We start from the raw sequence: 72,089 nt of genomic DNA on the forward strand, positions 1-72,089 counted from the left end.
CTGGAGTGCTAAGACTGTTTTTCCTATGGCTAGTCAAGTGGTCGCACCACCTGTGCAAGGCTCCATCTCGCCCTCCAGTATAGTTCGTGGAAAATCCTCATCTTCCAGCGCGATGATCGGTGACGCATGCTCTACTATTTGTAGTGTGCTCCCCTAGTTACTATGTTTGGTGATATGCGGTCCTAGCCATGGCATCAAACTAATTAATTCTCAGTGATGGTCTTCTAATTCATTAGTATGATAATCCGCACTTTGTCTTGTCATCCTTGGTTTATTGATGAGACATGCTCACTTTATCTCCTTTTCCAGCCTCTTGATAATGATTTTCTTCCTTAGTCGTACCCGGTCATTTTCAAGTTTGCGAAGTCTAAGGTTCCCTTACCGAATGGATTCCTGAAGTCTTATGTGTCCTAGTTCACATAGTTGTGTGATTTCTTCATCCTGGGCTTCGTGCACTATTGCACCTGTGGGTGATATTACATGTGGATTCGTCTTTCCATGCTCCTCAGAGATTATGGTCTCTACTTCATTCCGCAACCTTGGAATTGATTTCATAGTCAGGGTTTTGCACATGGTCCTATAGGCCCATTGAACCGCTAGTACACACATGTCCCAGTTAGTGCGTCTCACCTGGTGAACCCTGTTCAACACTTTGCACACCCTGTCGAATGCTTCTATGTGGTTAATCTTTGACGTGCTTCACATTTCCTTCTATTGCGGTTTGTTCCGATTCTCTATTCTGGGAGTGGTGTGCGCTTGTGCGGGCTGTACGTCATATGTTTGTACCCATCGGTAAAGGTGGGAGCGCAAGTTGTTTTTCACCTCGTAATCAGCTCTCATCCATGGTTGGGGTTTTCCAAATCATAGGTGCATCATCCTTCTGCATTTGTGCCATTCCTTGAAACTCTTTTGGTGCATAACCCACCATCTTGCGGGCGTAATGTGTAGTGCCCATTTCAGAGCATCGAAGTGTTGTTGTTCTGGCACGGTGCTTTCGTATTTGCTCAGGAATTCATCCACAGCTGTCAACCTATCATACATAGGCAGATCCCTTACCTTTGTTGTTACGCAACGTAGTGATCTGACCATCATGTTGCAATTGAGCATGGTTACTTCGTGTAACTGGTTCTGCCACCGTTCTATTTCCTCATCCAAATCTGAAGTGCAGGAGCTTTCACGCTCCCACGAAATCCTACCATCTACTGTTGGATTCACCCAATCCTATTCCTGAGTGGTTGTTTTGTAGATACAGTCTAGCTCGTCACCGCGCACTGGCTTCGTGTAGTGCGCTCCTTCCGCAGGGTCTAAAGGCACCACTATGCGTAGTGACTTTTTCTCAAAAATCATTTTGCACTTCTTTAGATTTATTACTCCATTCATATCTGTAGCCTAGTATATTCCTAGTAGCGCGAGATAGGGATTGTTGTCATTGACAATCTCAATCACTTTGAAATCTACTAGTGCACTTGCACCTTCAATATCCACCGTTACTCCTTGCAATCTTCCCATGGGTAAGATCTTCTGCTGGTTCGTCATTCGTAATTGGATAGGAGACCATTGTAGTGTGGGTCTGCCCATGTGTTCCCATGTTTGTTTTGGAAGTACATTCGCATCCAATCTGAGATCTAGAATTACCTGATCCATCTCATACTCTCTAATTTGCGCAGTTAGACTCATGTCCCTTCCTATGTGCAATGCAAGCTTTCCAAGTTTCTGGACCACGTGTGGTTCTCCTGACCCCGTGCACCTAGCGATAAGTTCCTATAGTCCTTTTACAACCTTGTTGTCGCATAGAAATTTCATGCATGTCTCTAGAAAGGTAGTGAACATTGAAGGATCCATCCCTGGTTCTAGTTGATCCTTACTACCTAAAGTGGAGGCCTCCACGAAGCTCTTCTTAGCTTCCATGAGTGTTTCCTTCGCATGCTCCAAATCAAATTCAGGTTCCTTTGTAGGAGCCTTGTGAACCCACACACTTTCTTCTGACTGCTTACATTTGTCATCTCTTGTCGTGATACCACTTTTGAGCACTATCTTTACATCCGGGTCCTCTTCACACGGCTCAGACCTCATCATTTGCAAATTCTGAGTCAGGGGAGGTTGGAGTACCCCTTTCTCATGCAGCCTTACTATCCATGTAGGGAAATATTATGCCTCATGATCAAGCTGAGTACAGTACAAACATGATGTTCTCATCAGGTTCACACAATCGTAGGCATAGTGTCCTGGCCCTCTGCAATTGTAACAAATTAGTTGTCTGCAACCCCTTCTTGGTGCCATTCCACCTCGACCTTGTCTGTTCCCCTGGAATCCAGCCCGCGCCATTCCTACACTTGGGTGGAGGGCTCGCGCTTCGGTTTGTACCCTGTAGGTAGGAGTCCTATCCCTCATTAGTTCGTTCATCATGGCCTACTGACCTGTAGAAATTACAAAGCAATTGTTGGGATGTCTACATATACTTTTGCAATAGATGACAATTATTTGTAGTGTGTTTTCCTCCTATCTGATAGATTGTGCACCATAGTGCAGGTGCCACGCTTGGTCCTGCTTGTACCTCAGGCAGGGAAAGTTTTAAGAACCCCCCCTAAATTTATAAATATAATATATGGGCGAATCTCCATGGTATATAGGAAAAATGGGAGGCGATTTTATCAATAATATAATATGTATATATAATTTTTTGGCGAATCTCTCACCAGGCATGGCGAATATTTTACTCAATTATAAAATCTTGTAAGATCTTGGCGAGTCTTTCACTAAATAATAAAACTTTGTAAAGTCCTAGTGAATCTTAGCATATGCTACATGATGGTTTAATTCCCCCATTTAAATAGGCTACATTCCAGGTGAATACCATGGGTCAATACCATGTGCCATTTTGGTGAATACCATGAGTCAATACCATGTGCCATTTTTATTTTTATTAATTCTAATATTAGGGTTAATAATGGTTTTTTGCATGGTATTAATAACAATCTAGTCCATGGTATTTGTCCCATAGTATTTTGGCCATAGGTTTCACCTAAATATAACCCATTTTTTGAGTGTTCATAAATATAAGGTGACTTATGGAGTAAATATAAAAAAATATTTTATTTGTTTACCATACCTCTCGTTTATTTATATTTTTATTAATTTACCATACCTCTTTTACAAATATGGTATTTGGCCCATAGGATTCACTTAAATAAAACCTCTTTCTTAAGCCTTCATAAATAAAACGAGGGTTATGGACTAAATATAAAAAGAGGTTTTATTTATTTACGATACGTCTAGTTTATTTATATTTTTATTTATTTACCATACCTTTTGAGTAAGTATAAAAAGACGTTTTATTTATTTACCATACCTCCACTTTACTTATATTTTTATTTGTTTACACCCTTACATGTATATAAGGTGACTTATGGAGTAAATATAAAAAATGTTTTTATTTATTTACCATACCTCTCATTTATTTATATTTTTATTAATTTACCATACCTGTTTTATAAATATGGTATTTGGCCCATAGGATTCACTTAAATAAAACCTATTCTTGAAAATGGGCGAATGGATTCACTTAAATAAAACCTATTCTTGAAAATGGGCGAATGGAAGGTTGTAAGTCCTAATTTCAAGGGCTAAATTTACCTTTTTTACTCTCTCCCTTAAAATAAGGTGGGCTATTTGAGGTGATTTGTAAAAATGTACTATGATACAAAATATTCGCCCACTAAAAATTTAAAACCCCTTAATTTCGCCAAAGGGCGAACATTCGCCCCTAAAATTATCCTTGACCTCAGGTATTAGCAGCATGGACCATCCTCCCGCGAAGTAATTCATGAAAACTAGATAGTGGTCCTTGTCATGCCTGTGGCCTTTGCATTTTATGCACCATACCTCCTCACGTGCCTCTGGCTGAGGTGTTCTGTCTTGTTTCAAATTCTGCATTTCCAAACATAAAGTATGTAGTTGCATGTGGATTTGTTGGACTCCCAGACCAAGATCTTATATAGGGGTCTCATGTAATCTCATTTCCATCTCCAAAGCTTCGGCCTAGGTGGAAAGTTTTTGTTGTGACAATGCCATCCTTAAACGTGGTGTTAGTGATGCTACAAACCATGCGTGGTGCTGCCCATCTGTCAAAGTCATGTTGGATTCGTGAATCATACTCTTTAATCTCTAGTCCAGATCCCAGGGGGTCTCGCCCAGGAGCATTGCGATCTCCTTAAACCCGATAATTGATTGTGTCTCTGACTTTGGCCTGCTAAATTCCATGTTCGTCGCGGCCTGTATTTCTATGATTCCTGCGTTTGGATGGTCATTAGAATGCTTAATGTACCATGTTAATGTGCTATCCTGCAACGTGCTAACCATCGTAGCCTTCTTTATATTATCATCCACGACTCCTTGTGCTTCCCATACCACTCTTACCACGAAGTAGAATTGGTCTGGATCTTCATTCCCTACTCCTTTGAATACTGACAGTTTGATCTTACTCGCCATACTGAATTGTGGGGGTGGCGGAGGTGGGGTGGGTGGAGATGGAGGTGAAGATGGTGAGATGGGTGGTAGTGTAGTTGGAGGTGGTAAGCCTGGAATTCGCTGCCTTATTAGACTGACCGTGCTTCTCAGAGAAACTTTTGCAAACTCTTCCTCACTTTCTCGTGAGGGTGAAATTAAAGGATTAGTTTCTAATTCTTCACTACTTCTGTTTCTGTAGATCTTCCTACTTCACGCATTCCCAAACATTAATTTATTCGTATAACCTACTTTTCACACAATAGCATCTTAATCCAAGTGTTCAAAGATTTAATATACTTACCTCGCGGTCCTTTGAGGAAGTGTCGTTTTGCCTCACTGTAGCTGACAGTTGTATCTACTACGAACTCCCTGATAAATCCTCCTATAATTCTATCGAGCCAATGGTCCACAGCTTGTGCAATCTTATCTTCTGACACTTCTAGTCTATGCACTAATTCCAGAGTCCACACAATTGGCTTGTGGAGCCTACACCTTCCCTGGTTTTCTGCTAGCTTCATGGTCCACTCATACAGCTCAGAAGGAAAAGATGTAAAGAAAATTTCATGGATTTCTGTATATAAGTAGCGCTCCAACCATTGTTCCTTAGATATTTGCGGATTCCCATTCTCCTACGTCGCGAACTTGTGAATATTCTTGTCCAACCACCCTTCAATTTCTTTCTTGGTTGGATTCTAGTGACACGACATCATACATCCCTTATGTAGATCTCGATCCTAGCAACGGAACCATTTGTTGGCTTGTAGGGGCCTGACCCAGGTTCAGAGATGATTTAGCCAAACAAATCCTGGTACTACTGGTTCTTTCAGCAAAAGTCCATGAAGCGCGGACTGAGGTCTCACCTGAATTAGTATGGGAGGATGCTAGAACCAGGTTTCCACACCCTAGGGATGCCTGATTATTTTTGGTGGTTCGTGGTTTGACCCTGTGTGCATGTCACTATGCGCACCTATCAATACCACATAGCCTACGATGCTGCCTTCGCGTAGCCCTACTCAGGGCTCGATCTGTGTTATTACCTGATCCCTTGCTATTAACCTGATATTAGTTGATCACTTAGCTTATCTGTATGTGTTTAGTTATACTTAACAGTGTTCGTCATTCATACAAGTGCATGCGATAAATAAAACAATACAATTGAAAAATATATCAAGCATATAATAACTCAAAACAGATACACAAGATTTGGAATCAAACTTCTATTTATTATTCTTCTTCCTTGGTTACAGACTCGACTCTGCCTTGCGCACTCAGTTGTGGACTCTACTATTCCTCTGTGCACTCAGCTGCAAAGCATCTTCCTACTACAATGAACCAAAGCACTTAGAAATTTACTCTATGCTCACTATCTTCTAGAATCCCTTCATTTTCTTACTTTACAACTTAAGTCCTTGCTCTGTGTATACAATCCCATGGTTCGCAAACCATGGGTAGGCCGACACTACCTTCAAAACTTAGGGCGGACAACCCTATGACTTTAACATACAATTTGTGCTCCGCGGTCGCAATTCGTGGAGTATTTACAACATTAGTACTCAAAACTTGGGCTTTGAGCCCCAAAACATGCTATGGGGGGGATTCCATGCCCAACAATTTCAAAAGGTGATGTTTGGAAAACCTCTTTTAAAACTGAAAAAGGTTTGTTTGAATGGTTAATGATGCCTTTTGGGCTTTGAAACGCCTTGGTAACTTTTATGCATGTGATGAATGATGTTTTTAATCCATTCGTAGATGAATTTGTGATTGTCTATCTAGATGATATTATGGTGTTTAGTAGAACTTGGGATGAACATGTCAATCATGTTAGGTAAGTGATTGATAGTTTGAAAAAGGAGAAATTGTATGTGAAATTATCGAAATATGATTATGGCAAGACATCATTAGTGTACTTGGCTTATGTAGTAGGGGGTGGTGAATTGGAAAGAGGTCCCTCTAAGTTTTAAGAAATTGTGAATTGGCCCAAGCCTACAACAACAACATAAGTAAGAATTTTCCTAGGAGTAGTCCATTATTGGAGGAAATTTATTGCTAACTTTTCATATATTGCATCTCCTTTACATGCCTTGACTAGTGTCAAAGAAGTATCTTAGTGGGGAGGAAAGCAACATAAAGCCTTTGATACATTGGAAGAAAAGATTAGTACTACATAGGTAAGAGCATTGCTAGATTTGCAGCAACACTTTGAGATAGAGATTGATGCAAGTGGTTATGCCATTGGAGCATTTTTTATGAAACGATGTAAACCAATATGTTATCACTCTGAGACTTTTTCTAATGTCATTATAAATTATCCTACTTATGATAAAGAGTTGTATGCTTTAGTGCAAAGTGTTAAGAAATGGAAGCACTACTTAATGGGAAAGGAAACGATAATACATACATATCATCAACCATTATATTATTTGGAGTTGCAAATGAAGCTACCATAGTCAAGATATTTTAGTTGAATTGGATTTCTACCATAGTTTCATTTGGTCATGAAGTATGAGAAAGTTGTAAGTAACAAAGTGGAAAATATGCTATCTAGACCTCCAATTAAGTCATCTATTGTCTTGTATAATGATTCTTTAGCACTTGACAGTCATGTTGAGCAGTATGCTAAAGATGAGTACTTCAAGGATGTGTATGAGAGGTTAACTCATGGTTAGCAAGATGAGAATTACAATTTGAAACGAAATTTACTCTATCATGTTAATAAGTTGTGTATTCCATAAGATGAAATAATTCTTGTGATTAGAGAAACCCATACTTCTCGTATATCAGGTCATTACGGTGTAGGGAAGATTGTAACTCATTTGCATAGATTTTGTTATTGGCCTCAAATGAGAGAAATAATATCCAAATATTTTAAAGGGTGTGTGTTATGTGCCACTAGTAAACCCAATAATAGGAAATTGGGTTTGTATACACCACTTCTAGTTCCTTCTCATCCATGGTAAATTAATTATATGTATTTTTAAGGAGGATTGTCTATGTCCGAAAGGGGTCGTAATTACTTATATGTAGTTGTTGATAGGTTCAACAAGGTGTGTATTTTTATGCCTTGTAAGAACTAGGTGATAGTTGAAAAAACAACACATTTATTTTTCCAACATGTTTGGGTTCACTTTGGATTGCCCACTTTTGTTATATCCAATCGAGATTCCTATTTTCTGGGAGAATTTTAGTCAATCTTGTGGAGAATGATGGACACCAAGTTGAAAAGGAGTACTACTTTCCATCCACAGAACAATGGATAGATAGAGCTAGTCAACGGGACTGTCGAATATTTGCTCCAAGGATACTGCAGTAAGAATATTAAGATTGGGGATGAGTAGCTATATTTTGTGCAACATTCCTACAACCAAGCATTGCATTCGTCGACTCAAAGGTATCCATTTGAAGTTTGTTTTGCGTACCTACTGAAGTCTCCATTGGATTTGGTTTGTGAGAACGATGATGATTCTGATGAAAAGAGAGATGAATATAAGGCTCAAAAATTCATATAGAAGATCCAGATGGTGCATCAAGTAGTGTAGGAATAGTTGGAGAAGCGGAAAGCCCATTATAAGGCGAGGCATGATAAATACAGGGTGGATCATCATTTCCATGTCATTAAAAAATATTTGAGGTCTAAAATGGGCCTCAAAACAAAAAAGTACAACCAAAATCAACTTTATAATATCTAATAGGATTCCAGATGATGATGTCAAGCATGGGGGATGATTCACCATTTTTGGAGTAATAAAGTAAAAAGATTAAAAATTTAAAAAATAAAAAACTTTTTTTCAACTCGTATTTTCAACTTATCTCCCTATGTTTTTACTGAAATTTCGAGCGATAGCACTCGTTCGATGCAAAATTTAATTCCTCATCCAAGGAGTACCCATGTTGCATACTTATGATGGACCCTGCTACACGAAAAATAAAAAATACATGAAAAATGTGATTGCAATCACATTTTTTCATGTTTTTTTTTCATTTTTCATGTAGAAAGGTCCATTGAAAGTCTACAACATGAGTACTCCTTGGATGAGTAATTGAAATTTGCATCCAACGAGTGCTTCCGCTCAAAATTTGAGTAAAATTGTAGGGAGATAAGTTGAAAATATGAGTTGAAAAAGTAGTTTTTTCTTTTTTCCCTCTAAAATTTGATGATGTAATCTTAATCTTATTTTCTTATTTCCACTATTATTTTATAATATTCCTTAGGAGGCTCATTTTAGACCTCAAATTTTCTCTAATGTGGTGATCAATTTGGCTACACATCAGCAAGGATAGGTTAACAGGGGAAGGTAAGATGCTGAAGCGAATTTGGTATGGCCCATTTACCATTTTTGAGAAGAATGACAGTAATGATTTCTAGTTAGACCTACCACCATATATGTAGATTTATTCAATTGTGAATGTGGATAATTTGAAACTATATGAGCCACCAATGATGATAGATTAGGATGAAAGTTTTCAAGTTCCTTCCATTGATGATTCTGCTCCTGAGTATGTGGATAAGTTGCAGAAACATGTCATTCTAGACAAGAAGATGAGGACTTCACATAGTGGAGATGTAAAATATATTTGAGTGGGTCTTAAGGGAATGAATCTAAATAAGGGACGATGGATTGAGATCAGAAAATTTGGGGAGAAATACAAAGAGATCGATAAGACGATTCCAACACAATTTGAATCACTTGAAAACGAGTCTGTCTAAGGAAGTTATCGCAGTTTGAAGTTTTACAACAATTCGTAAAAAAGTCAACCCTGCCATGACACATGGCAAGACTTATGGATATGTTCATGGAATAAAATGTCAACATCAACACTATGGGAAACCTCCCAGTGGGGACCTTAGAGTATATCCTTTTCCATTTGGAATGATGGCTCCAATTGGAATTAGGGGAATAGTTTCCTATAATATGAAATTATAAGAAATGAATTGAATAAAAGTATAAAGCTCTGATATAACTAAAACTAAAAAGAAAGATTAATTACTTAATATCTATCTTGGGAAAGCTATTTGAATATGTGATTATAGAGATTTTGTAATTAACATGACAATGTAGATTATCATGTAATTATGAAGTTAAAAAAGAAAAAGATAACTAATTTAATTAAATAGTTGACTAAATTAGCTTAAAATCCATCACATATATGAGATCTCGTTGCTCATACATTCAATTTATGATTCTAATCGAACATATCAGTAGTGATGATGCACAATTTCTATAGCTGTTAGGATATTCTGACACATAGGAAATAGTTAAGTATAACTTGGTCTAGTGTAGAGTTAGGTAAAGTTTGTTTCTTTACTATGTACTTTTGTAACTTACAATCCGACGGTCATGATATGTTCTAAACATGAAGTGATCCAATGGTTCATTCTCTCCTCAGTATTACCGACACTTGATCTGTCGCTTAACACTCGATTGGTCCATGATCTCTATTTAAAGAGCATGGAGGGTCATTTGTAGGGTGACCATTCATGAGAGAAGCTTATGTAAATTTTCTTTCTTTTACATTAATAAATTTCTTGAAGTGGCTGCGTTGGCTCTAGCCATGGACTATTTCCCTCTTTGAGGGTTTTAACCATGTCAAGTATACTAGTGTATTGATCTATGATCTCTTTGTGAGCGGTGTCCTTTGGTGTTTTATTTGAGGAACTTACCTTGTAATTTCATACATGCTATCAAAGCTATTTGAGGGCCGCATCCATTTGTGATCCAAATCCAAAGCCGGTACAAGTGCATGTGACTGTCATTTCCTATATCTACTATTTCTGATTGCTTTCAGGCTAACAAGACTGCTCTATTATGTTAGGAGCATCCATTCTAGTGAGGAACCCCTTTCATTTCACACAAAAAAGTTTCTGATAGCCCTAGCTACGTCATTTTTAAGATTTGGAGGTATACAATCTTTATTTGCAGTTTTGGTTATTCATCTCTATTTATTTCAGTTTATTTAGCTCTCTGTCTTTTATTACTGTATCTATACCTTTCATTTCTGCATATTCTCTTTGCCCTGTGACTCTATACGATCTAGGCAAATTAGAAGGATTTTTCTCATGCGTGTGCTCTTTTTCTGGTGCCTTAGTGTGATCTTGGAAAATCAGAAACATTGGGGAAAATATTTAGTTTCTGGTGGAAGCTAACTTCAAGCCATAAGGTTTGGTTCTTTTTGTATGTCCGTGTTGGGTTGTGTGGTTTTTTTGTTTTGTAGGCCAATTTTTTTTTTTCAAGCATGCACCCCAAAGCTTCAGTGACTAAAAATTACTAATGTTTTAAACTAGCTCACTTGGTCCAAAGTTACTTTATGACAATAGAGGTCTTGAGTTCAAGTCTTTCTTTTTGTTGAGTTACTTTTTCAAAAAGCACATACAACTTATGTTTTAAAGTTACTTTAGGTAAAAGTGTTCTTACCCATTATAAAAAGCGAGTCACTTATAATTCTAAAGTCTCTCTATCTTTTATTTAAGTTACAATTTAGTGGGTAGCTCATAAAGTACCATTCTAAAAGGGACTTTCACTTATTTATAAAAGTGGGTCACATAAATATTTTTTTTAAAGTGAGCTAATTAGATTAAGTTTGGAAAGGGGTTTATTTTTTTTAATATAACATTATCATTCACTTCCACACATTTATGCACTTTGTCAGCATATTCAACAACATTTCTTCAAAAAGCCATAACTTCTTCATTTGAAAGCCGTTTTCAGAGCCATTTTTTTTTAATCGGCCTAATTTTTTGAGATTTTTCCATTGGAACACTTAGTTTTAGCATATACAACTTCAGTTTTTGTTAACATGGAAATTCCATGCCAAGTTATTCTTGACATCACCAACTACTTCCAATGGTGGTCCTACATTGTGGATTTACTTAGAAGTAAAGGTCTTTATAGAATAGCCTTAGGCCAAGAAACTAAATGTAAAGATGAAGATAAGGTAGTGAAATGGGAAAATAGGCAAGATCAAGCACGTGGGTTGATAGGGATGTCTATTTCTCCAGACCTTAGATTCCATATCACAAAACTTGATACCCCTAAAGAAGCGATGAAACAAATCACTAAAGTTTTGGAATTAAGAATGGAATTAGAGCCCATCAACTTGAAAATGAGTTGCTTACATTGGACCCGAATAATTTTTCTTCCATTGAAGTTTTTTTGTCCAATTTCAAGACCCTTAAATTTCCCTTGGAAGGCGTTAAGGTTAAGAAAGAAGATGTTAGCCTTATCTATTCCATTCTTACTAAGTTGTGACCCACCTACTCTGTGTTTGTTTCCACCTTCCATTCTACTAGAGAAGCCTTTATTTCTCAAGGACAAGACTAGAAGTCCCCCCTTTTGATGCCTTTTGTGATTCTTTAATAAGATAACAAGAAAAACTCTTACTTCTTGGTATTCTTAACCTTGGAAACTCTTCTAAGAAAGCCTTAGCCACCCAACAACAACCAAATTCAAAGAATCCTAAGAAGTAGTATCGTAAAAAGAATGGCCCTAAACCAAACAAGGGTCCTAAGCAATTTCAATCTTAAAATGAAAAATCAATTCAACAAAATGATAAGGCAAATAAAAACAAAGCGAAGAAGACTGATAGACATTGCAACTTTTATAATCGAGATGGCCACTTAGAATCCAAATGCTTTAAGAAGATGGAAGCCTTGGAAGCAGCAATGAAGAAGCATAACATCCATTTGGAGCACTCTTCAACTTCAACTTCATCTTCAGGAATAACACTTTCTGCATGTGGTTGTCAAGCATATCGGTCTGGTTATGCACTAAATGTATCTTCTTGTTCTCATTCTCATGGGTGGCTTATTGATTCTGGAGCTTCTTATCACATGGCCAAAAACAAAGCCATGTTTTGTTCTTTAAATGATTGTAACACCAAAAAAATATATGTTGGTGATGATAGATCTCTTAGTTTTGTAGGGGCTGGAGCTATTCATCTAGACAATGGTCAATTTAATGATGTATTATGTGTTCCAACCTTATCCTGCAACCTTCTATCTTAATATCTAAGCATTTAGGTGAAGGTAAAACCATTGGATTTTCACCTCACAATGTTGTAATTAAGGACCTAAGAGATCCTAAACATATTTTAGCTACTGGCATTGTTGATGATTCTAAAAGCTTGTATAAGTTTAACAACTTTAGGTCATCAAATCTTCCCTTGGTATTTGTTTGTCATAATGATGAAGTGATCAAACTTTGGCATGAGCGATTTGGTCACTTAAACTATCTCTCCCCTCAAAATCTATGTAAAGAAAATATGGTGATAGGTCTTCCTATGGTATCTTGCAGAGATGGTGTTTGTTCTAGATGTGTACTCGGAAAAAATCATCAAGATAGTTTTGAAAAACATGCCTCTTGGCACACCTCAAGCCCTTTACAACTTGTGCATAGTGATTTATGTGGTCCACTTCCAGTTGTTTCATTATCTAGCTACAAGTATTTCTTAAATTTCATTGATGATTTCTCTAGATGCACTTGGGTATACTTCTTAAACCTCAAGAGTGAAGTATTTAACATGTTCTTGGCCTTTAAGGCCTTTGTTGAGAAACAATCTGGAAAACAAATTCTTAAGCTAAGATCTAATAATGGTGGAGAATATGTTAACAAAAATTTCATCAAATTTTTCATTGATCATGGAATTTAAATGCAACATATTATTCCATATACTTCACAACAAAATGGTGTAGTTGAAAGGAAGAATCACACCTTAAAGGAAATGGCTAATTGTATGCTTCAATCTAAAGGACTTAGTCTTAATTTTTGGGCAGAAGCAATTAACTGTGCAAATTACATTGTAAATCACACTCCTACTAAGGTTTTAAAGAATATCACTCTAGAAGAAGCTTGAAGCTCAATTAGACCAGATGTCAGTCACTTTCGTATTTTTGGAAGTGAAGCATGGGCCCATATTCTAGATGAGAAACATATAGCTTTAGAACCTAAGAGTGAAAAATGTATTTTTGTTGGATATTCTAAATATGTCAAAGGATATAGATTTATTCCACTTAAGTCCAAAAATGTTATCATTAGAAGAGATGTAAAGTTTGTTGAAAATATATCGGCCTACGAGCCTAGTTCGACAGATGTGCCACCTCTCTTTATCCCTTCTACTTCTGAAAATATCTCTTCTTCAGATGATGACGGCGAGGATGACAATCCTCCCCCACCTTCTCAGGATCCTCCTTCAGCTCCTCAGCATCCAAAATGGGTATGTGCTACTCAGGATGTAGCAGGTGCTCTTGCAAGTGATCCTGCACATCAGCGACATACACATTCTCAGTTCGATAGAGCCTCTTCTTTACTGGCTCAAGCTTCAATGAATTGTGATCCTGATATATTTGCAGAAGCTTTAGGCCATCCAGATTGGGACACAAATATGAATGAATAATATCATTCATTATTGGTAAATGATACATGGATCTTGTTCCTCTTCCAAAGGGATGAAAACTTTTTAGATGAAAATGGGTTTACAGAACTAAGTTTGGCCCGGATGGAAAAGTTGATAAACATAAATCTCGTCTTGTTGCTAAGGGTTTTTCACAAGTTGAAGGCATCGAATATACTAAGACCTTCTCCCCTGTTTCCAAAATGAACTCTATCTACCTTGTTCTTTCCCTTGCTGCCTCTTTCAAATGGGAAGTATATCGGATGGATGTTAAATCTGCCTTCTTGCATGGGGACTTCTTGAAGAAATCTATATAGAACAACCTCCTCGATTTATAAAAATAGACTCTAGCCTTCTATGTCAGCTTAAGAGATCCCTTTATGGTCTCAAGTAAGCCCCTTAGGCTTGGCATGCCAAAATGGATAACTTTCTTTTAGATATTGGCTTTTCTAGGTGTCATTCTGACAATACTGTTTATACCAAGAAAGTGGGTAAGTCTCTTATCATTTTTTTTCTTTATGTTGATGATCTTATCCTTACTGGTAGTGATCCCAACCTTATAAACCATGTGAATTCAATCCTTAAAAAGAAATTTAAAATTACAGGATTAGGAAACTTGCATTATTTTCTTGGTCTTCAAGTCTTGCAATCCAAGGAAGGTATTTCCCTTTCCCAGTCCAAGTATGTCTGTGATCTTCCACACCACTTTCACATGGAATACTGTAAGCCAACGCCTTCTCCATTTTAGTTGGAGCCAAAATTTCAATCACTTGTACTTCCCCTGAAGTTGATGCTACCTTATACCGCCATCTTGTAGGAAAACTTTTGTATTTGACCCATACCCATCCTGACCTTTCCTTTTTTGTTGGCCTTATTGCTTGGTTTATGAAAAAACCACATGAAAGTCATTGGAAAGCAACTAAGAGAATACTTTGTTATGTGAGAGGTAAAATTGAGTTTGGGATTCATTACAATGTAGAAGCATCTCCTCTATTGGTTGGTTTCATTGATTCTGATTAGGCTAGTGGCTGTGATGATCAGAAGTCTACTGTAGGTTATGTCTTCACTCTTGGTTCTGGACCTATTACATGGGCTTGCAAGAAACAAAGTGCCATTTCTCTTTCTTCAGCAAAAGCAGAGTATCATGGTGTCATAGAAGCTAGTAAGGAAGCCGTGTGGCTTTGTTAGATCCTCTCAGAGTTTGGCTTTCAGCAGCAACATCCAACTACACTTTGGTGTGATAATCAAAGTGCCATTCAACTATGAAAAGATCCAGTCCAACATCAAAGCAACAAACACATTGAACTACACATGCACTTCATCAGAAAGTTCATTCATGACCATGTTCTTGAAGTGTAATATTGTTCAACCGATGATCAAGTTGCAGACATCTTCACAAAGGCTCTCACAGAGGTGAAGTTTACTAAAGTTCGATTTCTGGACCTATTACATGGGCTTGCAAGAAACAAAGTGCCATTTCTCTTTCTTCAGCAAAAGCAGAGTATCATGGTGTCATAGAAGCTAGTAAGGAAGCCATGTGGCTTTGTTAGATCCTCTGAGAGTTTGGCTTTCAGCAGCAACATCCAACTACACTTTGGTGTGATAATCAAAGTGCCATTCAACTATGAAAAGATCCAGTCCAACATCAAAGCAAAAAACACATTGAACTACACATGCACTTCATCAGAAAGTTCATTCATGACCATGTTCTTGAAGTGTAATATTGTTCAATCGATGATCAAGTTGCAGGCATCTTCACAAAGGCTCTCACAGAGGTGAAGTTTACTAAAGTTCGATTTATGGTTGGAGTTTAGGAAGTTGTCACTAATGGGGTATATTCTCTAATGCCTCCTTCCTTCTCCTATTGTGTCATATTTTTACATCCTTCAATCCTATCCCAACTTGTTCTTAAGGGGGGATGTTAGGATATTCAGACACATAGGAAATAGTTAAGTATAACTTGGTCTATTGTAGAGTTAGGTAAAGTGTGTTTCTTTACTATGTACTTTAGTAACTTACAATTTGACATCACGATATGTTCTATACATGAAGTGATTCAACGTTTCATTCTATCTTTGGTATTATCGACACTTGATCCATGGCTTAACATGTGATTGGTCCATGATCTCTATTTAAAGAGCACGAAGGGTCATTTGTAAGGTGACCATTCATGAGAGAAGCTTATGTAAATTTTATTTCTTTTACATTAATAAATTTCCTAAAGTGGCCACGTTGGCTCAGGCCATGGATTGTTTCCCTCTTTGAGGGTTTTAACCATGTTAAGAATACTAGTGTATTGATCTTTGATCTGTTTGTGTGCGGTGTCCTTTGGTGTTCTATCTGAGGAACTTACCCTGTAAATTCCTACAATAACAGATATATAATGAACAATATCAAATTTCCATTCAACTCTTATACAAAAGAATAATACATAGATGGTAGTACCCAATATATTATTGCTCCACTCATGAGAAAAATGGCTATGGTTTAACTGTATATTAAGAAAAATTGAAGTTACAATAGTGCAAGCTTGAGCCTTCTTTCCAAAATCTAGGACTGCTTCTCATAACAAAAGGCAGGGGATTTATAGATTCATAAGAAAATACTAAATTAACAAATACAGTAACATCTTTAGGTGGTTTCAAAAAACGTAGCCAAAATAAACCAAAAGGGAAAAATTAAGAATCTGTTGTAACAAATTATCTAAACATGGGAAGAAGGTTGTCCTCCCATTCATTGTTGCAACTTATAGATGTCTACCATGTTCTTTAACTCAGGTGGATATTTTGGTTTTATTCGCATCTGGCTGATGAATATTGTGTCTCTCAACGTTGGTAGCATTTTCATGGAGGTATTGGATAAACATCAGAGCATCAACCACTAACTATGTGGTTTGACCAAAAATTTCCAATGACTTTCCAAATTGATCCTCATTAGTTGGTTGATGACTTTGGCTCACTTTTTGGAGGTTTCTTGCCACATTTTAGTAAGTGGTTTGATATCTGGAAACACTCCTTCGGGGAAATTTGATATGAGATTGGCTTGAAATAAGTTATCACTAACTGCTTCAATGAGATTATTTGAAATATAACTTGCATGAAATACTGCTACTTTTTTTTGGTTGAGATGAACTTCCCATTCTCTAAAAATAATTTCCTTGTGTGATTCTCCAATTCTAGGAATATTAGCCAATCTTCCATCTGCGTTGCCTTGCCATGTATGGAAACCAACGATTTTCTCTTCTATGTCATCAAAGTAAGTCTTGAGATTTGATAGTTGATCAACTAGAGAACTAGCTATGTTGCATAAGTCATGAATAGTTTCCAACTTTTGGAAAAATACAATCGGATGTTGAGAAAGAAGAGTGTTTAACTCTTTTGCTTCCTTCTTAAACACAGTCAATTCAAGATTAGCACTTAGTTGTTCAATCCTGCTTTGTAATTTTTGTATTTGAGCGTCTCGGGCCTACAAATTAGTATCATACTGAAATTTGAGGGAATTAAAATTGTTCTCGAGTTTCGTGACCTGTCCTTGCCATTACTCAACAATATTTTTTTTCTCGATTTCAATGTTATGTTCCAAATGCACAATCTTGTCTTCTTTTTCTTTTAGTAGTTGTACTTTTGTAGCTTTGTCCATTCTTATTGAAGCATAGGCTCTTGTGAATTGGATGAGCTTACTCAGTTCTTATGTAGGAGTGGCCAAAGAGCCTTTTTATAAAACCTCAAAAGATGCGTTTCCAGGGACCAAAGCTTGGGACTAATCAATTTTCATTTTCTTCCTCTCTCTTTTGACAATAGGCTTGTGCTGAGGACTATAAAAGATATCAAGCAGAGGAATTTATTCAATTCTTAACAAAACCTTAGATGTTGGGAAAACCAGTATAGTTTCAATGTCTTTGTCTCCTAAAGGCTTCTTAGAGGCCTTTGTTGTTATCAAATTTTGTTCAATACTTTTGGAAGTGTCTTGGACTTTCTCTCGTAAAGGCGTTTTAACATATTGAGGTTCATTGGCCTTAAAATTCAGAGCCTAATTATATTGCTCCTATATTTCTTCCAACATGGTATTAGGCATAAGACCCTCTGGTTGGGAAGAACAGGAATTGATTGTTTCTCTTGACTAAGAAACATCAACAAATTGTGTAGAACCAACAACTATTACATCAATGAGGTATGTTTTCTCCTGAGGAATACTTAATGAATCCATAGGTAGATTTTCTAGCCTTGTGGCTCTATACTGGGTGAAATAATTCATTTCTTGTGGAGTCAACTATTGTTATGCCTGTCTCACAACCACTAATTAAGTAGAATCATTTTCAAACAGGTGATAAAACTTGTCTAGCTCATGATAAAATTGCTTAATGTTCGATGTTGTAGTAACCAAGTTTGACAATTTGACTTGGGTCATACTGTCTGTTAGGAATGGTGGGGAAATCAAGCTCTTGAATAACATTAATTTCAATGATTGCATTCATGAAATTATCCAAAGTATATATACCACACTTAACAGGAAAAATAGGCCACATCTTTTTATTTGATTCCTTTAAATCTTTTGAAATATTGTTCCCTATGGTTAGATATGTTATCTCTCGAGAAAATATCTTGTCAAGAATGAATAAGGGTAATACCTGACAGCAAGCTAGAATCCCAAAGACTCGAACATAGGTAAAAAACTCTTCGCCGAACCAACTTCTCACCCGGGGCAAGTTTGTTTCAGCTTCAGGAGATACTTGTGGGGTTATTTTTTCAAAAATAATATGGTAGATAGGTAACGTAACTCCATGACATATCTTGTAGAAATGAGGCAGATACTTTGAACCCCAAAGAATATTGTGGTAGACAAGGAAAATTTTAGGGGCTATTATTCCCAGATGTGCTAATTTTCTTGGTTTTTTCCAAAACAATATTCGCTAATTTCCATTTTTCCTAAAAACGATTAGCCCAAATTTTATATCATAAAATTATTTTACCTTAAAAATCGTGAAAGTTTATAAAGGCTATATAAAATTATTAGAAATTTGAATATTTTTACAAACATATTGTTAAACATTTTATAGTTTTCATGTTTGGGACTAGTAATGATTTGCCAAGGTTTCTAAACTTTAAGATCAATTTCCATCCTTAAAATTTTCCCTGGTGGTAGATATGGATAAGGGTTAGGTCTTCTAAATTCCACTTCCAACCCATATAGGTGACGTCTATGGTGAAACACAGGGTGTCCATTATATAAGCGCTCATGTAAAAGGGGGAAAATATGTTTTCTGAGACTTTTTGCTTGCTTCTAAAGGCCAAGATATGGGTGACTAGGTTATATGAAAGTATATTTCCCTAGTCAAAGATAAAACCCTCTGAAGCCCCATCAATAATTGGTGCCAATTGATCAATAAAGTTTTGTGTATTAAGGTAAGTAAAGAGTCTACACATCATAACAGCTACTTGGAAATAGGGACCAACAAGGGAGTCAACTGCATACTTACTTGTATCCTCTCACTTATGCTTGTTTGGATCCCTCCTCCATGCTCTAATTGGCTTTGACGTATGGTTGTGTTATTCCATGAATGCTTCCACAAATTTCTTTTCATATTTACACTAAGGCTTGGGCAGATGAAACATTGTGCTCAACTCATTACCAGTAAATGATCATATGACCATATGCTTCGTCATCATGATATTTCTTCCAACAATGCTAAAATTTTCAACAAATCATCGAACCGTGTCTATATAAGGAAGAATTTTAGGCCAGGCTACAATCTTATGCAAGAATGAATTAGCTACATCACTTTAGGTAGTGTTTGAGACCAGGGTAAATTTTTCGATCACAATTGTTCTCTGCAAGACCATGGGCCTTCATCCTAAAAGAGTTTATACATGGATTCCCAAGAGGGTTGTCCATAGTCTTTGGTGCAGACTATGACAGAAAATAACCCTGGCATGAAAGTTTTGTCTTTTGCTATTTCTACTAGAGGAGTGACAAATTTTTTTTGTGTACTGAGTTTCTTATTTATTTTTTGTTGCTTTAGAAATTTCTTCACTGTTAAGGTGATCGGGACTACCCCGTAGGATAAAACACAGGGATGAGCGATAACTGTTTTCACACAAAAGATTTAGTGCAAATAAATAATCTTTACACAACAATCTCCTTCTTTCAATCCAATCTTGCTAGAACTGAATTCAAACGAATGAAAGAGTTTATGATTTCGAAAACAATAAGTTCACCACTCTCAAACTTTAAGTGCAGAAACGTGAATTCACATGGGCACTCCAAATCAGCATATCGAAGATGAAGTAACAGAGGAATGAGTTAGAGGAATGAATTTAAAATTTATGATAAATGGGAACCTTCGATAAATGGAGATTCTGAGGGAGTAACAATTATCGAAAAAAAATGGGAAGTGATATTGGGAGATTTATATCAAAGGTGACATATCAAATATTTAAGTAACAAATCTTTGATATAAAAGTTCCAATTAAAAGCTATACATGGGAATATCAAAGGTATCGACAATGGGATATATTAGAGGTGAGGAGTATTGGATGTAACAAATATTGGAAGTGACAGGCATCAGAGTTGGGAGATATCAGAAGTGTGAAGTATCGTAAGTGTCACACTTTAAAAGTTACGATATTGTGAGTACCGGTATAATAAATGATAGTTGTGGGGCCAATGAAAAGTATAATATTCATTTTATAGAGGTGTGTGTGACTTATAATAAACCTTTAATAAAGCCCTTTAATAAATGAAGTAATCATCGAGGAAGTTATATTGGAGAGGGGCTTTATTGTAACTTTCACAAAAGGGAAGTTATGATACAATAAGGATCTGATGGAAGTATTCTGATAGTTCGACATACTGGGCGAAACAGTTATCTCTATAAAAGTAAATGAAATTTTAACAGCTAAAGAAAAATATTTAGAAAGATGTAAATATTTGAAATTTAGATTGATTAATATTACTCTTAATAAAACAGAACTCATTATTTTGTAAAACTTCAAAACTTGTTATTGATAAAAACCTTCATTATCTTTGTTAGTCGTTTTTCCAATTGTAAATATAAAATATAGAACTATAGAAGCTTAGTGTTAATATAGACTTATTTGTCACTAGTAGAGCCTCTACTGCTAGCAGGCATCCATAGCCTTGATAGGGTTACCATTTAACTGAATAATACCTATATCCCATCCACTTATAGTAATATTTTAGAGGTATTAGTTTTTCTTTTTTGAACTTTTCTTTTTTAGCTGGTTGAAAGACATTATCTTAGATTGGCAGCCAAATAATGACAATGTAATTTATAGGTTATAATGATATTGAACAAGTTATCTCATGATGATACCTCTTGTCCTATAAATATGTAGCCATAAGCCATTATCCTAGCTTGGTGACCGGTCGTGATAATGCCAACATCATTAATTTCCCATGATCATGGTAAGCCAACTCATAATGAGACATCTTATCTTTCAAGTTTTTAAATATTTTTGAATTACACTCTAAAAATGTAAGATTAGTGGATGGGGAGGTAAAATTACTCTGTAAGAGTTGTGGATGACAATTAAAGTCAAAGATGCTGAAAATTCAAAATAGTCTTTATTTTTTTAAAAGAGGTTGTCTATGACCAATCAAATAATAACAAGATCTTTTAATGTTTCAAGTCATGAAATATTTACAAACTAATCGATATAAAGATTTCAAAGATTATAATAGGTGCAAATACTAAACTTCAATGTTATAATTTCTTTCTAACAACTTTTACTTTAATTAATAAAACTTTAGGTTAATGATGAGAGAACCCAATATGAATTCAAAAGAGTACTATTCAACATGTTTAACCTAAAGACACTGATATGTACATATGATTATTTACATATTTACAGTAGAATATGAATTTTCAAGAAAAATATTTTTTTAAAAACTAGCCCATTTACAGGAAGAGAATCTCTCTTTCCATATAAATCTTGAAGAATACATATTGATGGGCCTAATTTTTCAGTGATTTGAAATGGGTCAAGCCACAATTTTTGGAATTTTGTGTGTTTACCCTTTTCTTCATGAGCCTTATCCCATTTCAGAACCAAGTCACTAATTTCAATAATTGTATTACTTACTAAACTTGCATCAAACCAAGATTTGCCCAATTGCTAATGTTGAGCATGAGTTTGTCTCGCTTTATCTCTTTCTTCCTATAACTTTATGATTTGAGACATTCTTAACTGTAAAGCAGAAGAAGGTTGTTCCTCTATAGATTGCACTAGGGCTAGTGAAGGAAGAGCTAAATTGGGAGGTGAGGTTTCTTCTTTTCCATACACTAAGTGATAGGGAGAAGTTCCTAAAGAGGCTTTATGAGTAATTATGTAAGCCCATAGAGAAAATTCTAGAGCTTTGTGCCAATTATTTTGATTCTCATCAATAGTTTTCTTGATGATTCTTATAAGGCTTTTATTGGTGCATTATGCCAATCCATTTCCCTGAGGATAGTAATTTGCAGAATATTTGAGTTTAAAACCTCATTTGAGTGTGAATTTAGTAATAACATTTCTAGAAAAATAAGATGCATTGTCAAACATGAGGGCATAAGGAAGGCCAAACCTGGTAATTATATATTGATCGATAAATTCAATTATTATTTTAGAATTGACCACTTTTAGGGGTATTTCTTCCACCCACTTCGTGAAATAATACGTAGCAGTTAAAATATAGTTATTCTATTTAGAAGAGTGTGGAATGATCTCACCTATTATATCCAGTCCCCATTTATCAAAAGGTTTCTCAATATTAACTGGCTACAAAGGCAATACTAGTTTATTTTCCTTCCCTGAAGCTGTTTGGAAGACCTTGCATTTTCTTACATAAGCATGGGCATCTTTGAATAGAGTCATCTAATAGTAACTAGAATGAAGGATCTTATGAGAAGTAGTATCCCCACTATAGTGTCCACCAACTCGTCCATCGTGTTGTTCTTGCAACACTTTTTATGATTCAAGTTTCTCTAGACATCTTAGTAAAGACAAAATCACAATTTCTTCTAAAAAAAACCTTACTGACAAGTTGATACTAATTGGATTTAAGCCTTAAAGCTTGTTGTATTTTTTAATTGAGTTCTATTGGAGCATAACCACTTTTCAAATAAAAAAATAAATCAGCATAGCGAGATTCAGTGTCAATAGGACATAACTCTCTGAAACTTGAACATTGTTACCTAAATCTTCTTTAGCTGAACTGTCAAAAGATCTAGTTATTAACCTGGAAAAAACTTAACCTCTAACTATTTTGTGTTGGCTTTATCTCTAGGTCATATTATTGCAATGAATTAACCCAATTAGCTCTTGTTTTCCTAATTCTCTCTGAATAAGAAATTGTCTAATTATTGGGAAAGGAACAATTACTTTCGTATGTGATTTTAGGATAAAAGGTCTAAAATGTTTTATTGACTTAAAAACCACAAAATATTCTTTTTCCACTTCTGAATAATTTAACTCAGCTCCTTGTAGATTAGAACTAAAGAAGGAAATGGGAGCTTCAACTTGTTCTTCATTTGGTTGGGTCAACACTGTTGCATAGGATTGTTCAGAAGCAAAAGTATATAGAATAAATTCTTTAGAAAAATTAGGTGTTGATAATGAAGGAGCATCTATAATGGCTTGATTTATTGATTCAAAATAATTTCTTTCAATTTGTCCCCATTTGTAAATTGCCTTGTTTTTTATCATGGTTTGTAAAGGCAAGACAATTTGTGAAAAATCAGAGACAAATCATTTGACAAAATTAATCTGGCCAAGAAAGGATTGCATGGATTTTTTTTTGTGAGGTAAGGGGATTTTTGAAATCGCCTTAATCCTTTCCTTGTTTATGCAAATTCCTTCCTTCGAAACAATAAATCTTAGAATCTTTCTTTCACTGAGAGAAATAATTACTTCTTAGGATTCAAAGAGATTCCAAATTTTATGCATCTTTCAAAGATTTGTTTTAGGTCATGAAGATGATTATTCCTCTTTTTTGAATAGATTGTAATGTCATCTAAATACACAATAACTAATTTATTGATCAAACCTTTGAAAGAAATATCCATGGCTCTTTGGAATGTAGCTCCAACATTTATCAATCTAAAAGGCATTTTCTAGTAAGCATATGTTCCCCATTTGGTTATGAATGTGGTTTTTAATCTATCTTCTGGATGCACAAGAATCTAGTTATAGCTTGAAAAACCATCTAAAAATGACATTAATTCAAAACCTAAAACATATTGAAAAATTTGTTCCATCAGAGGCAGAGGAAAATTATCCTTTTCACATGCTTTATTTAAATTCCTAAAATATATGCAAATTTGAATGTCTCCATTCTTTTTCCTGATAGGCACAAGATTCGAAACCCACTTGGAATGTCTAACCTGGAAGATGATTTTGGCTTTGAGTAGATTATTTAACTTGGTCTTAATTTGGGTTTCAAGATTTGGTTGAATTGGTTTTACATATGGCAACATAGGTATGGTGTGTTCAATGATATATGTGTCATAGGTTTTTAAATCATCACAACTCTAGGAAGATACATTTGTCTATCTCTTCAACAGATGGATGAATGTATATCTTTCATCTAGTGTAAGTCTAGGTCTAAACTGACATTTTGGGGTTTATTAGTAGACCCTAGATTAACCAATTCAAATCTTAAAGTACTACTCTGAAGTTTGCAATTGGTAACATTCTTGAATCCATATTTTAAATCATACAAGTCTTCCAATTTCACTATGGGCTTAGGCAAGGAATTCTCTTCAGAAGACTTATTTGGCTTCTTATCACATTCATCTTCATCAATGATTTGATAAGAGTAAGACCCTTCTAAAGTTTAAAAACTTAGGATGTCATTGTCATCGTTGAAAACACGCAAGTTGGTTATGCTATCTAGAATGGAGGGGTGAAAAATCAACTCATTTGAAAATCTATCGACTGAAATATTCAGGAGGAATGATCTTTGAAGCAACGTTGGCTAGAATATTAGCATTAGCATTATGTAATATTGGAATTAGATTTATATTGAATGCAATGAAATGAGTAGTTAAATCTTGGATCAAGGATTGATAATGTTTGAGATGATTAGAAACACAATGAATGTTGTTTCTGACTTGCTTAATGACAATCTTTGAATCACCAAAAAATTTAAGATACTTGACATCAAGTCTAATTTCTTTCCACAAGCCCTATACCAATGCTTCATATTCAACAATGTTGTTGGTACAGTCAAATTCCAATCTGCATGCAAGCATGTTTTTTTCTCCATCTGGGTTTACTAAGATGCAACCAGCTCCTGCATCATCATTAGATTTTGATCCATCAAATTAAAAAGTCCAAAAAAATTCATCGCACTTATTGATAACATTAACTACAATATTGATACATCTTGATGAATCTGTTTGTGATTTTTTTTCTATCTGAGATGAAATAGAATCAACAGGAAATGGAGAATCTTGAGTTGGGAAATTTTTAAAGAAAGATTCTAAAGAATAATTTCCGAGAATATTTTTTTTGAACACCACAAGTTCATTTTCGTCATCTAGTCAGTCACATGCTACTTCATATGCTTTTCCCTATCAAGATGAATTTGATTAGTTTTCCATTGTAAGGGAACCAAAGAAGTGACCAATCATTTGAAAAATAACCATAATGTTTCTTGGAACAGTCCCTACTTAAAATAAGGCCATAAAATTCATGGATATCTGTGACTAATATATCGATTATTTGATAGAATTTTGGATTTGAAGATAGTGTATCTAGGAAAACATTCACCTCTCCTAAGAATTTTACTTTTGTTCATTCTAATTGCACAATTTGAATAGCATATTTCTGAGTTGTAATGTTAAATTTGTGACAAACTAAATAAGGCATGATATTGGATGATGCACTAGAACTATTAAACATATACGAACATTCTTGTTAAAGATTTCAAAAGTCAAAAGAAAAGGAGGAGAGTAGGAATTTGATCTATCTCTAATCAAAATAGCATCGGAAGAATCAATATTATTTATAGGGACATTTGTGAGTTTTCCTTTCCCTTTTGAGGCTTTCAAAGTAATATAAGTAGAAGGTAATGGGGATGCATGGACAACATTTACTTCATTGAGTAACAATTTGTACAAATTTTTTAATTTTCTGACCTCATATAAGGAAATGTTAGCTTTAACCTTTTTCAAGTCTTCTACAATATTATATTCAATGCTATCAGAAACTATCAAAGTTTTAGATGATGAGGGAGATTTGGAGGTAGTTGGGGCAAAATCAAAAGATTGGGTAGAATCATTTTTTATCATACCTTTATCTTTAATAGAAGGAGTGGGGGAATTTTGAGTTTTATTGGATGAAGCAGTATCAATAGGTCCCTTACTTCTAGTACTTATTGGAAAAGCTTTGTCTTCTTCTTCATTTTCTGAAGTGGTCAGGATGAAGTCCCATAAGCCATGAGCTTCAAGTATTTCCTCTTCTTGTGCTTCATCATCTGATAGAGATGTTTCTTCTTCTTCATCATTTTCATCAGATTTTGTGTTTGATATATCAGTAAGAGGTTGTGATGGTTGATTCCTTTTGGAAGGTCGAAAGGACTTCCTTGAAGATTCAACAACTTGTTTCTTGATTTCAACCATTTCATTTGACATTGTTTTCAAAACCTTCTATAGTACTTCCAAATCATAAGGATATTTAGGAGCATTTTTCTTGGATTCATCTTTAAAAGTCACTATTGGTCCACTTTCTTTCTTCAATTGAATATTTCTTGTTAAGAGCTTGAACTCTCTTTTCCACAAAAAGAGTTTCTTTCATGTTGTCGAGTAGTATTTTTTTATTATCTCTATCTACGAACATAGCAATATTTGAAGGAAGGGCACTAATGTACCTATTGATAGTGTTGGACCTACCAACATTTACTGTATCTCCTCGATATGAAGTCCTAATCAAGCATCACACTGTTTGGTGTAGGAGTCCCATCCAGTATAATGGCTTGGTTGCCAAATACATAGAGATTTGCCTTGACTCTAGCTGTCAGCAAAAGAAAGTGATCCAATCGTATTTTGGAAAATAAAGGTGAGTGTGCCTAGTGAGTGTGAAACACAACTGTGTCTAGGTTGTCTTACTACAAAAGGTGGGGCGGGGGGGGGAAGTGAGCCTCTAAGTGAGAGCTAATAGTAATACCCAAGAATAGACACACATGAACCATAAATTCCTGTCCAACATCTAGCGGAATAGTCCACATTGGACACAATAACTGTTAAAACCATTGAACAAGAGAAGATACATCTACCATCTAGCGAGATAGTCCAAAACGGATGTGATGGTCGTTATAACTGATAGTTAAGGAAATGTTTGTCTAGTATCCCATGGAATAGTCCACAGGGATGAGATAATAGTGGCAATCATTGCAACGCATTCCCAACAAAATAAGCACTAAAACAACTGAAATAGTTCAACTATCTTAGTACATGTGAAAGAAAATATGAAATACGAACGTTCATAGAATATTCTTATAAACATCCATAAGTCATGCATGAAATCGTGTTGGCCTAAAAAGGCTTATGTACTTAAGAAAAATTTCCAAGACACATATTTACATTGTACATCACTAGCCCTAGTAGTAGGACACTAGAGGCACTCCTAGTTCCTCAAACAATTGGATGATCTCTCTAATGCTTTATGGAAGGAGCCATGGTGAAAAGTACTTTTCCCATACAATGAGGGGGTATATATAACCAAAGTGGTGCTGCCTACCCCTTGTGACTCTTTGACTACCCTCATGATTGTTCAACTTCCTTCGACTTTTCAACTGACATGAATATTCATATTCATGTGTGTCCATTGGACTTTCACTTTACAATACATTTGATTTACAATAAACATGGCCCATAATAGTGATGTGGCGGGTGAAAAATCATGACGCGACTTGACATGACACTACTGATATGGATTGGATTGATGTTGTGGTAATGTCAAGTTACTACTGCTACTGAGTGATAAATGTCTTCTTGGATGTGCTTTCTCTTCTCCTTCGCATAGCTTAATGATGCAGGGTCTTCAATGATATTCAATATTGGAATATGGTTTCACACTTGTGTTCCTTTTGCTTTCTCTTGGTAGGTTCATCCATCCATTCGACTACAAGTGAGTCTTTAGGCATGCTTCCTCTTTCTTCTTCTTCTTCATCATCATCTCACCATGATTTGGCAGTGTACATGTTCCTACAATTCACTCATGACGGGATGACATCAATCTAAAAACTCCCTAATCTAAGATGCAATGTTATCCATGGAATGAGCTTGGGACCGATAACAAGATTAAAGAGAGGGCCTAGTAATTGTGCATTGTGCAGTTCTAGGTGATAGGGAGAGGCGGTTGATCACTGAGACTACACAGGGTGAAGCTCAGGCTTGACTGAGGAACTTCTGTGCACAGTCCCTATTGGTAAGAAAAATTATGCAATGGCCACTGGGAGTCAGGATTGTGCAATTCAGGTAGACAGTGGCTGATGCAAGATGGGGCCCTAAGAGGTAGATCTTCGCAGTTTTTAGAGATAGGGAGTAGGCATCAAAGAGATCCGGAGGACAAATCTATGCAATTTGTTGAGGTTAGTGAACTCCAGCTATGGGAGGACACTTGGGGACACCTATGCATGTTCTGGAGGCCGAGGTTGGGGTCTTTGTTCATTGCAGGGTTCTAAGAGACAAGGGGAAGAGCTTGAGGAATATAAGTGAGAAGTGTGTAGTTCAAGTCAGATTGGGAGGAACTACTGCGCAATTATGGGGGTAAAGGGAGACTATTGAGCTCTAGAATTACATAGTACAACTACCTTGGAGGACACTGACTGTGCAATATGTAGTTTCAGGCAGCAAGGTCACAACACTGAGGGCTGAGATTGCACAATGCATAGTTCAGTCAGGGTCTGGTGAAACTGAATTTCCCAACCAGGAATAGTTTAAAGAAAATGGCTAACTATGGGAGAAAGATGAACTTCTGATGAACTTGAACTTGTGATCACACACTTAGCACACTTCGATGACATGACAAACTTAGATCACCAAAGGAACAAGAAAACATTTCCCTTTATGTGACTGTCCAATAACAAGAAGCGACAAGTGTGGCACTTGAGATAGACTTTAGAACAATCATGATGAAACTTATGCAACAGTGCGAAAAACTTTATTTATGAGTGCGATGAGTGTTTACATGACATATCATCACACATTCCAAAAGACGATAGATGATCCAATAAGAAAAATGGGTTAGAGAACTTTATGAAAGCTCATGTAATGAGCTTAAGTGTTTGCAAAAATCAAGGGGAAGACCCCGGCTTCAAAATTTGAGTGCAAGTCAAAATTTTGGAGGGTGATACAACCACTACAACACTTGGCGATACATTGGTTGAATTCCAGCTTCTCTATCTTGGTTATTTTCTTCTGTGCAGGGCCTTGGTCCTTTAGGGAATTGATTCATCATGCATATTACTTTGGCTTCCCCACTTACCCCATGGGAAGAAATGGTTCCTAGTACCTTCTGTTGGCATTATGATACATGTGTTGTCATTGATGGTAACTCACTTATAACATAATTTACAGGTCATTTCATAAGTGATAGAATGAATACAACAAAATACCAAAATGAATACAAATGTGACAAAATGCATAAAAATTTAGAGAAATCAGTTCATAAGAATGATAAAGTTGGATGTTCAATAACTATATGCAGGTTTTGTTAATCCAAGTCATGTATGCACACGAGTTCAGCAAAGAAAAATGGTGTATGGTTTTTGTACCATGTTATTATAGATACTAAGGGTCCTTACGATGGTATTGGCCCATAGTAATGAGTGCGACAACGAATAATGATCCTGTCAAAGATTACCACCAACATTAATGTTGTTTTGACCCGTGGTATTAGATGAGGGATAAACTATATAAAGAATTGAAGATCAAAGGGCTAAGTGTGCAAAACAAAAGAGTTTTTGATGAATACTTCAATATGAAGTATATTTGCATTGTAAGGGCCATAATTATCAGGTTGATATGAAATAATTATGCACCGATGAATACAATGATGGATCAGGATCATGATACCTGAAATGATTATTCATTGTATGATCTGTTCAAGGATTGACTGGATCTATGTATTGACGCATGTTTTTATCTTTTATTATTATGATCTGGGTCTTTTTGAAGTTTTGAAGAGCTACGCAAGTATAGGTCAAAATTTTCGGATCTATACGTTGGTTGGTCTCGGGAAAAGCACGTATACACGTTGGTTCACTTCTTAAAAGTCGCATATATTAAGTAAGGGGTTTATGTTCATAAATGATTGATCAAACTGACCAGCGTTGATGTTTCTCTATTGTCTATCAATGATGTCCTCATGTTGATTTGGGTTGAGTTATAATGTATGAAGTAGATCTATTTGAATGATGAAGTTATTAATTGATTAATGAATGTTAAGATTACTTGTTGATTGTGATTAAAGATCAGAGACAGTTCTGTGATTGGTTCAAAATTTTGCAGTATATCTGGGTGTGATTCAGTGTTATTTTCAGAATTGCATTGCTCAAATTTTTAGTTTTTAGTATATTAAGATCTATACGTGGGTTTCTCTCCAGAAAAACGTGTATGCATGCAGGTTGCCTTTAGTAAAGTAGCATATATAATTTGGCAAATGAATGATCATGGTTACAGTTGATTCTATGTGTTGATACAACATTTCGAGTTCAAATCTATGTACTAGTTCTAGTGATATGACTATTCTAGTTGATTGGTTAAAGTTTTGATTATGTGTTGTAGAAATTCTCATTGTAGATTAATCTAATTATGCAATGTACTAAAGCAAAATACGTAATCTACTTCTACAATCAAACTTGCGGAAGCCTAATCGATTTGAGCAAGATCAAACAAAACAAATATAATAGAGTAGAAGAATCAATCACACATGAAACATAGAAGTATACTATGGGGAAAGCCTAAGCTAAAAACCCTATTATCTGTATTATCGTACAAGTGGAAATATCTCAGGATTACATAAAGCTTTAGCTCTCATAGCTATCCAGCTCTCAGTACAATCCCTCTCTCTAATTATAGACAAACTATACAACTCATATGCCTTTCTCTCTGCCCTCCAAGCCTCCTATTTTCTTGCGCTGTTTTCCCTAGGTCTTCCTGTTGTAACCTTGTGTGACACTGCTATCACACACTACTCCAACACACTGTAAAAATGCACAAATCTAAAGGAATGAATTCCTTCTACATGCAAGATATTTTTTTATAGGAAAATTCTAGAAACTGATAGTACACTATCCCTACCTTTAATCTCAACTGGGTCTTTGTCTGAATTGACATGCATGAGTTATTTATGAGAGAATATTCAATTATCTGGAGTACACTAGTTTCATGCATGCATGCATTAACTGACTGAACTCACAATTAGTTCCACAAACTATCTGGAACTAATTTAACTGGACTTAACTCATTTCACTGAGCTAATTAATTTCAACTCAAATACAACTCATCCTTATCTCCTTAATTAAGGGAAAGCTTCCTCAATCAAAGGGATAACTATTGCATGACTTCACAAAGACTTCATGTTTAAATTTCTCCAACTAATTAACTCAAGATGAATTAATTAATTATTTTTCAAATAGCTGGTGAGACTAAATTTGAATTTTAATTCTCAATTTTAGTTCAAGGACAAATTAAAATTGGAATATTCTTGTTGCCACATTTCAACACTCCCTCTCAACAAGAAAGGGATTATCTACCACCTCGATCATGTCTTTATGGAACTCGAATTTACACGGTGACAATGCCTTAGTCAAAATGTTAGCATCTTGCTCCTCGATCGAAACATACTACAACAACATGATCCTCCTTGCCACACAGTCTCTGAGATGATGATACCGAATGTCGATGTGCTTGGACTTGTCATGAAATACTAGATTCTCAAAGAGTTTGATACAACTCTGATTATCACAATAGATCACATTTGGATCCATCTTCTGATCAAACAAACCAACTAGAATTTTCCGCATCCAAATGGCCTCACATGTTGCCTGAATTGCAGCCATGTATTCAGCCTCTATTGAGCTGAGTGAAACTAACCTCTGTTTCCTGCTATACCAAGAAATTGCAGTTGACCCAAGGTTGAAAATTCCTCCTAATGTGCTCTTCTGATTTGATGGATTCCCTGCCCAATTTGCGTCTGTGAAGCCCTGTAGCTTCACTCCCTCTGTCTATCTATACCATAATCCATACTGAGATGTGCCTCTGAGGTATCTCAAAACATGCTCAGAGGCCTTCCAAAACAGCTTGGTAGGCTGAGCCATAGCTTGACTCAGTTGGTTCACCGCATAGCACAAATCTGGTCGTGTGTTCACTAACTGCATTAGTGAACCCACAAGCTATTGATACACAGTAGCCTCTACTACTTCTCCTAAAGTAGCATCCTCCTTACTCCAGTTACCTGCTAGAGGAGTTTGCATGGGCTTGCACTTCTCCATGTGGAATCTCCTGAGTATCTCATTGGCATACTTGCCTTGAGACACAAACAACTCCCCATCCTTCTGCTACACTTCCATGCCAAGGAATTAGTGCATGAGACCCATGTCTTTCACCTCGAATTCTCTTGCAAGGTCCTCCTTGCAAGACATGATCAACTGATCATCACCTGTCAATATGAGATCATCAACATAAAGAACAATGATCAACTGCTTACCTTCTACCATGATGTCGTATAGGTTCGCATCCGCTTCACTCTTTGTGAAGCCCAACCTGGTGAAGCAGTTGTCCATCCTGGTGTACCAAGCACGAGGTGCTTGCTTCAACCCGTACAAAACTCTCTTGAGTCGGCACACATGCGACTCATGATAGAAGGTCTCAAAACCTTCCAGCTGCTCTATGTACGCCTCCTCCTCAATCTTTCCATTGAGGAATGCATTCTTCACATCCATCTGATGGATCTTCCAACCCATCTGTGCTGATAGTGCCATCATCAATATGATAGATGAGTACCTTCCTATAGGAGCAAAAGTCTCATCGTAGTCAATCCCCTTGCCTTGTGAGAAACCACAGGCAACAAATCTTGCCTTATGTTTCTCCACACTACCATCAGCAGCTTGCTTTACTTTGTAAAGCCAATGGGAACTCACAACTGACTTGTTCTCTGGTCTTGGAACCACATCCCAAACACTATTCCAAACTATGGAGTCATACTCCTCCACCATAACATCAACCCAAATCAGCTGTTGCATTGCTTCCTCAAAGGAAGATGGCTAGGTCTCAACACATTCCCCAATGAGGGCCATGTATCTAGTGTACCTATCAAGTGACCTCCTCTGTCTGTGATGAGAAGATGGTTCTCCCACATTCTCTCTCACATTAGACAACAATTTATCAGCTTCTCTCGTGCACTTCCACCCATCTCTGGAAGACTCTGTTTGAGTGGATGTCTCCACTCCTGGAACTTCTGCATGTGGCTGCTCCACATCAATCTGAGGCTCCTCCTCCTTAGGAACCAAAAGTTCCTCCATAGCTTGTAGTTGGAGCTCCCTCTCAAGGGAAACTTGCATGGTAGGCAAGTACACCTGATAGTTATGAACCATTTTCCTCCAACTGGTAGGAAAGTACACCTGATAGTTATGGGGTGTATCAGTGTACCCCACAAATATCCCCAACTCATTTGTTAGCTCAAGCTTCTTCTGGGCATCCTTGCTCACATGGAAATATACAGATGAGCCAAATATCCTGAAGTGACCCACATCTGGTCTCTTCTTGGAGAAAGCTTCCCCTGGTGTCTTCATCCCAAGTATGCGATGCAAACTTCTTTTCTCCAAATAGACTCTTGTGTTGCATGCCTCAGCCAACAAATGAAGTGGTAGGCCTTGGTCATGCAACATCGCCCACTTTTCCCACACAATCGTTCTGTTCTTCCTCTTAGCCACCCCATTCTGTTGTGGGTTATGAGGTGCCATCAACTCTCATTTAATTCCTTCCACTGCAAAAAAGTCCTTAAACTCTTGAGAGACATACTCGCCACCATTATTGCTTCTTAAGGCCCTCATATTCTTTCCTGATTCTTTCTCAACCAAAGATTTGAACTCACAAAACTTTGAAGAGGTTTGATCCTTCTTCTGCATGAAATAGATCCAGCATTTACGAGAAAAACCATCAATGAAAATCACATAATACCTTTGTTTAGCGGTGGAGGCTATCGAGAATGGTCCAAGATTGTTTCAGCTTGAATGTCTCAATCATGAAAGGAAGACTTGGTGTAATTTCCCAAGGCACAACCTTTGCATGTGTCCACTTGCTCAAGTTTACCTTTGGGAAGTTCGGTAGAAATCTGCTGCATTATCTTCAAGGCCCCATGATACAAGTGGCCCAACCGCCTATGCCATAACTCGCCAATGTCTTGGCTTTGCACCAATTCTGCTTTCGAACTCAATGCAACATAGTCATCTACCTCTAGCTTGTAGAGATTGTTTACTCGAATCCCAATCCTCTTGGTCTGACCCGTGGCTATGTGTCTTAGGAATGCCTTTCGTTTACTTAAGACGACATCATAGCCTTTGTCTTCCAACATCGCGACCAATACCAAGTTCTTCTTCAGTTCAAGCACATACTTTACGTCAGTCAGGGTGAGAGGAGCTCCATGCTCCCTCTAGAAAACAACGTGCCTCCTAAAACATAGAACTTTCCATCATCGCCCATCGCTATGCACATCTTGAGGTCTTTCTCCTCCAAGGTACTGAATAAACTCTTATCACCGATCATGCGGAATGAGGCTCCACTCTCCAGGTACCAAACACAACCCACCATCGATGAAACCATACATGTGATGAGGGTAAAATCCAATTCGAACTGAGAGGCCAGTGCCTCACCTTCCAATCCTTTGGAGGATCCCTTCTTGGATTTCTTTAATGGAAAATTAGTTGCATAATGGCCCACCTCATGACAATTAAAGCATATCACTTTAGATTTATGAATCTTCTTCCCACCATGAGAAGAACTTGATTTGGAATGGGAAGCCTTCCCTTTCCCTTTCCTTGCCTTCCTTGCTAAGGCTAGATTTTCTTCATCATCATGCTTAGATGAAGAACCATATCTGGTGCTTCTCCTGATCTCCTCCTGCATCAAATCTGACCATAGTCGTTCCCAATTCGGAAGTTTCTCTCTTCCATTCACTGAGTTATGATAGCTATGCTAGTTCTTAGGAAGACTGAGGAGAGTAAGACTCACCAGGTCATCATTGGCTATTGTTATTCCCACACTACCAAGCTCATCTCTAAAGGTGGTGAGTTTGTTCAAGTATGTATAAATAGTGTTGCCCTTTTCACACTTGATTTTCTGAAGCTTGTCCTTGAGCGCCAGTTTCCTTTGGTGCTACTATTCTGATATAGGTCCTTCAATGTATTCCACATTGAAAACAGAGTCTCCTTCCCATGGAGACTCAAGACAATATGGTCTCGAACTCCCTCCAGAAGAATCCTCCTCGCCTTCACCACACACTTCTTCCATTCTGCCAATTCTTGTGCATTAGCTGCAGCTGGCTTGGGGATTTCTTGATCAATGAAATCATTCAAACCATTGTCTTCTAATACCTCTTCCATGAGATCCTTCCATGCTATGTAATTCGATCTGCCATCCAATGCATACTCGACTCTCAAGCCATTAAACACCATTGGTGAACTTTGAGGTGTGATAAGAATTAGATTTTGTACCTGCAATCAAGAACTTCAAACTTCGAATTTGTTCCCTTCTTAGTATGATGTTCATAGCTCTAATCACATTTGCTCTGATACCATGTAGAAATTTTCACTGTAGATTAATCTGATTATGCAATGTACTAAAGCAAAATACTTAAACTACTTCTACAATCAAACTTGCGGAAGCTTAATCGATTTGAGCAAGATCAAACATAACACATATAATAGAGAAGAAGAATCAATCACACATGAAACATAGAAGAATACACTAGGGAAATCCTCAACTAAAAACCTGCTATTTGTATTATCATACAAGTGGAAATATCTCAGGATTACACAAAGCTTTAGTTCTCACAGCTATCCAGGTCTCAGTACAATCCCTCTCTCTACTCATAGATAGATTAGACAACTCATATGCCTTTCTCTCTGCCCTCCAACCTCCTATTTCCTTGCGTTGTCTTCCCTAGGTTTTCCTGCTGTAACCTTGTGTGACACTGCTCTCACACACTGCTCCAACACACAGTAAAACTGCCAAATCTCAATTAATGAATTCCTTCTGCATGCAAGATATTTTCTTATAGGAAGATTCTAGCAGCTAATAGTACACTGTCCCTGCCTTTAATATCAACTAAGTCTTTGCCCGAACTGACATGCATGAGTTATTTATGAGAGAATATTCAGTTATCTGGAGTACACTAGTTTCATGCATGCATGCATTAACTGACTGAACTCACAATTAGTTCCACAAACTGTTTGGAACTAATTTAACAGGACTTATCTCAGTTAATTGAGCTAACTAATTTCAACTCAAATAAAACTCATCCTTATCTCCTTAATTAAAGGATAGATTCCTCAATCAAAGGGATAACTGTTGCATGACTTCACAAAGACTTCATGTTTGAATATCTCCAACTAATTAACTCAAGATGAATTAATTATTTTTTTTTCAAATAGCTAGTCAGACTAAATTCGAATTTTAATTCTCAATTTTAATTCAAGGACAAATTAAAATCGAAATATTCTTGTTTCCACATTTGAACATGTATTAGTTGTTTGGGTTTCACTGATTGGTTGATTATGTGTTAGAGATTGATGATTGTTTTACAATGATGATTGAGCATAAGTTTTGATATTGAATCCAGTCTGAAAATTTGATGAAACGCGGTCCATGGATGTTATTGAGGGTTGGAGCCTTCAGTGAGGAAGTCGAAGCTTCCTACCAATAGTAGCCAGTGATCAGATCAAGGGGTTGGAGCTCCCTTCTAGTAGGAGTTGGAGAACGAGTGAAGGTTGTAGCCTTCAGTAGGTGGTGCCTGTGAACTGGTATGAGTCTACACTAGTACAATAATGTAAACAATTTTTGATATTAATAAGTTTTGAAGACTGAGACAACAATAGTGGTGGCTTTCTCCTACATTGGATTTCCACCTTAAGTCCTGGTGTTTATGTGTATTTACTTATGTGTGATACTTTATTCTATTCTTATTGCACCTGTTTAATACTTATCAAATGCCTGATAAATCTCTTACATTCTGGTTCAAAGTTTAATAGATAAAGAATTAGTTGTTTTACAAAGTTTACTAGGAATACTCTAGTTCCTTTTACAACATATGCATATATACACTAGTTGGGTTCAGTCAAGTCTCGTATACATTTCAGAAAAGAAAAATTATTATTGTGAGTTTTAAAATACTGGTTCAACCCCCCTCTCATTATTTTTCCCAACAATTGGTATCAGAGAAGTTCCTTCAAAAGAAGCTTGATCACTTGAAGGAAGATTGATCCAGACTTAAACAGGAACACAACAAATTACAGAGATAACCATAAACACAGATATGCAGCGGAAATAATACTTCATTTCATTAATGTAAAACACTGAAATATGCTTACAAACAGTAATGGAAATAAACCAGCTAGGGCGATGGTAGCTTATCTCTGAGAAGAGATGTGGTGGCTACATGCCTCTGAACTGTGTTACAATGAGGCTCGAAGGCCTATTTATTGTTGAGAAACAATGGAAAACCATTAACATTCCAAAACCTAAACCTAGAAGATGAAACACCAAATTGTGGGCCCCGTTTGGGTAAATTGGTACATCAACTTCCCGGGGTCGTAACTTTGGCATACGGTCTCCGTTTGACACATACGATAGCTCGTTAGAAAGATCTATCCAAGCACAACCACTTCGGGAAGGGAAAAATCGGTCCATGGACCCATGTTGCCCCCAGATTTCCCTAAAATGTTGTTTAGGGCCTCAAAATGGCTCCGGAAGTTCAGGACCCGAAAAACTGCTAAAAATAATAAGTTGTGCTACAATTAAGGAAACTAAAAATGTTGAGAGAAACAATGATGGGGGTCCAGGTGGACTTGGCAAGTGGCTACCAATATCCACCTGGATCATTCCTCCCCCCTTAGGAAGCAATGGTCTGCATTGCGTTGAGTTCCTCCATGAGATGAGGAAACTTTTGCTAAACTTGGTCCCTAGTGAGCCACTTGCCCTAGTGAAGGAGTTGGACTGCTTTGACAACTCGATACAGTTGGATATTCTGTTGCTGAGTGTTCTTGAACTGTGTGTCCATGATTCAATTAGTTTCAGCTTGTTCCATGCAATCTGGATTTAATTTTGTGGGTGTAAGTTGTTCTGCAATGTCGGATGTGTCTAGCAATGGTGGAAAGTATGGCCAAAGGCAGTCCACATTGAACACTGGGTGCAGGCCAAGGAATGGGGGAATGCTGAGCTCAAATGCATTGTCTCCCATAGCCTTAGTAATGGTGTAAGGACCATATCGGAGTGGTCTCAGTTTCCGATAGGCTCCAGTAAGGCGTTCCTTTTGCAAATGCAACCAGACTTTGTCGCCCACCTGAAACTTGTGTGGCACCCGATGTTGATCATGTCGCTGCTTGTACTTGGCATTTGATTTCTCCATAATGTCATGGACCTGCTGGCGAATATGTTGGATGTGCTCAATGAAGCTGGTTGCCTTATCTGTTTCGGACTGGACATGAGCCGAATCTATGTGAGTAGCTGCAAGTGGCATGGCCACGTCAATGGGGCATAGTGGCTGGAATCCCAAGCCCACCTGAAAAGGGCTGTGGCTAGTCGAGTTATGAAGAGCTCAGTTGTAGCTGTGCTGAACATAGGGGAGGCTCTCATCCCATATGCGTGGATGATTTAAGTTGTACATGCATAGAATGTGCACAATCATCCTATTGACAACCTCTGTCTGGCCATCAGTTTGAGAATGGAAGGTTGTGGACTTAGTGAGTTTGGTGTCCAGCATTGACCAGAGACTGGACAAAAATGTACTGAAGAACCGACTATCCCGATCTGAGATGATAGACTCTGGGATGCCAAAGTGCATGCACACTCATTCAAAGAAGAGTTTAGCAGTGGCTTCTGCTGTGATATTCTTCTTGCAGGCCGCCATAATAGCCATCTTCGAGAACCTGTCGACGACCACAAAAACATAGTCATTTCCATGCTTAGTGGAAGGAAGGCCTGACATGTAATCCATGGAGATGGATTCCCAAGGTCGACTAGGGATAGGCAGTGGGGCATAGAGGCCTTGCTTCTTGATGGTCGGTTTGGCAATGGCATAGGCAGTACATGATTTGATGTACTTCCCAACATCCTGTCGAAGATTCGGCCAATAGAAATACTTTTGCAGTACTGCAACCATTTTCTCTACCCCGAAATGCCCAGTAACCTGACTGTAGTGTGCTTCCCAAATCATCTTGGCACACTCACTTGAAGGAACACAAAGGTGACCCTGGTGGCATAATATGGAAACCAGGAGGTGAAAATTTGGAACATGCCGACCCTCCAAGAGTGTCTGGTATGTGTGGCTAAATTCTGGGTCACTTTTGTAGAGAAGTGGCCGATTAGAAGTCTCATGCCCACAAGAGTTGAGCACAGTGGTTAACGCCATGATTGGTGGTCAACTGAGGCAATCTGCAACATTATTGGTGCTACCCTTCTTATACTTGATATTCAAATGAAACTGTTGTAGGTATGTAGACCGCTTCTGATGGCGATCATTCTACAATTTCCATTGGGTCTGTATGAACTATAGGGGTTGGTGGTCTATGTGGATGACAGTTTCCTTCCCCAAAATGTAATTCTTCCATTGTCGGCAGGCTTGCACAATGGAATACATCTCTTTATCATAAGTGGGATACTTCCGGACTGTGTCTGAAAGTGTTTCACTATGATATGCCACTGGATGCCCGTGTTGAGTAAGGACTGCCCTAATAGCATAGTCAGAGGCATTTGTCTTGACCTCAAATGGTTGTTGTAAATCTGGTAATGCGAGCCCTGGTGCCGTGCAGAGGTGATCTTTCAACTCTATGAATGCCTTCTGTTGAGATTTAGACCAAAATAATTTTTCTTTCGCTCCTCCCTTGGTGACTTGACTCAAGGGGCAAGTGATATGAGAAAACCCCAACACGAACCTGTGGTAGAAGTTGGCAAGACCTAGGAAGCTGCGCAGCTCTGTCAGAGTGGTTGGAGATGGCCAATCTTGAATGACTTGGATCATGGTTGGATCCACATGCACCCCCTATTCATCAATAATGTATCCCAGATACTGAACCTGGGTCATGCCAAAAGTGAATTTCTCCAAATTGGCACATAGCTTGTGTTGTTGTAGTGTTTGGAGAACCTATCGGATATGGTCGAGGTGCTCTTCCCAACTCTGGCTGAAGATCAGAATGTCATCCAAGTATACCACTACAAATGAGTTGGTGAATGGCCGCAAGATGTCATCCATTAGCCTCATGAAGGTTGCGGGAGCATTCGTCAATCCAAAAGGCATAACCAACCATTCAAAAAGGCCCTCCTTGGCTTTGAAGGTAGTCTTCCACACATTAGAGGGTTCGATTGGTACCTGGTGATATCCTGACTTCAGATCGATCTTGCTGAAATATTTCGCCCCCTTTAGTTGGTCCAGGAGGTCATCAATTCGTGGGATCGGATGCCTATTACAGACAGTGATCTTGTTTAGCGCCCGATAGTCAATACAGAGTCTCCAAGTCCTATCCTTCTTCTGTACCAACACGATCGAGCTCCCACAAGGCGATGAACTCAGATGGATGTGACCTTTCTGTAGGAGCTCCTGAATCTGCCTCTTGATTTCATCGTTCTCCAAAATGTAGCACTGATAAATTGGTCCATTGGGTAGCGGCTCACCTGGGGTCAGATCGATGGAGTGCTTGACCTGATAGTGCAGAGGAACTCCTGCGGGGGAGGTGAAGATGTCATTGTACTCCTCCATGACCTTGTCCATTTGTAGTTGTCATGCGGAGGGGCCCTGTCTGGAGGCCGTAGCCAACGTCTTCTTATTTCCTTGAGGGCATATCATCAGGAAAACAAATTTCCTGGTTTTGGAAATGAGCTTACTGCATTATTTTGTAGTAATCAAAGAGATGGTGGTAAGCGGTGCTACCTCTGGTATCCTGTACAACTTATTTCCCAATGTAATAATAACAGCACGGGGCCTTGATTCGTACACAGCATGTCGCCTCCACAAGTATGGATGTCCTAATAATACATCACAAAATTCAAGGGGAGCAATGTCACACAATACCTCATCCATGAAGGGCTTGATGTTGTATGGAAGGCGACACTGCTGGCTCACGCGAAGATCCCATCCTTGGTGAAGCCACCCGATGGTGTACAGTTGTGGATGTGCTATGGTCGGTAAGCCCAACCATTTCACGACCTCTATCGGAATGAGGTTCTTTTCACTCCCGCTATTGACAATGAACTGTAGCTGGGAGCCCTTTACCCACATTTGGGAGTGGAAGAGACGCTCCTCCTCCTCTGGATCTTCAGGTTCATTTTTCTGGATCTTGGCAGTAGCAACAGTGGTGTTGGGATCTGCATCAATGATCTGCTTCCCTTTGTCATTCCCCTTGTCGGGTTCTGACTTAGAGTCGAAACATGCATCTAATTTTGAAACCTTTAGCTCAACCACTAGTGACTGCTTGGCCCGACAATCACTTGTGTTGTGAGTGGAACTCTTATGGAACTCACACCATTTTCCCGTGTCCTTTTTCGGCTTCGCGGCGCTGTTCTTTGCTTGCAGCTTCGGCGGGTTGGCTTGGGCTACCCCGCCTTGGCTTTGTCCTTTGTTCTGTGGTTTAGGGGAACCTTTCCCTTGCTTTGGATTTGTAGATCCAAAGTCTCGCTTCTTCTATTTAAACTTCTGCTCGACCTTGACGGCATATCAGTATGTTGTGCCGAGCGAGGAGATGTTCAGGAATTGTATTTCTTCCTGGATGTACTTGTGCAGGCAGCCGTAATATTTGAGTATCAAATTCTTCTCCAAATACTTGATACCCAACTTTGTGCAAAGGGTATGGAAAAGAATGGTGAACTCCGGCACATCTTGGTCCCTTCCTTGTTGCAGCATGGTCCACTTTATGTATTCATCCTCATAGCTTCCGACAGGGTAGTACTACTCCTTGATGGCATCCCAAAATGAACTCCAGGTGGGTGCAGCTGAAAATAGTGAGCTGGTACTTTCATCCTTCTCCTCGCAGTAGGTTTCCCACCAGTCCTTGATTTGGGGGGTTCCTTTGAGAGGAGCGAAAACAATCTTTTCCCGACTCGAAAATTCAAGGACGGAAAAATAACCCTCTAGTAGATTTAACCATTTATCTACGGCATTTGTGTCTATCTAACCTTCGAATATGTGGATTTCAAAATTAACTTGTACCTTAAAGGGCATGGCGTTTCCAGAGTAGCTGCTAGAAGCCGATGCGTTGCTTCTGGGTAGTCGCTGAAGGATCTGGGCAAAGTTGTCCATCATCGCATTCCGTTGTCGCTCGAGGGCTTCTTCGAGCAAGATTTTGATAGGATCTCCTGCCCCCTCATTTTTCTTCTCATCTGCCATGGGAGGTCGTCGGGATTTGCGAGGCTGGTATTGCAAAGGTTCGACCAGTTCAAGCCCTAACTCCTTATATCCTGACCTCGTTGGGGACATGCAAAAAAAAATAGAGAAAAAGCAGACCGCTCTGATACCACTGATCCGGACTTAAACAGGAATGCAAAAAATTATAGAGATAACCATAAACACAGATATCCATTGGAAATAATACTTCATTTCATTAATGTAAAATACTGAAATATGCTTAAAAACAGTAATGGAAATAAACCAGCTAGGGCGATGGTAGCTTATCTCTGAGAAGAGATGTGGTGACTACATGCCTCTGAACTGTGTTACAATGAGGCTCGAAGGCCTATTTATTGTTGAGAAGCAATCGAAAACCCTTAACATTCAAAACCTAACCCTAGAAGATGAAACACCAAACTGTGGGCCCCGTTTGGGTAAATTGGTACATCAACTTCCCGGGGTCGTAACTTTGGCATACGGTCTCTGTTTGATATGTACAATAGCTCGTTAGAAAGATCTATCCGAGCACAACCACTTTGGGAAGGGAAACATCGGTCCATGGACCCATGTTGCCCCCAGATTTCCCAAAAAATATCATTTAGGGCCTCAAAACGGCTCCGGAAGTTCAGGACTCGAAAAACTGCTAAAAATAGTAAGTTGTGCTACAATTAAGGAAACTGAAAATGTTGAGAGAAACAATGGTGGGGGTCCAGGTGGACTTTGCAGGTGGCCACCAATATCCACCTGGATCAAAGATCCTGCAAGATGAGAAATCAAAATGGGTCAACATCTATTAGACCACAACTTTTCAATGGAAATAATTTTATATATTAGAAGACAAGAACTAGATCCTATCTTTAGTATCTTGGAGCAGAAGTTTAGGAAATTGTGGAAGGAGGTTGCCAATATCCAACTGCAATTCCAATAGATGCAACAGAAAAGAAGACATATGAAACCAATGCCAAAGTTGTTAATGCTTTATTGGGAAGTCTAACAAAATTAGAATTTGTCAAAGTTATGTAGCTAAATAAAACAAAATAAAAATGGGACAGAATCATTCAAATCTATGAAGGTGATACCAAGGTAAAAAGTGTTAAGTTCCAAATTTTCAAAATTCAATATGAAACTCTCTGAATTCATAATGATGAAAGTATTTCCAGTTTCTTTCTTCATATAGATGAGATTGTAAATCGCATGAACATTTTGGGTGAAGAAATAAAGGACACTAATTCAGTAGAGAAAATCTTAAGGTCTCTAGCTCCTAAATTTGAGTAAAAGTGTCTTCCATTGAAGAGAAGTATGATCTACAGACTCTTACTATTGTTCAACTTTATGGGATCTTGACTGGTTTTGAAATGAGGAAAGGAGGGCCCCTCAAAAGTTAGAGAAGCCACATTTAAAACATATGCAAAAGGAAAAGAAAAGGAGGAATGCAAGGAATCAACATACATATTAGAAGAAGATGAGGTGAACTTGGTAAAGAAACTTCAATTGGGCACCGAAAGTTCAGAGGTAAGCTTCCCTTCAAATGTTTTTCTTGTGGTAGATTTGGTCATTATTCTGCTAAATTTCCTCATAAAGAAAACCATGACAAAGGGAAGGATTCTACAAAAATTAATAGGAGACGATTTGACAGTAGAAGAAGTTATTATACTCATGAAGATAGTGATGGATTTTCAAATAGTGAAGAAGGTGAATCTGATCAAGATCTTAAATTACTCATGGATTTTGAGAAAAATACCAATGAGTATAATGATAAATTTGTGGATGCATTAGAAGAAAAGGATTTCTTTGAAGAAATTACTCAACTCAAAATTTTCTTGGAAGAAAAAAGGTAGCCATAGATACTTTGAAACTTCAACTCATATAAAAGGAAAAGCATAATGAGAGGTTAGAATGTGAAGTAGTAAGTCTAAGAAAGGAACTTGAGAAAATAGAAACTTTGAATATTAGATTTGCTAAAGGATCTGAAACCTTAGATGAAATTATCAAGGTACAATACTCTCCTCTTATGAAGATGGGTCTTGGATACACTGGAGAAACATATCAACCAGAAAAATCTTCAACCATGACTGGAAGTTATCTAAATGCAACGGAACCAATCAGTAAAGCTTTAGCAATACAACAAAAAACAATCAACAAAGCTTTAGTAATGCAACAAAACCCAACCAACAAATATACAATCCTCAGAAAAATGATAAAGGCATCCCACAGGTAAATCATGTTCACTCTAATCCAAGGATGAATGACAATAAAAGCTCCATTCAAAAGGTAAAAAACACCAGAAGATTCTATGGTCACAAAAATTTCTTCTTTAATGGAAAATGCTTTTCATATCATAACACTGGTCATAAGGCTGCTCAATGTGTTGCATGCAAAACTATCATGACTATAGAAGCAAGAAAACAAATGAATGAGATAGCAGTCAAGAACTCCTATAATATATTCTCACCTCTTATAGATGAAATTGAATGCTCAGTTTGCAATAACTTTGCTGATGAAGAATCTGAATGCAGGAGCAAATTACAACCAACATCTCAAAAGGAGAAACTATCAACAAATTCCAAGGTATGGAAAAGGGAGGTATATTCTGAAAGTTGTGGCATAAGATTGTTTGCAAAATGACAAGAAAATCAATGGCAAATTGATAACGGATGATCAAAACACATGACAGGTGATAAGCATAAACTTATTTCATACAATGCATTAGAGAAAGAAAATAATGTCACTTTTGGAAATGACTCACCTTCTGTCATTAAGGGTAAAGGTTTTGTTTTTCTAAAAGAAAAAGTTAAAGTTGTTAATGTTATGTATGTTGATGGATTAAAGCATAAGTTTTTGAGTGGTAGCCAAATGTGTGATCAAGGAAATGAGGTGGTATTCTGATCACAAGAATGTGTAGTTTGTGAACTTGATACAGGAAAGACCATAATAAAAGGAAAAAGAACCCCCAACAATCTATATATATTTAAAGGTGGCCAAGAACAATGTTACCTAGGCAACGTAGAATAAAACTAGTTATGGCACAAAAGGTTGGGACATCTAAGCTTTTCTCAAATAAGCAAATCAAGAAGGCTCAAAATTGTTCGTGATCTACCCTACATCACCATACCAAAAAGTACCATATGTAAATCATGCCCATCGGGTAAGAAAACTAGAGTTCAATTCAATGCCAAAGAAGGATCAGCAAGTAAGGCTCTTGCACTTATACATATTGATTTGTGTGGACTAGTAAGGAAAAAACTCACCTTGTGGAGAATAATGCTATATCTTGTTCATTGATGACTTTTCTAGAATGCGTTGGATCGGTCTTTTGAAACAAAAAGATGAAGCATTTGATAAATTTAAAGTTTACAAGGCATTAGTTGAAAATGAAGTAGATCTAAAAATCAAACGTCTCAGATCTGACCGAGGAGGAGAGTACATATCAGATGAATTCTTTGATTTTTGTGACCAACATGGCATAAAAAGACAATTTTCTATAGCTAAAACTCCTCAACAAAATGGTGTGGCAAAAAGAATGAATATAATTGTTCAACAAATGGCTCGTGAAATGTTTGATGAGCCTGGAACTCCTGACACCTTCTGGGGTGAAGCTACACATGCTGCAATAAATATTCTCAACAAGGTCCATGTTCATGTGAATAGTGATAAAACTCTATATGAACTTTGGTATGGTAAGCCTCCCACTGTAAAGCATCTTAGAGTTTTTGGAAGCAAATATTTCATAAAGAATAATGATGAAAAACTTGGTAAGTTTTAAGCTAGAGCAGATGAAGGAATACTTCTTCGTTACCCATCTAGAAGTAAAGGATACAAATGTTACAATAAGAGACTTTGGAAAATTGTTGAATGCATTGCTATTGTGATTGATGAATCACGCACATGGCCCAAACAGGTAACATAAGAAAAAGAGGATGATGATGATGAATTCTTCCCCACATCAAGTCGCAATGATATAGAAGAAGAAACTAATGAAGAAACAAAAGAAGATACATCAAACAAAGAAAAGGCTACATCTAGGTATGTTCAAAAGAATCATCCAGAAACTCAAATTCTAGGATAAAAATAATCTGGGGTACAAAGAAGAATAACTCTTGTAGGATCTTCTAGTTATCTAGCTTTATTATCCACCATTGAACCAAAAAATGTAATTCAAGCTAGTAAAGATGAATGTTGGGTTAAGGCCATGAATGAAGAACTTGATCAAATTGAAAAGAATGGTACTTGGGAATTGGTTCCAAGGCCTCATGATAAAAATGTTATAAGGACAAAATGGATATTAAAAAATAAGTTGAATGAAAATGGAGAAGTAATTAGGAACAAAGCTAGACTTGTTTGTAAAAGTTATGCTCGACAAGAAGGTATAGACTTTGAATAAACGTTTGCACTAGTAGCCAAAATTGAAGCCATAATAATGTTTCTTACATTTTCAAGTTTTTGAAATTTCAAAGTTTATCAAATGGATGTAAAATCTACCTTCCTTAATGGAGATCTAGAAGAAGAAGTATATATCGAACAACCAGAAGGATTCATTTTTGGGAATGATGAAAACCTTGTATGAAAACTCAAAAAAGCTTTATATAGGCTAAAACAAGCTCCACGAGCATGATATTATCGTCTTGACAAATATCTTCAACAACAAGGTTTCACAAAAGGATCCACAGAAAACAACTTGTACACAAAAATTGAGGGTGATAAACTACTAATTATTGTTGTTTATGTTGATGATATCATTTTTGGTAGTAATGAAGAATCTATGAGTAAAAAATTTGCTTCTGTTGTGAAACAAGAATTTGAAATGTCTTTACTTGGGGAACTAACCTATTTTCTTGGTCTACAAGTACAACAAGAAAAAGATGGCATCTTTCTCTCACAAACAAAATATCTCAAGAAAATTATGAAGAAGTATGGGATGGAAGAATGCAAACCTATATGTACACCCATGATGATAGAATGTAGCCTCAGTTCTGATGATGATTATCCTGAAGTAAACCAATTAGAGTACATGTCTATGATTGGAGGTCTCCTTTATCTAACAGGTACCAGACCAGATATCATGGATGCGGTTGGGATTGTTGGACGTTTCCAAGCCAATCCAAAGGAATCACATCTTCATGTAGTAAAGAGAATATTGAAATATCTCCAAGGAACCCAAGATTTTGGTCTATGGTATCCTAAAGATGAAGATCTTATCCTACATGCATACACAGATGCAGATTGGGCTAGAAATGTTGATGATCGGAAAGCACTAGTGGACGTGCATTTTACATGGGGCCCCAATTGGTATCTCATTTCATCAAGAAAAAAAGTTCCATTTCCTTACGTACAGTAGAATCAGAATATGTAGCTGTTGCATCTTGTTACACACAACTTTTGTGGATGATGCAAACATTACATGATATACAAATCAAATGTTCTCCACCTATGTCCATCTTATGTGATAATACAAGTGCTATAAGTACTTTGAAAAATCTTGTTATGCACTCCAAGACCAAGCATATTCCTATTAAGTATCACATTCGAAAAGGACAAGTGCTTGAGAAAAAGGTTAAATTGGATTATGTACCCTCCAAAGAACAAGTTGCTGATATATTTACTAAACCCATTCCTAGAGAATCATTTGAATATCTCAGATAGAATCTGAGAGTTGTCTCAGTCTCACTTTACTGTTAAATAAATTTTCTTAGTCTACAGGTGAAAATTCAGAAGGTTGCTGGCTATACGCGAGTTTCATGAAGTATAGTCATGTATATATGCATGTTTCTTTGCAGAAAGTCATGTATGTTTTTCTCTGATAGAAAAATAGTGGGATAGACTCAAGATCAACCTCTGACATGCTTCTGACAACTATGATTTGATTTCTCTTGGTCTGATGATGATGGGTACAGTCTACTGATATGGTATTGAGTTATGTTTTTCTCATTAATATTTCTCTGATTGATGAAGATGCTTTGATGAATGAGTTGTTGAATATGATTAGGTAGCACAGGTTCAGGGGGAGCAGTATCCTTGCAAAATATAATGCATTGTTGGCATTCTAGTTGCTGAATTATGCTATTTTTAAGATCTTTTGGTCTTTAAATATCATGTATATCATTTGATGTAAAGGTCATGTAAAGACCTATGATGTAATAATTGTCATATTCAGTCATGTATAGACTTTTGAGATCATGTCCAATATGTAATCCCACTTAGTTGGGTGGTTGTGTTTAAATGTAATCCCACTTGGTTGGGTGATTGATGTAAGTATGGGTCCTTCGTGATAGGAAGGTAATAGTCATAGAGTCATATACTTAATTTTACATCCGTTAGAGATTTCAACATGTGCTCAAGGGGAGCAATTCAGTAGTTCAGCATATTCAACAGTTCAGATATGGAAGTCTTCATTTAACATTGGTCAGCCATTTTCCCTTGATGTCAAAGGGGGAGAGTCACTTGGTGTTTAGAAAGTAGCTTGATGTTTTGAAAAACTTGGTGTTTGACTTGACGTTATTTACACTTGATGTCATTTACAGGTTGTGGTGACCAAATACCAAATGGTTGCCATCAAGTACAAACAAGGATATTGTTGGCATTATGATACATGTGTTGTCCTTTATGGAAACTCATTTATAATAGAATTCACAGGTCAATTCAGAAGTGACAGGATGAATACAACATAATACCAGAATGAATACAGATGTGATAAAATGCATGACAATTCAGAGAAGTCAGTTCAGAAGAATGATAAAGTTGGAAGTTCAAGAACTATACGCGGGTTATGTTAAGCCAAGTTGTGTATGCACGTGAGTTCAGTGAAGAAAAGTAGTGTATGGTTTTTGTACCATGGTATTATAAATACCAGGGGTCCTTACCATGGTATTGGCCCATAGTAATGAGTGCGACAACGAATATTGATCCTGTCAAAGATTACCACCAACATTAATGTTGTTTTGACCCGTGGTATTGGATGAGGGCTAAACTATATTAATAAGTGAATATCAAAGGGCTATGTGTGAAAAAAGAAATATTTTTGATGAATACTTCAATATGAAGTATATTTGCATTGTAAGGGCCATAATTATCACGTTGATCTGAAATAATTATGCATTGATGAATACAATGATGGATTAGGATCATGAGACCTGAAATGAAAGTTCATTGTATGATATGTTCAAGGATTCACTGAATCTAAGTACTGACACATGTTTTTATCTTTGATTATTATGGTCTAGGTATTTTTGAAGTTCTGAAGAGATACACAATAATAGGTCAAAATTTACATATCTATACGCTGGTTGGTCTCAGGAAAAGCGTGTATACACGCGGGTTCACTTTTGAAAAGCCACATGTATAAAGTAAGGGATCTATATTCATAAATGATTGATAAACTTGATCAATTTTTTTTTTTCTCTGTTGTCTATCAATGATGTCCTCATGTTGATATGGGTTGAGTGATAATGTCTGAAGTAGATCTAATTGAATGATAACTTTCAATTTGGGTATTAATTGATTGATGAATGTTAATATTAATTACTGATTTTGATTGAAGATCAGAGACAATTTTGTGATTGGTTCAGAGTGTTGCAATAGATCTAAGTGTGATTCAGTGTTCTTTTAAGAAATTACAGTGGTCAAATTTTTAGTTTTCAGTATATTAAGATCTATATGTGGGTTTCTCTCCAAAAATGTGTGTATGCACACGAGTTGCCTTAAGTGAAGTAGCGTATAAAATTTTGATAATGAATGATCAGGGTTGCAGTTGATTCTGTGTGTTGATGCAACATTCCAAGTTTAGTTTTGTGTACTAGTTACAATGATCTGATTGTTCCAGTTGATTGGTTAAAGTTTTGAATATGTATCAATTGTTTGTGTTTTAGTTATTGGTTGATTATGTGTTAGAGATTGATGATTTTTTTACAGTGATGATTGAGCATAAGTGTTGATATTGGATCCAGTTTGAAAATTTGATGAAACGTGGTCCATGAATGTTACTAAGGGTTGGAGCCTTCAGTGAGGAAGTCGAAGATTCATACCAGTAGTAGTTGGTGATCATATCAGGGGGTTGGAGCTCCCTTCCAGTAGGAGTTGGAGAACAAGTGAAGGTTGTATCCTTCAGTGAGTGGGTGCCTATGTACTGGTATGAGTCTACACCAGTACAATAATGTAATAATATTTTGATATTAATAATTTTTGAAGACTGAGATAACAAAAATAGTTGTTTTCTCCTACATTGGGTTTACACCTTAAATCCTAGTGTTCATGTGTGTTTACTTATGTGTGATACTTTATTCTATTCTTACTACACCTGTTTACTACTTATCAAATGACAAATAAATATCTTACATTCTGGTTCAAAGTTTAATAGATAAAGAATTAGCTGTTTTACAAAGTTTACTAGGAATACGCTAGTTCCTTTTACAACAGTCGTGTATATATGCTAGTTGGGTTCAGTCAAGTCACGTATACATTACAGAAAAGAAAAATTATTATTGTGAGTTTTAAAACACTGATTCAGCCCCCCCTCTCAGTATTTTTCCCACCACCTTGTTAGCTGAACCCAACCTAAGGTTCAACATGATCAAAATGTTTCAAATTGAAAAGGGTAGTTTATCTCACGAGCTTAATATTTGCAGAGTATAGTTTTTCATCTCTGGTGTTTCTTTGCTGTCAGTAGGCCTGGACAGTACCTCGAAGGAGTCATGTGAAAACAAAAACATTTCTCCACTACCAATGATCTTGGGCAATACCCCAATGGAGTTTCTTTCTTCACCTCTTTGTGCAAGAAACCTTTCTCTTCTCTCACCTTTATTTATTTATTTAAGGATAATTGTACATCGACACTTATTTATTTTGGGGCAAAAGAGGGATCCCAATTTATTGAGAGTAGGAGAGGTTGTTCCTTCAGAGAAGCATATAAATACCTTTGATTTAGGTTTTCTCGTTTAGATTTCCCCCTTCTCCATTTCTACTATTTGGATAAGCCTTAAAACACAAAAGCAGAAAAATGAGTATAGGGACAAGGTTTCCATATTGGACATAGGTTCATGGTTGGGCCAAAACTATCCTTTCAGACACATCGTATTTTTTGTTAGAACTTCATTGGCCAAAATATACAACCAACACAAGGAAAGCAAGAAAAATAATAGCCAAGCATTGTAGTGTCACAAGAATCTTTGAACTTCAACCACATACACACTTGGAAGCCACAATGCAGTAAGGCACAAAAATTATTACATGTCTAAAACAACACAAAATTGAAGCAAAATGTAAAAAGAAAATAAAAAAAGACTATGTACATAGTGTGGGGTGCAGCCACAAATATTCATTAAAAGTATTTCTTTAAGTCTTGGCCATTGATAGGGAGAGAGTCAATCTTCCCATCAAGTGATTGAAGACGATATGTGTGTTGGCCAAGCTTTTCATGGAGTATGTTAGGACCAATCCAGGGGGACTGAAACTTAATATGTTTTCCTTTGTCGTCGTGGGATTTGTCCCACTTCAAGACTAAGTCACCCACAATAAAGATATTCTTCCCTGTAGACTTTCTATTAAACCGTCTCTTGATACAACTTTGATGGAGTGAAAAATTTTCTTTTGATTTCATCCTTTCTTCCTGTAGCTTGTGCAAGGTGTCCATCCTTACCTGAACTAAAAGACATGGCTTGCCTTGGGATTCTTGGGACAATTGGAGAGTATGCAAGTAGATGTTTGGTGGAAGGATGGCTTCTTTTACATACACCAGGAAGTAAGGGGAGGTGTTCAGGGAAGGCTTAGGCATGACTTGGTCATCCGATAAGGCATTCACCAAAGTGGAGTGCCAATTTCGATGTTTATAGAATATGGTCTTCTTCACAATACAAATGAGGTTCTTATTTATGGATTCAGCAATACCATTCCCCTATGTATAGTAATTAGAAAAATTATTCAAGATGATACCATTTTCCTATGCAAAATCATAAATCTTTAATGAGGAAAAATATTTTGCATTATCAAAGACAAGTGACATAGGAACGTTGACCCTGGAGATGATATTTTGTTGCAGAAAGATGATGAATTCTTGATCGTTCACTTGTTTCAAGGTAACTTCCTCCATCCACCGTGTAAAATAGTCTTTAGCAGTTAGGATATAGCGGTGTGGCTTCAATGAGTGAGGGAAAATTTCCCCAATGATATCCAAGCCCCACTATTGAAATGGTTCTCCTACTACAATTGGTTGTAGTGGGGCTACTGTTTTTTTATTTATGCTTGCACACATTTGACAGAGTGGACACTTGCGGCCATAGTTATGAGCATCCTTGAATAATGTTGTCCAGTAGAAACCAACCCGCATGATCTTGTGCATCGTAGTGTTGCCTATGAGATGTCCACCGACTAGTCCATCACGAGATCACGTAAAACCTTATCTAAATCATGTGTCTCCAGACACCTAAGTAATATCTCATTGTGGTGCTTCCTAAATAGCACCCCATGCACCAACTGATATGACAGTACTTTTAGTTAGAGTTCCCTCTTCTGCTGCATAGAGAAGTAGGAGGGCACAATGCTATGCTCAAGGTATTGGTGCACATCGGTGTACCAAGAGTTTCTATCCAAAGTGAGGGAGGCTCGCTTAACATTTTACATTTCGATCTCTTGCTCCCATCCTGCGAGCTCTTCTTATTCCTCTTTTGTGTTGACTTCTTCTGCTACTAACTAGCGAAGACCATAAGTCTTGATGGTGTGAACTAGCTTGATGTAAAGACCATATTCCTGTAATCTGGTCATCTAGTTGACCATTCTTTCAGCCACCTCTTGTTGAACAAGCAGTGACCTGACTGATGGGTGTGGAACAAAGATAATACAATGGTTTCTCGATAGACAGGGTCTGAAGTGTTTTACCACCTTGTACACCACATATGTTTGTTTATCCACAACAGGGTAATTGAGCTCTGGTCCCTGCATGCTTTCATTCATGAAGGAGATAGGTCGTTCATTTTTCAACTCATCCTTCTGAGTGAGCATAGCAGCAAGAGAAGTGTCAGAGGCAAAAGTGTAGAGCAAGATGTCTTTGCTGAAGTGTCAGTTGTACAATGTAGGTGCTTCTTCTATAGATTTATTAATACGGGTGAACACATCCTTTTCCCTTTTATCTCATTTATAGGCTACATCTTACTTGATCATCTCCTATATTGGTTTAACAATATGAACATAGTTAGAGATGAATTTTATAAGGAAGTTAATTTTCCCTAGGAAAGACTGCATGGCTTTCTTGTTCACTGGGTGGGGAATTTGTGTGATGGTCCAGATCCTGTCTAGATCTATCTTGATCCAAATTTTAGTAATGATGTTCCCAAGAAGGTTATCCTTAGACACTACAAAGATACTCCACTTGGGATTCAAGGATATCTTGTATTTTCGGCATCGATCAAAAATATTATTCAAGTGGCACAGGTAGCCTGACCTCTATTTGGAAAATATTGTCACATGATCGAGGTAGACCACAAAGCTCTATCCAATAAGCCTGTGGAAGGAAATTTCCATTGCATGTTGGAAAATTGCAAACACATTGACCAATGAGAATGACATTCATCAGAATGTGAACGTGGCCCACTTTGTGTGAAATGTAGTTTTCAATCCGTAAGGTTCTGCCACCATAACCTGGTTGTTGCCCAAAAATCCAATGAGAAAAGAGAACATTTCATCCCCAGATACTGTTTGCAATATCTACTCCATGGACGACACTGGGTAATTGTCCTTGTTTGAGCCGCAATTGATATTGCGGAAATCTACGTATAGGTGGATCTCCCCAGACTTCTTCCTCATTGGGACCAAGTAGGATACCCACATTGAATGTCGCACTTTTTAAATGATCCGAGCATCTAGTAGTTTTCTCAATTCCTTTTGAATGAGGGGCTCAAGTGTTTGATGAAATTTTCTTAATTTATATTGAAAAGGCTTGGCCACTTCATTTATTGGTATCACATGCTAGATTATTCACGTGTCATATGTCTTGAGATCATCATACGTCCATGGGAAGACATCAAGATACTACTTTAATAGGAAAATAAAGCCTTGTCACTCTTGTGTTGTGGAGTAAGTATAGAGATTAACATACTTTAGATCTTTCTAAGTTCCTAAATTGATTTTCTCATGTGATAACGTAGAACTATGGGTCTTGGCATTTACAGGTCCTTGGAAGTGGTTCTGTAGATCGTACAACTTCTCCAGTGATACCACACCCTTAGGTATGAGGTTGCCTTTGCTTACACTAGCTGGGTCTTGTTGTGCCTTCTCGTGCTTGTCCTCATCAATCGTTGCATCTATGAATATGGTAGTGTTGGCCATAAAGTACAATATCTGTTGGTCATCATAAAAAATTTTGAAGTTTGTTATGTTATCTAGGATAGATGGTTTATACAAAATTTCAATAGAAAATTCGTCCCTTAATGGTAACATCCTAGCAGTTGCATTTTCTAAGGCATCCGTAGTTGCATTATAAATTCTTGGTACTGAAATGATGTTAAAAGCTTGGAAGTGAGAGATAAGTCACCATACCTCTTATTGATAACTCTTAAGACATGGTGACACATAGTGTATAGTGCTACATACCTAACGTACAATGATTTCTAAATCACCTACCACTTTCAAGAAAGAAACATTGAGGTCAATGGCTTTTTGTAAGCCCAAGATGAGTGCTTCATACTCTGCAGTGTTGTTCCTGCACTCGAAATCCAAGCGACTAGGGATTAAATGTTTTCTCTGCAGTCGGTCTATTTAAACACAGCCAGATTTAGAGTCCTCTTGTGTCTTGGATCCATCAAAGTACATTGTCCACATATCATTTGTACAAGGATTGCTTACTACACTATTACTACTATTGCTACTACTACTACCACTACTATTAGTTGTACAAAGTTAATTATTGCTAGTTGGACATGGAAGGAGGTCCAATTTTGTGTTTGGTGGGACTAGGGATGGTTGTGCAAGATAGTACCCCAACTATGTCTCCAAAAATGAATTACCAAAAAAAGGTTCTGTGAAAGCCAACGACTCATTGTGCCCATTCAAGGGAGTCATCATGTGCTTCATGTATCTCTCTGACTCTACCCGAATATGATTATTCCTTCCTCTGTACGAAAGCCATAAGTGTAACAAGCATGTGGCAAAGTATCCTTGTAGCTTGCTAGACCATTCTCTTCTCAGTAATACCCCATATGCTTCTGGGATGTCCACAATTACAATTTTGATGCATTGATGAACTCATCCATTAGTTGATAACTAGATGATAAAGTCCTTGAGTTCACCAATTTCTGGAACATAAGTCCTATCTAGATGAATGATCTGTGCATCTATCCTCTCCCATTGGGCATTGATCTTCTTGGCCATAGATAGTGGCATAACATTACCGATGCACCAAAATCAGCCAAGAAATTGTTTACATTGAAGTTAACGATTTCAAATGTTACCAAGAATAGTGGGCAGAATGTGTTTGCCTCTAGGCTGAGTGCATTGAGTACAAATGCGAGATCGTTAGGAGACTTACTAATTCCATTTCTTGAAGAGGTAGCATTACCGGTAGAAGTTTGTCTCAGTGCTTGTAGAAGGATGTCTCATTGTCCCATGATCTTGGTAAGTTCAAACTGGGAAATGTTTGCATAAACCTTCTTCATATCTTCTACAATATTGTAATCTATAGCAGGAATACTAACCAAGGTGTCCGGGAGTGGAGATGGGTTTATGGTTTCCAATGGAATGGTTCTGTCTTTACTACTGGAAAAAACACTTTTCATTGGAACTTTTTTCCCGGACTTACTCTGAGTGTTTTGCAGTAAGTTAGCCGAAGGACTTATTTTTCTTAACAAATTTTCTCTGATTTTCTATTTTGGCACCTCAATCACAGTGGTCGGCCCTTGACTTCTTAAGTTGTATCGGTTACTCTACTTCTGAGCTGGACCATCAATCAAAGTTTCCTTATCAACGATACCTTTTTGGGATGCAGAACACAATGATACATGTTTACTACATGCCCAATGCTTGGAACTTCATCAACTACAACAACTTCTTCTTCCTCTTGATCAGGCTCAACATGATCCTTGATCATGACTGTGTCAAAAACTGCGTAGCTATTTTGCTTACGATCTGGTTTCAATTCTCGATGGAGATTGGGGGAAGGTTGTGGTACCAAACAACTACTATACCATCCAAGGTACATGGGAAAAGTCTACAAGCAACATCATTGTAACATATGTTAAGTGTTTTCATGTGTAGGTTAAAGTTGACTAAGTGGTCTTTAGCCTTCACTGTCTTATCATGTTCATATTTTGTTAAGAGCTTCTCCATGTATCTCAACATCTTGTGTAGGATACCCGAAAGTGCCAATGGGCCCTAAGTCATCCAATCTAGACTCTGCTCTGCTATGTATTCTTCTTCATTGTCTTCCTCTTCCTCTTCCTCTTCTAAATTTGATGGTTCCTCCTCTTTTTTTTCTTCATTCCCTTCCTCTCTTCCTCCCCCGCTAGAAACTGAACCCAAAAGTAAAGGGTTGCCTCCTTCTCATCCTTGAAAGAGAAGAGGTTCTTCTTCCTGTTCAATAGCTTCTTCTAGTTCTTCAAGAGTGGCGAGAATTTCTTTTTCAATATACGAGACCACTACTCCTGTGGGGGTTGTCTTGTTCTTATCTTGAGAATATGGAAGAGCAATTACTCTCGAAATCACTCCAACAACTTTTTCAAATTGACGGGTGATGGGGTGGACAACCTAAAGATGAAGATACAGGATTTCATGTTCAGGCCTGAGCGGTGAGGAGTTACCAACCTTAGAGTTGTGAGTATGGGAGAGGGAGTGGAAGTTACTGACTTGAAGAGATGATGGATTAGTGGGGTCAGTGGGACAATCAACCATAAAATACTAGTTTCCCTCCTTCTAACACCAGAAATGTTGATGGTTTTGGACCAGCCAACATTTAGGGGATCTCCTTGATATGAAGTCCCAATCAGACCTCACACTATTTAGTGTAGGAGTCCCATGTTGTATGATGGAATAGTTTCCAAATACTTAGAGATTTTCCTCGGTTTTTTTTGTCAGCACAAGAGATTTATGCAATGGTATCTTCAAAAAGAAAGGTGAGCATGCTTGGTGAGTGTGCAATGCAACTGTGTTTAGGTTCTCTTAGTACAAAGTGGGGGGAGAGAAAAGTGAGCCTCTAAGTGAGAGGCAATAGTAACACCAAGGAAGAAACACACGTGAACGAGAAATTCCTATCCAACATCCAACAGAATAGTCCACGGTGGATGTGACAGTCATTAAAACTAATGAACAAGAGAAGATCCATCTACCATCCAGTGAAATAGTCCACAATGGATGTGACGGTCATTATAAACGGTAGTTAATGAAAGTTCTATCTAGTATCCTATGCAATAGTCCACATGGATGAGAAAATAGTGACAACCATTACAACACATTCACAGTAAGATAAGCGCTAAAACAACTGAAATAATTCAACTATCTTAGTACATGTGAAAGAAAACATGAAATACAAATGTTCACAAAATAGTCTTTCTAACATCCATAAGTCATGCATGAAAACGTGTTGGCTTGAAAGGCTTTTGTAATTAAGAAAAAGTTCCAAGACACATATTTACATTTTACATCACTAGCCCTAGTATTGGGACATTGGAGCCACTCCTTGCTCCTCAAATAACAAACTGATCTCTCTTTCTTTATGGGAGGAGCCAATGTTAAAATTCCTTTGCTCATACAATGAGGGGGTATATATAACCAAAGGGGTGATGCCTACCCTTTGTGACTCTTTGACTACCCTCATGGCTAGTCAAATTCCATTGAATTTTTAACTTACATGATTCTTCATATTGATCTGTGTCCATTGGACTTCCACTTTACAATACATTTGATTTATAATAAACATGACCCATAATAGTTATGTGGTAGGTGACAACTCATGACACAGCTTGACATGACATTGCTGACATGCACTGGCTTGATGATGTGGCAATGTCAAGTCACTACTATTGCTGAGTGATAGATGTGTCTTTGTATGTGCTTTCTCTTCTCCTCCACATAGCTTGATGATGCGGGGTCTTCAATGATCTTCGGTATTAGAAGATGGTTTCACACTTGTGTTCCTTTTTCTTGCTCTTGGTAGGTTCATTCGTCCATTCAGCTACAAGTGAGTCTTTAGGAATGCTTCCTCTTTTTTCTTCTTCTTCATCATCATCTCACCATGATTGAACAATGCACTTGTTCCTACAATTCACTCATGATGGGATGAAATGAATCCAAAACTCCCTAATCTAAGATGAATTTCTAACCATGGACTAAGTCAAGACCAATGGCAAGCTGAGAGAGAGTGCCCAGTAACTACACATTGCCCAATTCTAGGTGATAGTGAGAGGGGGTTGATCATTAAGACGGTGTAGAGTGCATCTCAAGCTTGACTCAAGAACTTATGAGCAGAGTCCCTATCAGGGATAAAAATTCCGTAGCGGCCACTGGGAATTAGTATTGAGCAGTTCTGATAGATAATGACTCATGCAGGATGGGGCCCTAGGAGGCAGATCTACACAGTTTTCAGAGACAAGGAGGACCGGGTAGAAAAGAGACCTCGAGTATAACTTTACACAATTTTTGAGGTCAGTGAGCTCTGAATATGGGAGGACATTGGGGGACACCTCGGTGTAGTTCTGGAGGTAAAGGCAGGCTAGGGTCTCTACCATTATGGGGTTCCAATAGACAAGGGGAAGAGCTTGAGGATTGGAAGTGAAAAGTGCACAGTTCAGTCAGAATGGGAGGAACTACTGCACAATTCTGCGAGTCAAGGGAGATTGGGCTCCATAATTGCATAGTGAAACTAGTTTGGAGGACAATGACTATGGACTACACAGTTCTAAGCAACAAGATCACAATACTGAGGGTTGAGACTGTGTAGTGCATAGTTCAGTTAGGGTTTGGTGAAGCTGAGTTTCGCGGTCGGGAAGAGTTTCAGGGAAATGGCTAAGTGTGGGAGAAAGATGAATTTGTGATGAAATTGAACCTATGATCACACACTTAACACACTTTAATGACATGAAAACATAGACCACCATAGAAACACGAAAGCATTTCCTTTTGCGTGACTTTCTATTAACAATAAGAAACATGTGCGACACCTGAGATAGACTTTAGAAAGACCGTGACGAAACTTGTGTGGCAGTGCTCAAAAATTTGTGTATGATTGTGACAGGTGTTTACATAGCTAGTAAAAATCATATACACAAATACCAACCTTCAAAACCACCAGAAACGTTTGCAAACATGACATGGCATCACACATGCCAAAAGATGATAGCTGATCCAACAAGAAAAAGGGGTCAGATAACTTTAGAAAATCTCATGAAATGAGCTTAAGTGTTTGCAAAAATCAAGGGGAAGACCAAGGCTCTGAAATTTGAGTGCAAGCAAAAATTTTGGAGGGTGCTACAACTGCTACAATGCCTGGCGACACACTGGTTGAATTCAAGCTTGTCTATCTTGGTTATTTTCTTTTATGTGGGGCCTTAGTCCATTAGGGAGTATTGATTCATCATGCATATTACTTTGGCTTCCCCACTTACCCCATGGGTATAAATGGTTCCAAGTGTACCTTATGTTGGAATTATGAGACATGTGTTGTCCTTGATGGCAAATCACTTATAACAGAATTCACAGGTCATTTCAAAGTGACAGAATGAATACAACAAAATACCAGAATGAATACAAATGTGACAAAATGCATGAGAATTCAGATAAATCAATTCAAAAGAATGAAAAAGTTGGAATTTCAAGAAATATACTCGAGTTCTGTTAAGCCAAGTCACATATGCATGCGATTTCAGTGAAGAAAAATGGCATATGGTTTTATTTAACATCAGTACTAGGTCTAAAAGTATCTGGAATTTTATTTAACAATTTGTTAAATAAGATATCATTTTGGGATTCAACTGCGTTAAGTAAGTCATTCACGTATGACTATTTCCATGAGAGGTAGTCGTAACTGACTAATTTCTCATGATTTTTGAATATTTCACTTAGCACTCATTGCATCGGGTGATGCTCACAGGGGTGAAGAAGTGGAATTGAAACTAGTGAAATGAATCACATAGCATCAATCATCACTTCCGGGGCTTGCACCCGGTAACCAGGACTTCCCAGGAGGTCACCCATCCCAGATCTCCTCTGGCTCAAGCGCGCTTAACTGTGGAGTTTTCCCCACAATCAAGCCCACTTAGCTTGCTACCCCATTTGCAAAACCTTAGCAAGTATTGTGCCCCATGAACCATTCAAGTAGAGATCCCTTCACTCTTTTTGAATTGAAGTATGGGGGTTTACGCAGTGCATTATATTAGATACCATTTTGGGATTCAACTGTGTTAAGTAAGTCATTCACATATGACCATTTCCATGAGAGGTAGTCGTAACTGACTAATTTCTCATGATTTTTGAATAGTTCACTTAGCACTCATTGCATCAGATGATGCTCACAGGGGTGAAGAAGTGGAATTGAAACTAGTGAAATGAATCACATAGCATCAATCATCACTTCCGGGGCTTGCACCCAGTAACCAGGACTTCCCAGGAGGTCACCCATCCCAGATCTCCTCTGGCTCAAGTGCGTTTAACTGTGGAGTTTTCCCCACAATTAAGACCACTTAGCTTGCTACCCCATTTGCAAAACCTTAGCAATTATTGTGCCAAATGATGTCTAATATAATGCACTGCGTAAACCCCCATACATCAATTTGTTAAATATTGAGTTAAAATCCTTAATTGTCTCATTTAGATTATTTTTGAGGTTTTAAAAATCATTGATTATAGTATTTATTGTTCAATCATCCCCAAATTTCATCAAAAAATGTTCCTCAAACATATCCCTGTTCGTGATTAATCCAACAGGTAGGGAGAAATACCAACACGCTACAAATCCTTCAAATGTGTAAGGGAAAAGTTTGCAAACACAATATTCTTTTGTGACTCCATTGAGATTGATGGCCAACATAAAATTGTGAAGGTGTTCCTCTTCAGGAAAACCATCATCTGGATTAAACTTTGGTAACCATCTCTCTGGATGTTTAGGAAGAGGATGTCATGGTGGTGTCATTTTAAATGCCCTTAGATTGTTCCATGTTAGGCCCCTATACTACTAGTGTAGCCCCTTATTGTTATTAGTACAACCCCCTTATTATATTGTTGTACCCATGTAGTCCCCATATTGTTACTATTATGCCCCATAGAAGCCCACTATTGTTATTATTGTGCCCTTACATTATTATTGTTATGTCAGCTCTTATTATATTATGACTCCTTAGACTCCTATATATAGAAAGGAGGTCTTGTCATTTGTAGCATCCAAGAATTGTTCATTTGTGTAATGTAAAGGAGGTTGCCCCCTCGAAGAGGCTTATTTCTAAGGAATTCATCTATCTTTTCTATCTTTTTGTGAGCTGGTTTCATAACATTTGGTATCAGAGCTTTGGATTCCAGGGTTTCGCTACTCCAAATAGGTCATCGTGGCATTTTCTCTACAACTCTTTTTCTGTAACATTTCAAAAGCGAATAAAAGAACCCATTTGAGATGAAATCACGTTGAAACTCAAATCCAAATTTCAGAGCATTTCACATTATATTTGTGGAGATATGATCTGAGGAAGTTGGTATTTTTGCAGACTCCTGAATTACATTCCAAACAGGTGACCTTGGGAAAATCGTCATAAATTTTGTTTTAAGCATTAGATTGCAATTTCGTAAGAATTTTTAGAAAGAAGACGGACTGTAGCTTCCTGTGTATATTTTTTAGACTCGAAGGTCAAAACAGTGACACGTGGCACCTCATACAAGTTCGCTCTTCTAAAAAGGTATATAATCAGGTCATCTTGGGAGATTTGGCATAACTCTTCCTTGGAGAATCCAATTTGGATCAGATTGGTGGCATTGGAAAGAGGACACAGAGGGCTACTGCAAGTCACAATTTCAGAATTGGAAGAACCGTAAATATAGAGTTATAGTCATTTCAATATCGAGCTCCTAAAATCAAGAAAAGGTGATATGAGGAAGTTTGATGGCAAGGATCCGGTAAATTGGATACTTCAGATGGAGTAATATTTTGATCTACATGGTGTACCACTATTACAAAAGGTATGTATTGCATCTTCATATTTAGAACCAGATCAATTTTTATGGTATAAAGGGCTTTGTTCTCGTAAACAACTTGTTAAGTGGTCGATTTTCATGGAGGAAATGATAGCACATTATGAGGATACAAAGAGCAACACCTTCTTTAGAGAAACACCACAAAAATTGGAAAGAGTAAAAGAGCTTTGTTACATAGTGGAAAGTAAAATTATGGCAACAAGGAAGTCTACCCCTCACAACTATAATAATGGAAGTGTTTTTTTTCCTAGCCTTCCACAACCTACAAGGGTTACACCACAACAATTGGAAGAGAAAATAGAAAAAGGGCTTTGTTACAATTGTGATAGCAAATGCACTAAAGGTCATAAGTGTGCTAAGAAGAAATTATTTTACATAGATTATGAAGAGGAGGAAGAAAAGGATCAAGGAACATCAAAAGAAGAGTATATACACCAGGAACCAACCCCAAAGAAAGAAGAAATGAAGCCGACCATATCTTGTAAAGCATTGGCAAGAATCACCACTCCTCAAACTCTCAAGATAGAAGGACGTGTCAAGAAGAAAAAGGTTCAAGAAGTGAAAGATCACATTGAGAAAGAATAAATGAATCAAACCATATCTTGTAATGCATTGGCTGGAATTACTAGTCAAATTATCAAGATAGAAGGACATATCAAGAAGAAAAATTTTCAAGAAGTGAAAGATCACATCGAGCATCATGAAATGAATCCGACCATATCTTGTAAAGCATTGGAAGAAATTACCACTCCTCAAACTCTCAAGATAGAAGGACATATCAAGAAGAAAAAGGTCCAAGCAGTGAAAGATCACATCGAGCATCATGAAATGAATCCGACCATATCTTGTAAAGCATTGGAAGAAATTACCACTCCTCAAACTCTCAAGATAGAATGACATATCAAGAAGAAAAAGGTCCAAGCAGTGAAAGATCACATTGAGCATCAACAACAAGTTCTCCAAATTTTAAAGGATAACACCACTTTGGTACAAAATCGAATGAAACAACAAGCAGATCAACATTGTAGTGAAAAATGTTTTGATGTAGGTGATTGAGTATTTTTACTGCTACATCTCAAGCAAGCTATTTATGAGAAGGAAATGTTGGAAATACTACATGCACTTAAGAAATGGCGACCTTATCAAATGGGAAGACACTTCAAGGTAAAAATGGATCATGATAATCTTAAATAATTTTTAGAACAAATATTATCTATAGAAGAACAAAAAAAATGGGTCACAAATATATTGGGTTATGAGATTGACATCATCTATAGAAAAGGGAAGAAAAATTTTGCTGCAGATGCACTCTCAAGAAAGGATGAGGATGTGGAAGCATTGCTTTGTGCTATTTCTATTTTCCAACCAGATTAGATAAAAAAAGCAAGGGATGAATGGAAGAAGGACGAAGAAGTGTGGCCATTCATTCAAAAGTTGCAAAAGATCCCAATTCAAACAATATTGCCAGAACTTGAAGAGGAAGGAAAAATCATATTGGAACCTAGAGCAATCACAGAAACAAGAACCTGACAGCTACGAAATCGATCAATTTTAGAGTATCTCATCAAGTAGAAGAACTTACCCGCTAAAGATTCCACATGGGAGGACAAGAATATTCTACAAAAGCATCAAGAATTACTCAAGCGTTCAGGACAACACATTTTGAAGGAGAGAGGCATGTTAGGCCTCTATACTACTAGTGTAACCCCTTATTATTATTAGTACAGCCCCCTTATTATATTGTTGTACACATGTAGTCCCCATATTGTTACTATTATGCCCCATAGAAGCCCACTATTGTTATTATTGTGCCCTTACATTATTATTGTTATGTTAGCTCTGATTATATTATGACTCCTTAGACTCTTATATATAAAAAGGAGGTCTTTTCATTTGTAGCATCCAAGAATTGTTCATTTGTGTAATGTAAAGGAGGATGCCCCCTCGAAGAGGCTTATTTCTAAGGCATTCATCTATCTTTTCTATCTTTTTGTGAGCTGGTTTCATAACATTCCATGATCTATTTTCCTTTCTAGCAGTACTAGCGACAGAGGAAGTTGTAGATGATGTAGAGCTTATGGGAGATTGGATATTTGAAGAGGTTGCCCCTATAGCACTACTAATTATAATAGAACTAGTTGATTGTGATTGAGGAATATGAATGGAAGGAATCAAAGGATGATAAGAAGAAGGTAAAGGAGTATCGGAAGAAGTAGTATCATCAGTGTTAATTTTTTAGATTGTTCTATGTTGTATCAATTACTTTAGCCCAATTTACTTCTTCATTAACAATGCATCCAATTATTATAAATTTAACCAATCATAAACTGTCACTGAAGATAGAACAATATATGAAATGACAAATAAGACAACAACACAACCATAAGAGATAGTAGATTGGTCCAAGACCAAGGAAAAACCCCACAAAGGGGAAAATCCTTTCAAATCGTCTTCTTTATTAGATCGTCATAAAAGGTTTTCAGAAAAGAGTACAATGAGCCTAATACATAAATTTGTAGCAGAGATTTACAAAAACATATTACATATCTAGGAACAGAAGAGAGAAGCCCTGATCTAATAGATCACTGAAGCATACCGAAGTCAACTGTCAAACCCTAGATCAAAAACCAACACACTCCCAACGAGACTAACTATGAGTGTCTGAAACTGTTGGAAATAATACTGAGAGGGGGGGGGTGAATCAGTATTATCTAGCATTTAATAAATCTTCCTTATTTGATCTTTGAATTATTTTTTCATGTCAGTACCATAGAATAATGAGCATGAACAAAGAAAACAGATAGTCACACCAAAGAACACAAGATGTAAGGTGGAAACCCAATGTGGGTGAAAACCACCTGCTACAATATGTCTCTATCTTCTTTCAAATTAGAAACTCCTTTTACAATGATTTTGTACTGGTGCAGTCCTTTACCAGTACGCAGGCTGCAACCTGCAGAGAGCTACAACTCTCTCTTGTTTTCCAGTCTTCTCCTGGAAGGGAGCTACAACCCCCTACTTATTTTCATAAAGCATCAAATGATCATCAAGAATATAACAGTTACAGTCCACTACAGTTATCAGATCAGCAATAACAGAACTAACCCAGAACACCTTATCAACAGAGAAATTCAATCAACAGAACATCTTAAGACAGAGACGCAGTTTTCCCTTCTGTGGCCTGCGTCGCGACGCAATTCACCTTCTGCTTTCCTGCGTACACCCGCAGGTATCCTTCTGCTACTCTGCGTGCCCACGCACTGTTCCTTGAACTGCACTACGTCCTGTTGCTGCAGGGACGCACCCAGAAACACTATCGCACCGCGTACTTTGCTGCAGGGACGCACCCAGAAATGCTATCGCGCTGCGTCCTTTTGCTCCAGGGACGCACCTGAACCTTAGTTGCTCTGCGTCCCCACGCAGATCTCCTGTTACTGCACTGCGTCCCGGACGCACCTGAACTTGGTCTGCCCTGCGTCCCCACGCAGGTCTCCTGTTACTGCGCTGTGTCCCCACGCAGCTTTTCTAATAAACACCTGCGACCTTCTGATTAGGGTTGAATAGACAGTTCACTAGAGTGGCACTGATACTCAGATCTGATCATGCGCTCGAAGATCACCCTTCACAGATTCGCCTTCAACTTCCTTTTCATATAGATCAAGCTTTTAAGACCATAACCCAAAATTTCAGATCTAAAGATATTCAATTGCAAAAGATACTTAGCCAAGTGATCTCCTTTGCTTTATATAGGCAAGCTCCTCCTCAAATCATGGAACAATACCACGAGCCAACACCATAATAACACAATACCGTCGGCTAGATACCAGGAGTAAAACACAAGAAACCCCCACGTGTGCTTTTCTCTGCCTTGAAATGTGTGCACTGGGTGGACGCACCTCGTGAACGGCTGGCCTGCATCTCGGGACGCGGTTGCTACATGGTTTACCTGCGGGTACGCACTTTCTGTAAGATGTACCTGCGTACCCCTTATTTTCTTCAATCATCAACCTCTGCTGCTGACTTGAAGTACAGTGATCTATCACCTGAATGGGTTGCCATCAAGGACAACACCTGTAACATATAGCCATTCCTGAACCATAATGCCAACAATCTCCCCCTTTGGACTTGATGGCAACCTCACAAACTTCAGCTTCATTCTCCCCATTTGACATCAAGGGCAAAGGGGTATGCTCCCCCTAAGCTCATGCTCCCCAAGATCTGCAACAAAGAACCATAATCCACCATGAAAGAGATAGAGACATATTGCAGCTATTTCCAAGATCTTCTTCTGACCATCCTCCATAATGCCAACAATGCATTATATGCTCCCCCTGAACCTGTACCATCAATCAGAAAAGGTTCAACAATAAGATGATGCATCAACAACCCCCAGCTTTTGCCTGAGGTACTCAAAAGTGTCCCTGGGCAATGGTTTGGTGAGAATATCCGCAACTTGTTCTTTAGAAGGAACATACTCCAACTTGACCTTCTGTTCAAGTACTTGTTCCCGGAGAAAATGGTACTTGATTGGTATGTGCTTGGTTTTTGAATGCATAACAGGATTCTTGGAGATGCTGATTGCACTTGTGTTATCACATAAGATTGGTATTGGTGGTGTACAAGTGATTTGAAAATCCTGCAAAGTCTGCATCATCCAGAGGAGTTGGGTGCAACAAGATGCAGCAGCAACATATTCCGCTTCAGCTGTAGACAAGGCAATCGAACTCTGTTTCTTGCTGAACCAAGATACCAGTCTGGATCCCATAAAGAACGCACCACCACTTGTGCTTTTCCTGTCATCCACGCTTCCGGCCCAATCTGCATCTGTATAAGCATGAAGTGTAAGATCTGTATCTCTAGGATACCATAAGCCATAATTTTGAGTCCCTTGAAGATATTTGAAAATTCTCTTCACTGCCTGAAGATGAGTCTCCTTCGGATTTGCCTGAAATCTTCCAACTATTCCAACTGCATGCATGATGTCTAGTCGGGTACCTGTCAAATAAAGTAAACTTCCAATCATAGATCTGTAGGTTGGTTGATGTACTGCTACAGATTCATCATTTGCACTGAGGCTACATCCTGTGACCATGGGTGTACATACTGGTTTTGCATCTTCCATACCATATTTCTTCAAAATCTGTTTGAGATACTTGGTTTGAGATAAAAAGATTCCTCCTTCTTTTTGTTGGATTTGCAAACCAAGGAAATATGTCAGTTCTCCTAGAAAGGACATTTCAAATTCTTTCTGCATGACCGAGGCAAAGTTTTGACTCATAGCTTCTTCATTGCTCCCAAAAATAATGTCATCTACATATACAACAAGTATTAGCAATTTGTCATTTTCAACTTTTATATAAAGATTGCTATCTGCTGATCCTTTTGAAAAGCCTTGTTGATGAAGATATTTGTCCAAACGGTAGTACCAAGCCCTTGGAGCTTGTTTGAGACCATAGAGGGCCTTTTTCAATCTGCATACAAGATTTGGATCATTTCCAAGAATGAACCCATCTGGCTGTTCAATGTACACTTCTTCTTCCAAGTCTCCATTCAGAAAGGCTGATTTCACGTCCATTTGAAATACTTTGAAGTTTTGAAAACTTGAGAGAGCAAGGAACATTCGGATGGCCTCAAGTCTTGCAACATGAGCAAAGGTTTCTTCAAAGTCTATTCCTTCTTGCTGCGCATACACTTTACAAACAAGTCTGGCTTTGTTTCTAATTACTTCTCCATTTTCATTCAATTTATTTTTGAAGACCCATTTTGTCCCGATAACATTCTTATCTTTTGGTCTAGGAACCAGCTCCCAAGTGTTGTTCTTTTCGATCTGCTCAAGTTCTTCATCCATTGCTTTCACCCAACATTCATCTTTGCATGCCTCTTTCACATTTTGTGGTTCAGTAGAGGAGAGTAATGCCAAATAGCTTGAAGCTTCTGCAACTGTTCTTCTTGTTTGTACACCTGCTTCTTTCTGCCCCATAATCTGAGATTCTGGATGGTTCTTCTGAACATATCTGGATGGAGTCTTTTTTTCTATTCTTGTTTTCTCCTCAAGTTCTTCTTGAGGTTCTTCTTGAGGTTCTTCTTCTTCATCATTCTGTCGTTGGGGGTAGCCTTCATCTTCTTCGATGTCTTCATGATGTACTTGCCTAGGAATGTATCCCTTCTCATCAACCACTACATCAATGCTGTCAACAATTCTGCCAAGTCTTTTATTGTAGCATTTGTATGCTTTGCTATATGGAGAGTAACCAAGAAGAATGCCTTCATCTGCTCTAGGTTCAAGTTTGCCAAGCTGCTCATCAGTATTCTTGATATAGCATTTGCTCCCAAAGATTTTGAAGTGCTTTACCGAAGGAGTCCTACCACTCCAAAGCTCATGAGGAGTTTGAGTGCTGTTCACCCGGACATTTGTTTTGTTGAGAATAACAACCGCAGCATGTGCAGCTTCACCCCAGAAAGTTGCGGGAGTTCCTGATTCATCAAGCATAGCACGAGCCATTTGTTGGATTGTTCTGTTCATTCTTTCCACAACTCCATTTTGCTGGGGAGTTCTTGCTGTAGAGAATTCTCTTCTTATCCCATGTTCTTCACAGAAATCGAAAAATTCATTTGAAGTAAATTCCCCACCTCTGTCGGATCTGAGGCACTTAATTTTGTGACCTGATTCATTTTCAACCAAGGCTTTGAAGGATTTGAATTTTTCGAATGCTTCATCTTTGTGCTTCATAAGTCCTAACCAGACAAACCTGGAGAAATCGTCAATGAATAATATCAAGTATTCTTCTCCTCGAGGTGTTCTTTTTCTGAAGGGACCACATGTATCTGTATGTACTAGCTCAAGAGGCATGCTAGCTGATCCTTCTTTCTCTGGAAAGTTAGTTCTGGTTTGTTTTCCAAACTGACATGATTTGCATATGGTGTTGTCAGGAATTTTGATATCTGGAAGATCGCGAACTGCCTGATATTTGCATGCTTTCCTTATTTGTGAGAAGCTTAGATGTCCCAACCTTCGATGCCATAACCAATGCTCTTCATCCTTACTCAGATAGCATTGTTGTTGTCCTTCTTCAAATATGTACAGATTATTTGGAGTTCTTTTGCCTTTGAGCACTGTTTTACCTGTATCAAGATCACGAACAAGACATCCATTCGATCTGAATATAACCTCGGTTCTTTGATCACACATCTGGCTGACACTTAGAAGATTATGCTTCAATCCATCAACATACAAACATTTCCAGCCTTGACCTTTTCTTTTAACTAAGCAATGCCTTTTCCTTTTATAGTTGCAGGAGTATCATTTCCAAAAGAGACTTTCTTTCCCTTTTCTAGAGCAGAATAAGATTCAAGTTTTTCTTTATCACCTGTCATATGCTTTGAACATCCACTGTCAATGTACCATAGATTTTCTTGTCCCTCTGCATAAAAAGCTATCCCGCATCTTTCTGTTTGAGGTTCCTTTATTCTCCATGTTTTGGTGCTTGAGGCTTGTTCCTTTTTCTGCTGAAACCTGCTCCTGCATTCAGAGTCTTCATGACCAAAATTATTGCAAATAGAACATTCAACTTCATTTTCAAGAACCGAAAAGTTGTTATAGGTCCTTTTTGTAATCCCTGTCATACTTCTTTGTTTTTGAGCTTCCCTAGTCATGATCGTTTTATATGCAACACATTGAGCTGCTTTGTGACCAAAGTTATGGCAAGAAAAGCATTGTCCATTGAAGAAACTTCTGCGGTTATCGAATCTACCAGCCAACTGATTGTAATTTCTATTTTCATCTATTCTTGACCCAAATTGAGAAGATTTTACCTGTGGCTGGTTGTAGCTTTTGTTCACCCTTAAGATGGATTGCCCCTGATAGTTTCTGTTTGAAATTCGTCCCTGCTTTACCTGATGATCTTCATTGTTCTTTCGCCCATTTCTTCTTGCCGCATCAAGATAACTCTTTGAGGTGGATGCTTGAGAGGTTTCTCCATTATAGCCCAGACCTGTCTTGTTTAGAGGAGACCGCTGCACATTGATAATCTCATCCAAAGTTTCAGATCCTTTGACAAACTTAAGATTAATAGCTTTTGTTTTCTCAATCTCTTTTCTAAGACCAACAATTTCACCTTCTAGTTTTTCAAGATGTTTTTCTTTTTCATCAATTTGAAATTGTAGAGTATCAATGATCACATTCTTTTCTTCTATACATCTCTTGAGTCTAGTAATTTCCTCATAAAGGTTATCCACATCTACAGCATCCATATAATCATCATCTTCAAATGCCATTAACAACTTATATTCATTACCTCATTCATCTTCATCACTGTTCGATAGACCATCACTATCTTCATGGGTGTAGTAGCTTTTCTTATTTGCACTTTGTTTCTTGTTCCATCTAGCAGGTTCCTTTCCTTTATCCTTATAAGGACATTTTGCAGCATAATGACCTACTCTTCCACAAGCAAAGCATTTAAAAGGTAACTTACCTCTGAATCTTCCAGAACCCCTTTGAAGATTTCTGACAAAATTTGATTCTTCTTCTTCTGGGACGTGGCTTGCTTCATAATAATCTTCTTTACCTGATGCCTTGAAAGCAGCTTCTCTTCTGTCTGATGGACCTCCCTTTCTCATTTCATAAGCCGTTAGAATTCCATGTAGCTGAGACATAGTGAGAATTCGTAGATTTTCCTTTTCTTCTATTGCAGATACTTTAGATTCAAACTTGGGGGACAATGATCTTAGAACCTTTTCAACCACTATAGCCTCTTTTATTTCTTCACCCAAATTTTTCATACAATTAACAATCTCATCTACCTGAAGAAAATAATTAGCCACACTTTCATCATTATACATCTTGAGAGTCTCATACTGAATCCTGAGAGTTTGAAGTTTAGCACGCTTTACCTGTTCATCTCCTTCATAGCTCGTGACAATTTTGTCCCATATCTCTTTTGCGGATTTGTAGTGCATTACCTTCATGAATTCCGTTTGGGATATACATCCTAATAGAGTACTGACTGCTTTCGCATTTGTTTCATACTTCTTCTTCTCAGCTGCATCTGTAGGAGTAGCTGAAGGAAAAGCGTAGCCTGTTTCTACAATGTCCCAAACTTCTGTACCAAGAGATTGAAGATATGCAGTAACTCTTACCTTCCAATAATTGAAGTTTGTCCCATCAAAAACCGGTGGCCTGATTGATGCTTCTCTCTCGTATTTGCTCATGATGAACGATCTACCTTCAAGCGATCAAGCTTCTCTGAAGGACCTGCTCCGATACCAATTGTTGGAAATAATACTGAGAGGGGGGGGTGAATCAGTATTATCTAGCATTTAATAAATCTTCCTTATTTGATCTTTGAATTATTTTTGCATGTTAGTACCATAGAATAATGAGCATGAACAAAGAAAACAGATAGTCACACCAAAGAACACAAGATGTAAGGTGGAAACCCAATGTGGGTGAAAACC

Source organism: Pinus tabuliformis, chromosome 6, assembly GCF_031772625.1.
Source record: "Pinus tabuliformis cultivar Carrire ecotype Pingquan chromosome 6, CPIR1, whole genome shotgun sequence".
NCBI classification, from domain to species: domain Eukaryota; kingdom Viridiplantae; phylum Streptophyta; class Pinopsida; order Pinales; family Pinaceae; genus Pinus; species Pinus tabuliformis.